The 60,948-nt window shown below is 29.0% G+C and overlaps 1 protein-coding gene across 2 annotated transcripts; it reads left to right on the top strand.

Annotated features, from left to right (window-relative positions):
* Nucleotides 1-413: 413 nt before the first annotated feature.
* LOC122855059 (ets DNA-binding protein pokkuri) lies at nt 414-49,492 on the top strand. 2 transcript variants are annotated; one of them, XM_044156182.1, is made up of 6 exons: nt 414-940; nt 1,232-1,326; nt 45,981-46,227; nt 47,399-48,058; nt 48,148-48,397; nt 48,491-49,492. In XM_044156182.1, the coding sequence occupies exons 3-6, from the start codon at nt 46,008-46,010 to the stop codon at nt 48,765-48,767; spliced, it is 1,407 nt and encodes a 468-aa protein (XP_044012117.1). In that variant the 5' UTR covers nt 414-940; nt 1,232-1,326; nt 45,981-46,007; the 3' UTR covers nt 48,768-49,492. The 2 variants fall into 2 exon arrangements, with proteins under 2 accessions (XP_044012117.1, XP_044012116.1); XM_044156181.1 differs by lacking the exons at nt 414-940; nt 1,232-1,326 and adding an exon at nt 11,241-11,264.
* Nucleotides 49,493-60,948: the final 11,456 nt, after the last annotated feature.

Here is a 60,948-nt window from a genome sequence, read left to right as displayed (position 1 = left end):
AATAAAATGACATGTATATTATTTATTTAATAAATAGAAAATGTCCGAGGAAAAGCAGTAGCTAAGGAAAGGATGGAGCTAAGAAATTAATGTTGCCAAAAAATCATGTTTCAAGCAACATTAATTCCTTAAAACTGGTTTTCCTTGATATTATATATATTTATATAACAAATAAATTACATGTACCAATATATATCGAGCAATAAGAACTAATTGTCAAGTCGACAGTCAATAAGAATGTTCAAAATGGCGTCAGAGGTATCTTACAGTTTCTTACAGTATCTTACAGTATCTTACTGTAAGTGTATGAAACCTCAAAAATCGACCATTTACCCATCACTGAAATGAATTAGTTTATTTCATAGGAAACAAGAAGGCTCTTTCAACTATCATACACTTTATGTAGTATCATACGTATAATTGTATGATACCCCGAAAATGGTCGAATTATGTACCCATCACTGCCTACAACCAATGATCAGCATCAGCGGCTATTTATCCTAGAACTAGCCAAGTGTGTATAAACCATTATGTGACCACAATGCAGTCAGTAGTTTCTTCTCATTCATTTCAACTGGTTTCATAATAGAAGCATGAGTGTTAAAGAAATGGAAAATATTGAAAAGTTGCAATGTTTCGTCAGTCGGAGTGAAGAAATGATATTCACGTTACACAGCATTTTATACTCAGTGGTGTAGTAAATTATCAGCTCCAGTCTTTCGTTAACTAGCAACCGTGATGGTACAAGCGTGATGCGAGTACCGTCTTGTTTTATTGTTAATGCTATTTATATAATATTTATTAAAATATTTTGTCTTCCAAATTATAAATTTAATCGGACCAATTTATTAATTAGTGCCCAAGTGAACGAGATCATTATTCTCTGAAAGGATTAACAATGTATATTTATTGGTGATTTATCGATACCAGCTGATTGATCGTATGTTTACCAATTAATAATTAAAGTTGAATTGATTTTATAGACTAAACATTTAATATTTCTATTTATATGGTTTGAAAGTGAACGATTTTTTTCGTTATTGTTTATTTATTAGTTGTTAGGCAAACGTACATTTGTTTTTTTTTTTAAAGGATCGAGATAATGCTAATAAACCAAAGTTTAATCTAATTTTCAATAAGATTATCAAATTTTTTTTGCAATATTTAAAAAGTACTATTTTTTATAAAATGGTTTTTTTTTGTTTTTGTGTTTTATTTGACTAATGAGCAGTTAAAAAGTACAAACTCAATCACGTTTTCAAGATAGTAAGCAGTGATCCTCAAACTTGGATTTTCAGAAAAAAAAGTCGTCATAAAGAGATCGAGGTAATTGAAACTTATCTTATACTCATATTTATCATCCAATATATTTTATTCTGTCACTTGCTATAATCAGACGTTAATTTGGAACAAGATCATACAATAATGAAATGTCACTTGAAAGTTATATTGATCTAGTTTAATAACTGTTGAACTAAAAATTGAATCTAAAAAAAAAACGATAATTAGATAAAATGTGAATTCAACCACCTGTTTAATACACATGCTTCAAATTTTAGATTTTGTGGAGCACTATCAACTGTTTTGTAAATAAAAAAAAACCTAGATGCGATGTATCTATACATACAATTTACATATGTTGATTTCCAAATCAATTTTCAAAAAAAAAATAATTGTTAATATTTTAACTTGACAACCAAAAAATTCCGAACCTCTTTATTTAGAAAAGAAAAACAAAGTTCATGATGCCTTTTAGATAATAATAAATTCAGTAAACAGAAGAAGTTGCTATTAGAGTTTGTCTCCAGACAAAAATAAAAAAATAATTTTCGTTTTTTTTATCAATACTTGTAAATTTAAAACCTAAACTCAGTGTCAACAATTTTTATGAATAAACCAAAAAAAAAATATAGATCCAAAAATAAATAATTATATTACTAAAAATGATGTCTGATATTTGTGGGATCAATATCGACAAATTTTTATCGCCAACTATAAAAAAACACAAAAACTTTTTGCTATTATTTTCATTAAACAATCCAATGACTGTAATTTTCTTACTGCTCTGCACTATACTGTCTTCAGTTCAAATAATCTGGCTTCGCAATTAGACCTAAATCTAATTTTAAAAAGAGTACCTATGGTTGTCAGACACAGTTTTACATTTAATTTTTATTCTAAATGAATTCTCTCGTTTAGCTTCGTTTATATTTGATAATAAATTTTCGCATAACTGTGTACGTGTGAAATATTCTTTTGCAGGTCAATTATGCCCTGTATTGGGTGCATGTATCTTAAGTGTTTCTCAACTTTGTAAATACATAAGAAAAAAATTTAGAAAACTAATTTGTTGCTTCGAAAATATAGTAATGTCGGAAGAACATTTCAGCATTCAAACAAAAGCTCAAGAGTATCAAGAGACCCGGTAAGGTCTCGACTTATTTTTCCAGTGTAAGAGAAGTTACCGGGTACTTATATAAATAAGTTGCATGGGTATGACGTCACGATTTTTCATTTATTTAATATCTCATTAAAAATTAATTTAAAATTACAGCTAAAAATAGTTTTCATATTAATACCGATATTTCCCGATCCAATGAGCCGACACTCGTATTCTTTCAATATATATATAATATACTACTGATGCTGATTAACCCGGCTTTGCTCGGGATTATTTTTACGATTTCAGAGATGTTATCATTTGTTTAAAAACAATTGAAGACTCGCTATGGTTCAACCACGGAAAGATTCTTTTGCTTTCTTGCGGTGAGGTGAACCGGGAGTTTCTCCACGCATGTGCATTAAGAATTAATGTAATAAAAAATCACAATGCCCATGCGTGGAAGAATTCTCGGCTCCCCTTACCGGAGGAAAGCTAAGGAATCTTTCCGTTGTTGAACCATGCTCTAAATAATATTTCTATTTCAAACTTAAGGTTAAAAGATAAATGACTTTTTCGTTCTTCAATTTTTGATTTTTTGGTCACAAATAAAAGCTAGGGCCGGTTTTTTCGTCCAACATTACAGTTAACTAAGGTTTAAACTCTAGTTAACTAACTAAGGATAAACTATTTTGATGAATTTTTTCAAAATTATCATGCTAGTTTTTTTTTTTAGATAATTGATGTCAAAGTTGACAACTTTAACACATACAAATGAACACATATTTACGCTTGTAGTTAAAAAAAATTTCTCTTAAATATTGCTGAATTAACTATCAGTTTGTACTTCTTAACCATACGGATAATTTGAGCCCTCAAAAATCCTTTTTCTCCTAGGATTTTAATAGATATTCAATTTTTAATTATTAAATTTTCTATCATCAGCGATCGTTTTCTTTTTTTCATTTTTTCGTGCTGTCTCATGTTTCTTGGCTATGGTAGCATGTGTGTCTATCCAGATAGCTTACAGACACACATACTACCAAGAGTAGTGCCAGTGTAATAAATATTTTTTGGACCGGGGGTCACGGAAAATATTTTATGTTACAAGGGCAGTGGGAATAATGTGTGAATTTCCAAAGCGTAAGAGGGGTAGTGCGCTTTTTGGAAATTCACACATTATTACCACTGTCTCTAGTAACATAAAATATGGTTCGTTACATGTGCCCAATCAGAGAGCCCGCTCACAACTCATTTGGAGGGGAAACACTCGCCAAGGCTCGTGCTTGCCCCTCCAAATTCGTTGAGAGCACACTCTCTGAGTGGGCACTTGTAACGAAATATACTATTTTATAACCATATGTAGATGCGCACTCTCTCGGGCCTTAACTTTGTTCGACGATTGGATTTACTTTCAACCTTAGTAATTTACCTAAACCCGATGGGGACAATCCTGGGACAAGCCTGTTTGTCAGACTCTGAGGCTTGTGTGGAGCCCTGCTACACGGCTTGTGTCAAGCCTGGGTGAGCCCTGGAATGTTCTTTAAGTTTTTTCCGGTGTCAGGCTTGTATCACAAGCTTTTACCCGGGCTGGAAATTCGGCTTGGCACAAGCCTGTGTCTCAGGCTTGACACAGGCTTGCAAAAAACAATTGAAAAATTATATAAATAAACTATTATTGTTACTTTATTATTTATAAAATTATTATTTTTTTATTTAAACAATTTGAATAAACGACAATAATCAAACGAAAATATATGGACGTGACGCGGGATCGATCCGGGGGCTCTCACACATAATTCCACCTTACTATCAAGTCAACTATCGGGATATTGATGAAAGTTATAGTAACATTCTTTTATATGATAAACCCTATTGATACTCAATACATATAGAGGTTGTTATTGTTATTGAGGTGTAATTTGTTATTTTATTGATGCAAATTATAGCCTTTGCTCTTTTCTTTAAAATAGATAAGAAGCAAATAAAAAAAGAATTCATCATTAAAGGCACCATTATTCAACTTTATACTTCAAAATTTTGCCATTTTTTTTTCACGTCTTTTGATTATTAATTTATTTGATTATGATAAATGAATAAACAGCTTCAGTAAAATTGAGGCTTTCGGGTACATAAATCGTAAATTTATGTTTTGTTTTTATATATTTTAAATTGAATTTATATTTTTTCTAAATTTTTTCTAAATGTAAAATAAATTTTTTTTATATTTCCATTAAATATATTTACGCAATTATATTTACGCAATAATTCTTCCAAATATATAATTATTTAATTTTAACAATTAAATCAAAAATATCAAAAATTAAATTACGGGAAATCCATTTAGAAACAATCTTAAATTCAAACTGAAGAATATGTTGATGTAATAAAAATTGTTGGATTTTAAATTTATATAATATTTTGGACATGTATTTTTGCTTTTGTCTATGAATCAATTTACAGAAAGTCTAAATGTAATCAACTACATTATATTCATGTACTTTTCAGTTTGAATTTGAAATATTCTAATATTATAAAATTACAACGAATAATTATTACTGAATTAAGCAATGTGTCCACATGCTAGATTTTTGATGATTTTTTGTGCAGGACTTGTATGGAAAACCCAACTTATCCTGGAATTTTCGGAATTTAAATCGACGTTCAAAGGAGTGGCATGAGGGTGTAAAGTGGCGAAAATACCGAAAATCCATGTGTTTATTTTTTTTAACCCTTTCAAGTGCAAAGTTACCATGTTCTAAGAAATCCTCAATTATTTCACTATCAATACCAGCTTATCATGAATTTTTTAAAATATGAATCGACGTCCAAAGGGGTGGAAATAGAAGGCGAAGGGATAAGTACCGAAAATCCATGTTTTTCTTTTTTTTAATCCTTTTAAACCCAAAGTTACCGTATTGTTAACAATTGTTAACTCCATAATTATCTCACTATCAATACCAACTTATCCTAAAATTTTCAAAATTTAAATCGACGTCAAAAAAGGTGCGAATAGAGGGAAAAGTAGTAAAAATACCGAAATTTCGTGTTTTTATTTTTTTTAACCATGTTAAATGCAAAGTTACCATGTTCTGAGAAATACTAAATTATCTTACTATCAATACCAACTTATCCTAAAATTTTCAAAGTTTAAATCGACGTCCAAAGGAATGGGAATATGAGGTAAAGGGGTAAAAATACCAAAAATCTATGTTTTTATTCTTTTAATCCTTTTTTATGCAAAATGACCATGTTCTAATGGAGAAATTTTTAAAATGTGGTAACTATGAATTTAAAGGCGTTTGAAAAAATAAAAACATGGATTTTTGGTATTTTTATCCCGTTACTCCCTATTCCTACCCCTTTGAACGTCGATATAAATTTCAAAAATTTCAGAATAAGTTAGCATTGCTAGTAAGATGATTCAAAATTTCTTAGAACATGGTAACTTCGCATTTGAAAGGGTTAAAAAAAATAAAAACATGGAATTTCGGTATTTTTACCACTTTTCCCCCTATTCCCACCCCTTTGGACGTCAATTTAAATTATAAAAATTCCAGAATAAGTTGGTTTTGATAGTGAAATAATTATGGTTTTCCCAGAACATGGTAACTTCGCATTGGAAAGGGTTAAAAAAAATAAAAACATGAATTTTTGGTATTTTTACCCCTTTACCCCCTCATCCCTCCCCTTTGGACGTCGATTTAAATTTTAAAAATTTCAGGATAAGTTGGTATTGATAGTAAAATAATTAAGGATTTCTTAGAACATGGTAACTTTGCATTTGAAAGGGTTAAAAAAAATAAAAACATGGATTTTCTGTATTTTCGCCACTTTACCCCCTCATCCCTCCCCTTTGAACGTCGATTTAAAATTTTTAAATTCCAGGATAAGTTGGTATTGATAGTGAAATAATTATAGAATTTACAGAACATGGTAACTTTGCTTTTAAAAAGGTTAAAAAAAAATAACGTGGATTTACTGTAATTTCACTTTTTTCCCGATTCTTCGCACGTCGTTTTTAATTTTGAAAATTTTAGGATAAGTTGTTCTTGGTAACGGGGTAGTTATGGATTCCACAGAACATATTTATATTGATTTTTTATGATATTATTAACTTTATGCCCGGGGCCCCTATACGGTCCTGACTGAACAGGTGTTGGTGGCTAGCGTAGCGGCTATCTTCAGCGTCATATTATATTGTACACGGAAAAAAATAGAAGATAAAATTTACAAAAAAAAAAAGTAGATTCTACCTTTTTAATGAAGAAATGAGAGACACCTAAAGGAAACGGATGAAATTCACAAAAAAAAAAAAATGTTATTAAATTGAAGCTCTACACACAGAGAAGGATATGTTAACAGTTAACATATCCTGTTCAATGTTAACATATGCCATGTTAAAATGGGTGGTGGCTGATAAGTTTACATCAAAGATATATATATTAACATTAAACATACGTATCTTAATAGTTAATATGCGTATGTTAACTATTGAGATATCTGTAATTGACACAATTTGAAGGTTAGGCTGATAGTTGAAGACATTTACGTATGTAAATATGAAAATTGAATGTAAAATTAAGAATGAATTTACAAAAAAACTAAATTTAAATAAATTTATGACAACACGAGTACATATTATATTATATTACAATTAGAATAGTATCACAATATAATGTCAAAAAAAAAAGATGACAAGAAGTAGACTGGCGCATCAAAATATTTGGCCGCGTAAAGATACGTATGTTAACTATAAACATACGTATGTTAACAGTTAAGATATCTATGTTTATTGTTAATATATATATCTTAACATTAAACTTTTGTATGTTTAATGTAAACATATTGGTATGTTAACTGTTAACTTATCCTTCTCTGAGTGTATTTAACGTTTTGACGGAGTGAAATTTACATTTACTTTTGGTTATTGCTTCAATTACTTCGAAAAAAAGTCAAATTTACCTTTTAAGGCCTAAAAGTTGTTTTTACATTTCTCATTAGTAAAGTTTAAGATACTCTTCTATTAGGTAAAAATTACCGATTTCCGATGTTTATAATGCAAAATATATAATCGTTCCTAAAACATCATATTTCCGATTTTTTTTTTTTTTTTTTTTGTCAGAATTCTTGCAACGACCAGGACTTAATCCTCTATACCCTAAACGCTACCTAATTCTACCTGATACGAACACCGTGCTTTAATTGACTTAATCACAAACGCAAGTTGACAAAAGAAGCTTTTTATTTTACTAGAATTGACTCTATGCTTACTATACTGATAGCTTACGTATAATTTTTTTATTGTTTTAAATAAAAATAGTTGTAGCAAATGGAGCTGAAACTAGCGCCCGACAGTTTCGCGCCCACTTATAGTTAGCGAAATAGAGTATAGACTATACAAATGAGAAGCGCGTGGATTTTTTTTTTTTGTTTGTGGTGTTGTCTTCGCCAAGGGAAATTGTTTGGTTTAATACATATTATTAGAGGAGAAAAGCTACAAGAAAACCACCATAAACTTGGGGATCTAAGATTTATTATGGTGGAAATGGACCGCGCGCCCAGAAAATATTTTGTTATTTTTTTCAATTTTATTTTTACGTTTTTCTGGGCGCGTGGTCTATTTCCACCATAATAAATCTTAGATCCCCATGTTTATGGTGGTTTTCTTGTAGCTTTTTTTATCCTCTAAATAATGATGTATATAATTTTTTTTTAACTAGATTCCCTTGGCCAAGACAACGCCATAAACAAAAAAAAAAAACGAAAAAATAATCAAAGTAACCAAGTTATTTATTTTTTTTTTTGTTTATGGTGTTGTCGTGGCCGAGGGAATTTGTTTTGGCCCAGAAAATACTTAGTTTTTTTCAATTTTTTTCTTTACTTTTTTCTGGGCGCGCGGTCAATTTCCCCCATAACATAATTTAAATCCCCTGGTTTATGGTGGTTTTCGTGTAGCTCTTATTACCCTCTAAATAATGATCTGTATAAATTTTTTTCCAACAATTCCCCTCAGCCACGACAACACCCTAAACAAAACAAAAAAAATTCACGCACTGCTTATATGTATAGGCTATATTCTATTCTGCTAACTCTACGTGGGCGTGGAACTGTCGGCCGCTAGTTTCAGCTCCATTTACAACTTATGTGAGTAATTTTTACCTTTTTTTATAGTAAAGTCTACTCTTCTCATAAAAAAAAAATTCAAATAATATATTAAAAATGTATATTTTACTCGATTAAAGTGCACTTGGTTTACATTTTCGTGAGTAAACTTTACTTGATTAATTTGTAATCTGCTGGCCGAATTTTTTTTTTCTGATCAACGAGTAAGGTAACGGTAGGTATCAAAAAAATGACTAAATTCACGACACTCTCAAGTAAATTTTAGCAGGCTGAGAATTTACCCACTACCGGTTTTAGAATTTACTAAATTTTATTATAAATTTTATTTAAAAGTTGGACATTTTTTGTGTTAAGTTGGGCAGTTTGTGCTAGATTCACGGAGAATAGCAATCAATTCCCGGCAACATTTTTTCTTTTCTGTTTACACGCTCAAAACTCGAAAACTAATTGTTAAATAGAAAAAAGTTATTCTTGATAAATTGTTTAGAAATAAATAACCAATAATAAACCTCGCTTAACTCCATACCTAGCTTCAACAGATAAGGCTGTAGAAATACTTGAAATTACATGACAGTTCAATCATTTGTTCAATCGGTCGGCAATCTTTGTGTTATTTCGCCCCACAAACAGAATTTTTACAAAGCTATATAGTAAAAAATATTTAAGTCTATGCTAACTTTTATATGCCTACATGATAATTTTTATTATATATATAAGAATATTTATTAAATTGTGCAGTATTTTTCATTCAAACATATAATAATTTTTATTGTTTTCACTAAACATGTATGTTCTTTATTTAATTAACTCATAACTCATAATCTAAGAGATTAATCAAAAAAAGTAATTCTTCATAAATTGTTTAGAATTGAATTTTCAATAATAAACTTCACTCAACCCCATGTCTATCTGCAATGGATAACGATGTATAGAGGCTTGAAGTAACCTAGCAATTTTTTGACATTTTACACATTTTACATAATTTTATTGTAGAATTCCGATTCTCGCGGCCAGTCCCAGAATTAAAACAAAAATTACAAAGTACTATAGTAATTTCTATTCAACCATGATTTTAATTTTTAGTTAAAATTTCTCTCAGTGTACAGAAAGTGAAAAGTAAATATGTTTTAAAATGTTTAATTTTTGATATTTTGTTTCAAAAAAATTTTAAATTTCATTTATGATTAACGACTTGAGTACTTAATTAATTAATAAATCTGATGTAATTTAAAAATGACACTTTTGTGTTTTTTCCTATATACTTGTACAGTCGGTCAGCAACTACATCACGAACGGTCAATAACTTCAACACTCAATTTTTTCGTCGAGCTCGATTTTTGATGTCGATTCGAGCACGTTCAATAACGTTTCAACATACCCGCGATGTCGAATAAGGATGTCGAATCGACATCCCGAGCTCAGAACCGGAGCTCAATTCGACGTCGTTGTTCGGATATGGGATTTCTACCAAAGATGTTTTGTTAAAAAAAAAAACCATCCTGGCACAAAATTTTATCCATGATTTGTCCTTAGTTTACATAATGTTTCGTGTCAAAAATGTTATCATTACCCAATTCTATAAACAATTACTTAACTAACAATTTAATTAGTTTGTTCAATATCCTGGGTTGTAAGGATCTTCAATACCTTGAATTGAAGTCTATTCTGATCTCTCTATCTGAAATAGTTTAGACGATATGTACATTATTTATCTTTTGGAAGTGATTTCAATACTGAAGGTGAATGAATTCGCCTTCCTAAAATCAATTCAAACCACATCAACTTAAAACTTATAGATTCTTGAGATAGATTATAAAAATAATTTTCCAGCTTAGAAATGCTTTGTTTCATTTTAAACTATAAGTAAATTCTGTATTAAATTTTGTATGACACTTGGCAAGGTTTGTATTGAACAAAAACCGGTCTGTGTAAACCCAGACCGGAAGTGCGGACCTTGGACCTGCGTCACAAATGTATTTTTCTTAGGTGTGTGTTATATCTTTTCTTTGCGTTGATGGTTTTTTGTTAAACAAGTTGATGTAGTATATGTACACATACAATATAAAATGAAGGCAACTGATGATGGAGAATACTATAACTCTCAAGATTTACCTGCGCCACTGGTTTTATGGATATTCTTATTTTTTTCTCTTTTACCTTCTTCTTCTTTGTCCACTTCTCTGTAAATCAACCTTACTTGTTCTCATCTTTCTCATATCTTTTCAGTTATATTCAAACAAATTTAGAATCTAGACATGGATGGATGGCATCCGGTCTTCTTTTTCCCCTCCGTGATGTTGCTTTCTTAAAGAATGCAGTCTTAAAGACTCAGTGAATCGTGAAAACGATAGAGAATATACGTTATGTGTATAAACAACGTTTATGAAAAAAATGTATTATGTGAAACAAAAGGCTCTTTTGGTTTAAGTTTTCTTTGATTTTTTTTAAATAAAATTTGTCAGGTTTTCAATAAATTGTAACTACATATACTTAATATAAATTAAAATAGAATTTTACTCGATTTAAAATTTTTTTGTTTGCAACAAAATTTTTCTGGAAACCATGTTTCGTCATTCTGTTCGGTGTGACCTGCTACTTAGTGATCTATAATTGTATTCTTGAGTATTTTCTTAGAATATCTTCGCTATTTTAGCCATCATCAACCGCATTTTATTATACATTTATGTGAAACATACATCATTTTTGTGATGAAGAAATTTTTATGTATGTAAAATATTTTCAAATTTGATATTCCATGGTGAGAAAATCATTATATTGCATATTTTATTTTATTCGCTGTATTCGATTTATCAGCTATTGATTTTTATTCAATATAAATCGCTATAGATTCGATCACTTGTTACTTTTTCATTTTATTTATTCATTTAAGTTTATGCCCTTGACTAACGTTTTTTTGGGCCACATATAACTATATAAATTATTCTAATCATATGTAATAATATAATATTCATTCATAAGTGTTAGATTATTAACGAAATGATTTACAAATAAACAAATTAGAATGAAAAAATTCTAAATCATAAATTGATTAATTAACTATTAAAAATACATTTTTTTAGCCCTGAAAAAAATATTAGCTTCCATATTATAATTAGCTTACATGACAATTTAATAAAATATAAATTGACAGCGTTACTTGAGTTTAACCAATAGATACATCGTAGAAGAAGACCCGCTTATCGTTTCATCTCTATCCAACCTGCCACAGATGGTGTTTATATTTGATCAAAAAATATTTCTCATGTTTTCTATCAGATGACACTTACAGCACTCAGATTTTTTTATATATTAAAAACGAGAGGAAAAAAATGGTAGAGAAGAAAACTGTTTTTCTAAGGAAGAAATTTTTTATTTTTAATACAATGGTTACTACAATACAACGTATTTTGAAATCTTTTCTCACGCTCAGTCACACTTACACAATAAATTTTTCTCCTGCTTTTTTTTTGCCTCTCTCAATCCAACCTTTTTTTTCGATTAAAAAATGGTGATTGTCTTTCTTTTAAACTTGAATAACTTTTAAAATTCGTGGCAAACATAACATAATTTTTCAAATTATATTCGCTTTTTTCTTATTTACATACAATTTGACAGAAAAAAATGAGTTTTCGAGTAGACAACGAATCTACTATATGCTGTTTAAATAAAAAAATTGCTTCGCCCTATTCTCGTATATAAAAGTTGGCAACTTTTACATCCATTATCTAGAAAAAGCCGAGGCAAGAAAAATTGAAATAAATTGTCAACATAGATAATTATTTCATTTAAAAAATAAGCCTAATTAAAAAAAAATCAAGTAGAAATTCAATTATTTACGAACATTCAATTTTTTTCTTCAAACACTCTGTGTTTGTCTCCTTTCAATTGTTTTTTTTTTCCTAGAAAAAATTGCTAACGATTCCTGACGTCATTTGTAGGAGTTATTCGTATATTGGTGAATTTTCGAGCCTTACGCTCGGATCGACGGCGGAAGCGAGCTCTATTCGATGTCGGAATGTTACGCTATTCGACGTCGAAACGAGACTAAAACGAGGCTCAAAAAAAAAAAAGTTGAAAAAAAAACTCAAAAATGTTATTATTTAATTGTTTTATAAAGTTATATTGTAAATTATAGAAAAATGGATGATTATTATTTATAAAACAACATAATTATTGATTTCTAAGGTATTTTTCTACTCAGTCTCGGCGTAACCGGTTTTGAGCCTCGATTCGACGTCGAAACGAGACTAAAACGAGGCTAAAAAAAAAAAAAGTTGAAAAATGTTATTATTAAATTGTTTTATATAGTTTTATTGTAAATTATAGAGAAACGAATAATTATTATTTATAAAACAACATACTTGTTTTTTAAAAAATACAAATGACGAAGGGAAAGAAGTAGCTAAGGAAAAGATGTAGCTAAGGAATTAAGGTTGCCAAAGAATTATGTTTCTAGAAAATAATGTTGCTTAAAATATAATTCTTTGGCAACCTTTATTCCTTAGCTACTGCTTTTCCTTGGACATTTGTATATTTAAAAAATAAATTTACATGTATTTTATTCATAAAATAAATAAAAATGTCCAAGAAAAAGCAGTAGCTAAGGAATTAATGTAGCCAGAAAAATTATGCGGTTAGCGACATTTTTTTGCCACATTTCAGTTACTGCCAGACAATTTGCTTTTCGTAATTACATGTATATTTATGTAGAAAATATGTTCAGTTGAAAGAACTGGGCGAAAGATAGCTAAGAAAAAAATATTGTCCAAGGAAAAGCAGTAGCTAAGGAAAAGATGTAGCTAAGGAATTGAAGTTGCCAAGAAATTATAATTTAAGGAAATAATGTTGCTTGAAATATAATTCTTTGGCAACCTCAATTCCTTAGCTACATCTTTTCCTTAGCTACTGCTTTTCCTTGGACAATATTTTTTTCTTAGCTACATCTTTTCCTTAGTTATTGCTTTTCCTTGGACATTATTTTTTCTTACATAAATATATTACATGTAATTTACTTTGAAAAATAAAGTTGTCTGAAAAAAAGCAGTAGCTGGAAAAAAGATGTAGCTAAAAAATAAATGTCGCTAACCGCATAATTTTTCTGGCTACATTAATTTCTTAGTTACATCTTTTCCTTAGCTACTGCTTTACCTTGGTCATTTTTTTTTTTCACATAAATATATTACATGTAATTTACTTTGAAAAAAAAGCTTGTCTAAAAAAAAGCAGTAGCTTGAGAAAAGATGTAGCTAAGAAATTCATGTAGCCAATTGAATTATAGAACAAGCAAATGAATTCGATGTTATAAATGAGTTAAAAAATTAACGAACATGAGATGGGCAGTATGAATTGGCACATGTTTGTGGCTCCGCCTTTAGCCTTGTTTTAGTCTCGTTTCGACGTCGAATCGAGGCTCAAAACCGGTTACGCCGAGACTGAGTAGAAAAATACCTTAAAAATCAATAATTATGTTGTTTTATAAATAATAATCATCCATTTTTCTATAATTTACAATAAAACTCTATAAAACAATTAAATAATAACAGTTTTGAGTTTTTTTTCAACTTTTTTTTTTTGAGCCTCGTTTTAGTCTCGTTTCGGCGTCGAATAGCGTAACATTCCGACATCGAATAGAGGTCGCTTTCGGCGTCGATTCGAGCGTAAAGCCTTGATCCCCGAGTCTAATTTCTACCTGGGTAATTTTTTCTATAAAGTTTATTAAAAATTTGACCATTTACTGTATACTATACTAAGCTTTAAAATTTACATAATTTTATTGTATTTTTTCTTTGAAAAAATGACTTACTATATTTTTTAGTGAAATTTAGTAGATTAAGACTATAACAACTACCGGTACTTAAATTTACTAAATTTTATACAAAAGCGTGTCATTTTTGTGTAAGCTAGGAGCCATGAGGCTCAGCCTCCGTATTGAATTCACTAACAAAAAATGAAATAAGTTTCATAACTCATGAACTAATAAACATGAAGATTTCGCAATAAGCTCAAATTTTGCTTCTCAAAAAACTCGCCCATATTATGGGTTTTTTCTGCTATAGTGCTATCTCTAGTAGTTTTTGAGAAAAAAGAAAAGAACATTAAAATTAAAAAAATTATTAAAAAACAAAAATCAGATGTTCAATTTTTTTGTCCCGAAAACTCTTGATGGGAAGAAATTTTGACTCATATAACATATAACAAAACTTTTTATGGACTTTCAATTAAACCTAATACCATGTTTCTATCTTCATTATTCTGAAAGTTCAAGCATTTTTCAACAATTTTTAAACAATTTTGAAAAACGTAGAATTGGAATAGAGACTTAGTTTTAGGCATTTTTTTTACGTCTCAGAAAACTCTATCGCCCTCATAGTAAGTTTTTTTTTCTTTCTTCAATAGTTTTTTAGAAAAATAAAAAATCATCAAAATTAATTTTTCAATATGAATTTATATCACAATCGTTTCAGGTTAATTTTTAGTCGATTAATCAACCATGTAATCTGCTAAGATTTTATTTATGACGTATTTTTTTAAATCATTCTATCATTAATAAACCATAAACTTATATTTAAGCAATTAAGATAACCATGGCCCTAGCTCTCTAATTTCTAATTTTCAACGGGTAACGCAATTCAATTTTTAAGGTTGATTCCCAGTCGCATCACCGAACCAATATTTATGCCACGAAGGGCCCGTATATCAATAACGCTATTTTTTATTCCCGTGTCCTAAAATTTTTTGTGGCGCCACTGATGAAAAAACTAAGTTCTTTAGTAGTATGTGTGTGCGCGTTAACACACTAGCAAACAAAGTTTACGTCGTACACTGAAACCATGCTTGTGTTCATGTCTGTGTGCTGCGTTTCTCGCGAAATTTTTGAATTTTAAAGTTATTTATTTTTAAAACGCAACAGACGAAATACTAAAAATTTATATAAAAAATTTGTCTTTTCTAGCACTACAAACTGATAGAAATTTAACGTTTTCTGTTGCGTTTTGAAAAAGTTATTAATAAAAATATGATGTACCGCCTATACTTTGCGTGTTAAAGTTGTCAACTTTGACAGTAAATATCTCAAAAAAACCACACAAAAAAAAATTGAAAAAAATTGACAATGTAGATAATTATTTCATTTAAACATAAGATAAAAAAAAAAAAAATCTGTTGCGATTTCAGATTTCCAGAATCAACCTTAAACAATAATTCAAACGGTTTTTTTTTAGAATAAAAATTATTACAATTAAGTTTAGAATACGTAAAACACAAGCATATTTATTAAAATTCAAGTCCACAGTTTAAACAACTGTAATTTAATTATTTAAAAGAATAAAATTATAAAAAATTAATTAAAAGAATCCAATTTAAAACAATCTATATACACAGCTGATAATATGTATGTACACTGTTAAAAATAAACGGAAATTTCCAACATGTTTCGTGTACATTTTGATGTAAAATTACATTTTTTGTGCTGTAAACTACAATTCATGCACAATCCTGTAAATTTACAGTGAAAAAAATAGAATTTTAATGTAAATTTACATCAAAAATCAACTACTGTAGTGTAAATTTGAAATATTATGCGTATTACTGCAACTTTACTGTACATTTAGAAAAAAAACATGAAATTTCATGCACATTTCAAGTACGTTATGCACTAAAATTCCAGTACTGAACGTAAAATTTCAAGTTTGGGTACTGTAATTTTAAATCATGCACTGTCCTGTAATTTTCAAGTAAGATGCTAGGATTTTAATGCACAGTACTAGAAAACCATTTCCAATACTGTACAGTAATTTTAATCTAAGACGCTAAGTTTCTTTAATCTCTCGACAAAAAAAACTTCATTTTACAAGTCACCCCGATGGTGCAGCGGTAGAGCGTTAGGTTTTAGAATCAGGTAGATAGTTAGGCACGTAGGTTCGAGTCCCCTTAGAGTCATTTCCATTAATTTACTATGTCACAAAAATTGTTATGTAAACGCTCTAAAAATTTTTTTGGAAAATGCAGTCCTATTCATCAAATTTTTAGCATTTTACTCGAAAATTACACTATACAATAGTAGAAATGGTTTTCCGGTACTGTGCAGTAAAATCCTAGCGTCATACTGGAAAATTACACTACAGTAGTGGAAATATTTTTTCTAACTGTGCATTAAAATCCCAGCATCTTACTCGAAAATTACACTACAGTAGTGGAAATGATTTTCTTGTACCATGTACAAGAAAACGAGTTAGTGTACATGTGCTTGTACAAGTGCTCCCTGTACATGTACAGTAAATTTCGGACTGACATTTTTAACAGTGTACTGTATGTATATGTAAGTGGTGGATTAGGGGAGAAGAAAAAATAGACAGTGCAAACGCGAGAAAGAGAAAAATGCAGAATCGGGCATTCTTAACAACCCGGGTTCCTACCGGGATCCCACAAGGGTGAACGGCCGTGCCAGGCTTGTTACAAGCTTGTGTTTCCTAGCCTTGGTAGACTAGAATGTGCCTAGCTTGGCACAGAGAATTTTTCCAACCATTGCACCAGACTTGTTCATCTAGGCTTGTACCAAGCCTGTGTTGATTGTTATTTCCAAGCCTCACACAACGTTAAAAATTCCAAGCTCGTGTCAAGCTTGTATTTACAGTCATTGCACAAGACTTGTTATTCCAGGCTTGTACCAAGCCTGTGACAATCGTTAATTCCAAGCCTTACACAAGGTTCAAAATTCCAAGCTCGTATCAAGCCTGTATTTACAGTCATTGCACAAGACTTGTTAGTCCAGGCTTGTACCAAGCTTATGTCAATCGGTAATTCCAAGCCTTGAACAAGGTTGAAATTTCCAAGATTGTGTCGAGCCTGTATTTACAGTCATTGCACAAGACTTGTTAGTCCAGGCTTGTACCAAGCCTGTGTCAATCGTTAATTCCAAGCCTCACACAAGGTTAAAAATTCCAAGCTCGTATCAAGCCTGTATTTACAATCACTAGACAAGCCTTGTTAATCCAGGCTTGACACAAGACTGTCCCCTTGATTTTTCCCGCCCTCACACGAGCCTTGTAACACAGCCTTGTGTCAAGCTGGTGCTCATTGTTTCATCAAGCCCGACACGAGACTTGACTTAAGCATATATTTAACTCAAAAAAAAAAAATTATAGTAATTAGATATATATAAATTGAATATAAATTTCAAATAAAAATTATCAGGCTTTGACTATTGTGTGAGGCAGTCGCAAGGACTGTGTGTTCAGTTTCAATAGAATTTATTTATATGAAAAATTTTGACGACCACTTTCATCAATACCCCGATGGTCGACATGATAGTGCATTGGACTTCCACGTGAGAAGCCCCGGATCGATCCCGCGTCGCGTCCCTAGTTTTTCGTTTAATTATTATCGTTTAATAGAATTGACTGAATTAAAAAATAACAATGTTGGAATTAATAAATTAACAATAATAATAGATTAACCATAATAATTTATTTATATTTTTTTTAAAATTGTTTTCGGAAGCTTGTGTCAAACCCGAGGCACAAGCCTTGGCACAAGGCTGGAATACGAGTCTTGACACGAGGCTGGGACACGAGCCTTGGCACAAGGCTTGTCATCAAGCTTATAACATAGGCACATTTCCAATCACTTAACAACCTTGGCACAAGCTTGTAGCACAAGCTAGACACAAGCATGTGAGCCTTGTGCACAAGCTTGTGCCAGGCCTGGCACAATCGTTTACTCCTACCTGGGAAATTGTTTATTTTTTAGTACAATCTTGAATCTAGCTTTTACGGGTTATCATATCTATTTTACTATACATTCGAAAAATTCGAGACTACCCTGGTAGAAAAATTCAGTCAGCCTAACTTTACATGTATAAGCATATGTGATTATACAGGTTAAGTCAGGCCGACGGAATTTTTCTGTAAAGTCAGGCGGCGCTCACAAATTTCTACCAGGGTAGGCTCATTGGATAGAGAAATAACGATATTCATGAGGAAAGTATATATAGTTTCGATTTATATTCAATATTGGAGGAGATACTGAATAATTAAAAATTCGTGACGTCATACCCATTCAACCTATTTATACTATTACTTGGTAAGTCATCTCACACTGGGAAGAAATAAGTTGAGATCTACCGAGTCTCTCGATATTTCAAATCACTTTAGTAATTTTTACTCAAACATTTTTTAGTTAAAATTTCTCGCAGTGTACTAAGGCCCGTCGGTAGTAATCGGAAAGTCAAGGGATCACGCTCCGCTTGCGGTAATATTGCAGTGTATAACTTTTCGTCGTGTGATTACCACCTATCCTAATATTCCTTGTTTTATAAAGAAATCGGGCACTTTGCGTAATGACTCCCCTTCCTCCCAAATCTCGTTTCCCTTTAGTAACAAATAAAATATAATAGCAATACTTTTAAAAAAGTTATTCAATTAAATGAGGGAAGTGAGCATGCATATATTGTACGTAATTTACGCTGGTCGAGCGCCATTCATAATCAGGATATCCTTAACTTATCTTTAATAGGGATATCTTGATCCAATCTGGATCCAGTCTTGATCAAGTAAGAATTATCAAATCGTTAATTTTTTTAAATACCATTTGCCTGATCCGGATAACATGAGGATATCCTTAACTTATCCTCAATAGAGATATCTTGATCCAATCTGGATGCAGGCTTGATCAAGTCAAAAATATTAAACGACTTAATTATTATCTTACATTTTGCTTGATCAGGATAGCATCAGGATAACCTTATCACATTCTTTATATATATATATATATTCATTATATATGTATATAAATATTTGTTCATGTATATTTAAATATATATTCGAAAATTAACTAAATTTTACCTTTTTACCTTGATTATTTTTCAAATGTTTTATGTGTATTAATGACGGGATTGAACAATTCTGATAATTTTCGGATTAAATACTAAAACAATAGTAATTATATTTGTAATTATTTATGATAATTTCAATTATCGATAATTATTTATGTATCTCTTACTTTATTTGTTTACTAGCATAATTATTTATTCATCAGTCTCAACAATTCATAAGAACCAAAATTTACTACCGGATATCGATTATCAAAATGGCTCAGTGGATAGGGTTCCGCCTTTAGATTTTCTAGTTCCGTGTTCGAGGGTTCGATTTCCGGTCATGTGCAGCAAAGTAGGTTAAGTTAGGTTTTAGTTTAGATATAGGGTTTTAGGTATCTTCATGTTCGTCTATCCATCAGTACTCAGTACCGTAAGTTTGTGAATTCATATAAATTACATAACACAAAAAAATATTAATTGAAAAATTTTAATTTTTTTTTTTGAAATCATATTTTTATTTCTTGATCCATTCTGGATCCAGTTCGGATCATGTATCTTAATTTAATTTTTTATTTTTTCTTAAGTATTTATTGTTATACTTTACTTTATTAATTCGAATATGATTAATCTTTCTTTGTAAATGTCATGCTTTATAAGAACAGAAATTTTCGTCATGTCACGTAGATGCGCTCGTGGCTTGGTGGGGGGTCGTTAGGTTTTAAGATCTTGGTTTGCGTCGGTCAAGGGTTCGAATCCTCTCATGGGTTATAGTTTAGTGAAATTGCACTGTTCTTCTGTTAATGAACAAAAGTAATGTTAAATAAATAATTTTTTTTATTGTTTAAATCAGTACTGATTTACTTCTTGAATCGCATCTAAATTTGACTTAATAGAAATCTTTTTCTTCTCAATTTAAGACACAATTTGATTCTTTCGAAGAACTCTTGTTCTAAAATTGAGAACTGTTGTTCTTAAAGTGAGAACAAAAAGATTTTTTTTAAGAAGTATGGGTCTACATTCAAGACTTTTCCAGCATTTAACTCAAGAAGTTTTTTTGTCATTACAAGAATAATTTTTCTTTTTTCAAAACCGATTTAGTTTCATTTCAAATCTAAATCTGTCATGTTTTCAAGGATTCTTTTGTCTTTTAACAAGAAGTTATCCATTAATAATAAGAATTTTTTTTTTATTCTTCAAATCTAAAAATTTCATAGAACAAAAGTTCTATCTGATAGAACTTTTTCAGTGTAGTTTACATTGCATGACTTTATTTTTGAGTTTTATAGTAGAGACGGAACGACAAAAAAAATACAAAGTTTTGGTTTATAATAACTGACATTTTGATGGATGCATGATCGAAACTATTTTTTACATTCGATTAGAATTATATAAGATTGAGAGATGCATGAAAGTATGGTTTTATTAAAAGAGTGCTTAGAATATTATGTTTGTTAAGGGTCGAGCAATCGGACTTATTTTCGTCAAAGAGAAGTGTTCTATATTACAAAGGGGGATTGGGGGTTTCCTCTCCAAGCAGGTTTTACGGTCTGGACCGCATTTGTGAAGAGGCCCGTTCCCATGATAAGAAGCTGGTGCCGAATGATGAGGGTGGACCGACGCTTTCAATCATCTTCCGGTTGGTTGGACGTTTTAACTCACATGCACGTGCATCATTAAACGGCTTCAGTTGTTCTCTTCGTAAAGGCTAAGAGTATAAACAGTGATTCTCAGATAAATTGACTACATCTATTCAGTATTATATTTAATCACTTTTTACATATTATAACCGAGTTCAACAAGTTGTCATTACACATATCTGTAAACACCTTTACATATGAAAACTCCATACGTAATATCTAATTTGACTTGAATATGACCACTTCGGAAAACAATTCAAAAAAATGTTGCTACATCGAATTCGAAACTAAAAACTAAACTCTGATTATTCATACTTTTAATGAAGCGCTTTCTTAAAACAACGATATATGTTAATAACGAAGCAAAAAATTAATATTTCTGTCAATTCCAAAGTTCTTTATGTATCAGAATTAATTTTCGATTTTTATATTCGATCTCGCGGTCAATCGGATAACGCGCTCGTCTTCCGCCCCATAAGTTTTCGGTTTGATCCTCGTCTTTAGATATTTAATTTAGAAAAAAAGAAAAAAAAAAAAAAAATCAATCATCTGAAAATTAATTGAATTAATAACAAAATAAATAATAAACTACGAAAAAAAAAAATTTTTTTTTTTTTTTTTTTTTTTTCACATTTTCAACATATCATTAGTTTGATTAGAAAAATAAATCGTTTGTATCAAACAGAAAAATTAATTCCTTGAAAACGCTTTTTTATTTGTAACAAATTATAATTTATTTAATTCATTACTTTTATTGTTTATATTGAGTCATCGGTCATTTGAAACAATCATTACATCGTTTTAAATAAATAATGATTGTTTTTTTACAAACAGCCACCGTTTGAATGAAAACACCACGTGGCATAACTTTAGAAGTTTATTTCTTAAGAAATACTCTCTGCCGTTCAAAACAAGAATGTAGTCTATTATAGGAAACGTAGTAGTGTTAGTGTCAAGGCGTGGTAGGAAAACTTTTTAGAAGTTTTTTTCTTTATGAAAACGATCTCTCGTTTGACACAAAACGCCATCTGTATGAAATAAACAAACTTCGATTATTTCAAGATTTTTTTCTTTCTCCTTACAAAACAATTATAATTTATAAAAAAAAATTATTTCTTCCTTTAAAAATTTTCTTGCCAAGAAGTTTATTTCTATTATCGCGAAATTTTCTTCTCTCCGATGGTTCATTGAAGAAACATATATATATATATATATAATTCAAAATATATATGAACAGTTTAAAGTCTTGCAGGCCATGTTGCATAAATTATCTTTAGAATCGAAAAATTATCGTAATTATTTAAATTGAGATAACATAAAACAACAATGTACCAGTTTGTACCTTTTTTATGATTGAACTTCAGAAGCCCTTGTCCTCTTGAAAATTGAATTAATAATTTTTTTGTTCAAACTTGATACTTGATACTCGCAGGCAACTTGTTTATCATAGTCACGTAGATGGCAATTCCGCAGCTTGTGTATGTGTTTATAGTCATTCATAGTACTGGAAAAAAAAAGTAATTTACATTTACGTGATGGCATTTAAAAACATAATGAGCAGGTAACAAAGCAAGTATAACTAATAATTTTGTATACGGAAAAAAAATTGAGTAAAAATTGCTGCTATAGCTAGCCAAGTACTTGAGTAAAAAATAACATTGATCAGTCATCGAAAAGACCAGAAAACTATTTCTTTTTGCCTGTCATGCTGAATTGAATTTCAACCCTCACACGTGAAAATATACATAAAAAGTTTCTAACTCGCAAATAAAACGTTGGTCTGATCATCATATTGGCGCTAATAATTAATCATGATTAAAACACTCTTATAAAAAAATTATCTAGTCTTAACTGTGAGCTTCGGCTTCGTTTCGTTCAAGAATTTAACCTCAAGCAAACTGAGTGAAATACCATTCGAAACAGAAACGAAGATTTTCAGAAAAAATGTAAATGTAAAGTCGAAAATTATTGGAATTTATAGGAATTCACGTCATGAACGTTTCTACTATTACACGGAGAAAAATCCACAGTGAATATTAACCTATAGTGGTATAGTTATAATCATGGTCTACGGCATTTTGGCGTTAATTCCCACTTATTCTAATAATAATTACTATATTTCAAAATTTTTGATCTACGTAAAAAGATGAGATGACTGTTAAATTTTTTAAATTGTTTTAAAAATAAAATTACAACTAGAAAAGAAACAAATATATATATGTATATAGTTAAAAATATATACATGTTATATTGAGGTTATGTTCAAGTGTTATCATTGTTATTATTGTGTACAATATTTATATTCAAATAAACATTTTAAAAAATATATATAATAATAATTATAAATATGGTTCCGTACTTGGAAACCGCATTCGCCGGAGTTTTGAAAATTTTCAATTTTCAACGGGCAACGATTTCGTTACCAACATTTTCTATTAATTTAATTATTTAATTATTTATTCAATTAAGCCCTAACTTACAATTTAAAAAAAGTAATAATTTTTCTATTGTTTATTTAAAAAATTTATTAATTTTAATAAATTTTTATTATTATTATTATTTTTCTTATAATTATTTATTTTATTATTATAATTATTTTTTTATAAATTAATAATTTTATTAGTTTTATTGTTTATTAACTAAAGTTGAGACAAAAACTATGTGAGTTGTGTGACTGATTATTTGATTAGAGAAAAATGTCACTTTATTTGAGCAAATTTTTGTCAAATTGAATGCTTGTTGATTTGCTTGATTCTAAAGTTATTATAATTGACATATATTTTATTTGAATATATAATGGACATTGTTTTGAATTGAGTTGAATGTCATTTCATTACGGACAAATTTTTTCCTAACTTTATTGCTTGTTGATTTCAATTGAACGATTTGCCTTTTGAATTAAGACATGTCATTTTATTTTTAAAAATTTTGTTCAAATTGATTCTTTGATGCTTTCATCTAATTCGCATGTTATTTAAATTGACAAATGTTTTGCTCAAAATATATCCATATTGTTTTAAATTGAGACAAATATCATTTTATTCACGGAGAGAAATCCGAGGTCTGTAAAGTTAGCACATACATTATAGCACAATCAAACCGGACTACGTCAGGAATTACGTGCTTATTATGTGCGTTTTTTGTGCGGTATTCGCAATTTTTGTGCGTTTTTTTTTTTGTTTTTTTTAAAAGTTGTGCTAGCTTACACTGAAAGCTAGCAAAACTTTTTTAATAATGATCCGATCTTGATAAATTCAGGCTTAAAATTAAGTGTAAAGTATGTGTGATTTATGTGTGGAAAAATAAATTTAAAAAAAAAATTTTTTTTCATTTTTTATAACATTTTTAAAAATTAACAAATTAAAGCTAGCACAACTTTTTTAATACTGATCAGATCTTAATGTAAGTAGGCCCAAAATTACGTGCAAATTATGTGTGATTTATGTGCGAATAAATAAATTAAGAAAAATAATTTTCTTTTATTTTTTATAACATTTTTGAATATTAGCAAATTAAAGCTAGCAAAACTTTTTTAATAATGAACCGATCTTGATAAATTTAGGCTTGAAATTACGTGCGAATTATGTGTGATTTATATGCGAATAAATAAAATGGGAAAAATAATTTTCTTTTATTTTTTATAACATTTTTGAATATTAGCAAACTAAAGCTAGCAAAACTTTTTTAATAATGATCCGATCTTGATAAATTTAGGCTTGAAATTACGTGCGAATTATGTGTGATTTATGTGTGAATAAATAAATTGGGAAAAATACGCAGGTAGGAGTTCTCAAGCTTGTGCCCATTGTTTTCCCCGGCCTCACACGAGCCTTGTTAACACAGGCTTGACACAAGACTGTCCCCGTTGTTTTTAATCGGCGGATCGGCCTCACACAGGCCTTGATAATCCAAGCCTGTGTCAAGCCTGTGTTTTTTGTTTTCCCCGGCCTCACACGAGCCTTGTTAACACAGGCTTGACACAAGACTGTCTCCGTTGTTTTTAACCGGCCTCACACAGGCCTTAATAATCCAAGCCTGTGTCAAGCCTGTGTTTTTTGTTTTCCCCGGCCTCACACGAGCATTGTTAACACAAGCTTGACACAAGACTGTCCCCATTGTTCTCAACCGGCCTCATACGAGCCTTGTGTCAAGCCCGTTTGACCAAGCCTCACACGGGACTTGACTTGTGCATATAATCAATTAAAAAAAAAAAATTAATATAGATCTATAAATTGTAAATAGAAATTTTAAATAACAATTATTAGGTTTTGACTATCGTGCCAGGCTTTTACAAGGACTGTGAATTGACTCTTGAATAAATTCATTCAATTAAAAAGTTTGACTGACTCCTCAGTAATACCCCGGTGGTTGACTTGATAGAGCATTGGAGTTTCACGTGAGTGGCCTAAGATCGATCCCGCGTTACGCCGTTTATTTTCGTTCGTATAATTATCGTTAATTCAAATTGTATCGCTTAAAAAAAAATAATGTCAACTCAATAAATTAATAATAATTGTTTATTTATATTTTTTTATAATTTTTTTTGCAAGCCGGTGTCAAGCCTGGGAACACAAGACTGTGCCAAGCCTGGGAACACAAGCCCGATACACTAGTCCGATACCAGCAAATACATCGTGAACATTCCAGACTTGACACAGGCTTGTGTCTCAGGCCTGACACAGGCCCGAGAGCCGGGTAATCAGGCTTGTCCCAGGCTTGTGCCCGTTGTCACTTCCTACCTGGGTATAATTTTCTTTTATTTTTTATAACATTTTTGAATATTAACAAATTAAAGGTAGCAAAATTTTTTTAATAATGATCAGATCTTGATAAAAGTATGCCTAAAATTACGTGCGAATTATGTGTGATTTATGTGCAAATAAATAAATTTAGAAAAAATAATTTTTTTATTTTTTATAACATTTTTAAAAATTGACAAATGAAAGCTAGCACAACTCTTTAAATACTAATCGGATCTTGATAAAATTGAGCGCAAAATTTTGTGCGAATTATGTGTGATTTATATGCAAATAAATAGATTTAATAAACAATTTTTTTAATTATTTATAACAAATTCAGTTTTGTTATTATTGAAAAGACTTTTAACTTTTTTAATATCCTTATCTTGATGAAATTAAATTTCGTGTTATCTTCAAATAAGTGAACTTATAAATAATTCTCTACAATTATCCATATATTCCGAATTTATTCATTTGCACATAAATCAAACATAATTCACACGTAATTTCCCGCCTACTTACATTGAGGTCTGATCATTATTTAAAAAGTTGTGCTAGCTTGAATTTGTTAATTTTTAAAAATGTTACAAAAAATATGGAAAAAAAATTTTTTTCAAATTTATTTCCTTGCACATACTTAACACATAATTCGCACAAAATTTTGGGCCAAATTTTATCAAGATCCGATTAGTATTTAAAGAGTTTTGCCGGTTTTCATTTGTCAATTTTCAAAAATGTTATAAACAATTAAAAAAATTTTTTTTTACCAATTTATTTATTCGCACATAAATCACACATAATTTGCACGTAATTTTAAGCCTAAATTTATCAAGATCGGATCATTATTAAAAAAGTTTTGCTAGCTTTATTTTGTTAATTTTTAAAATGTTATAAAAAATAAAAGAAAATTATTTTTCTTAATTTATTTATTCGCACATAAATCACACATAATTTGCACGTAATTTTGGGCCTACTTACATTAAGATCTGATCAGTATTAAAAAAGTTGTGCTAGCTTTAATTTGTTAAATTTTAAAAATGTTATAAAAAATTAAAAAAAAATCTTTTTTTTACGTAGGCGAAGCCTATAGTATTGAATTCATACACGTTTTTTTTAAAATGATCATATCTTGTAAAGTAATAAAGTTAAAAAAATCGTATTAAGACCAACCTATTTGTCTATGAAAATACTAAAACCGGGGACTTACTAAAAGTAATTTCAATTGTTAGTTAATTTTTTATTAACAAAAAACGATCACCGTATAATTTTCAAAGTCAAATAATAAGAAAACTAAGAACAATCCATGGATGCGATTTTTTGCCAGGATATTAAGAATGACGGAATTTATAATAATCGAGTTGAAAATTGTTTTTAATGTCGTTGGAAGATTGTTAATAAACAAAAAAACAAAATTGCTGTTTTTTTATATTTTGCATAACTCTTTAAAATTTTAACTTACAAGCTTTGTTTATAGCTCAAATTAATTGTCTTTTCGATATCGAGAGCCACCCTCTTTTGATAAAATTTGCTCTGATCATTTGTAAATTAGATATCAGCAATTGTTTATAACAATCACTATCATCCTCTATGTTACAGTTGAAAAATAGTAACGAAGGAGTGATTTTAGCGGTTTTTATCGAGACAGGGTGGCTCTCAGGAATTTAATATCGAATTTTTTGAGCTCAAAAAAACTTTTTTATGTTAATTTGTTCAAAAGTTATCCAAAATATAAACAATTACCGATTTTTATTTTAAACATTTTTTCTTCAAAAAAGAGTTTTAAGCACATGCGTAAGACTTTCTTTGCTGTGGTTTGACTTGCTTGATCGATAAAATAGTGATTTATATTACCATGGTATTGAAAAGAAAAAAAAAACTACCATGGACAAATTTTTATAAATAAAAGTAATAAACAAAATGGTTCTAAAAAAGATTTGTTCAGTTAAAAAAAAAGTAAATTGAACGATTTATTCTTTTTATATTTGTATTGATTTCTTTTTTGAACGAATCTAATAAAATTATTAATTACAAGTGGTATAACCTCAAATTTTTTTCATCTGTATTTTGATTTATATACATAATTTGACAGGTGAAAAACAGCGCGAAAAAAACAAAAAATATTTAATCATATAATTTAAAATTATTAATAAAAAAAAAAAACTAAAATGAATTTGGAATAATCAAGAGAAACCACACGGGCTTTCGCCGGAGTCTTGAAAATTTTCTATTTTCAATAGAACAAATCCGTTACTAAAAATTTTTAAATTTATTTTTCCACACATAGATCACACATAATTTACACTTAATTTTAAGCCTGAATTTATCAAGATCGGATCATTATTAAAAAAGTTTTGCTAGCTTTCAGTGTAAGCTAGCACAACTTTTAAAAAAAAAAAAAAAAAAAACGCACAAAAATTGCGAATACCGCATAAAAAACGCACATAATCCGCACGTAATTCCTGACGTAGTCCGGTTTGATTGTGCTATAATGTATGTGCTAACTTTACAGACCTAGAAATCCGCAGCAAATAATGTTGTAGAGTAATAAACAAATTTGACTGTAGTCTACTGGAAATTGAGAAGTTGCGTGGGGAGGCCACCAGGATCGACTAGAATTTCCTACTATACACTACAGTAATTTTAATCAAAACAAAACAAAAAAACAACACAAAAAATTAAATAAAACCTTATTGTTTAAACATCAAAATAAAAATGTAACGTGTTTATTAATTTTTAAAAAATAAACTATTTTATAATTTTCATGTGTTTCACCGTATTTTTATTTAGATTTATGAATAAAATAAAAACAATAAACTTTTTTAGAAGAGGTTAGGAACACACTTGATTTCCAATAAATATTCGTGTCATTTAGCGAGAAAACCTGCTGTACACTACAGTAATTTCTGGTCTAAAATATACCATTAACTCAAGACCCCCAAAAAATCCGGTAGACTACAGTAAAAAATTTAGATGAAATATAATAATAATCATTATAATAAGTGGGAATTAGTCGCTTTAATGACGTCGGCTATGATTTTTACTATACCACTACAGTAATATATGCTGCGGATTTCTCTCCGTGTTTGAGCAAAATTTTTCTCAAATTTAGAATAAAATAACTTTAAGTTCATATGATTTGCGCTTAAGTTAATTCTTTATTTTTTTAAAAAAAATGTAATTTGTCTCAACTGAAAAAAAAAAAAAAGTTATAAAGTCAAACCGAATTCTTTTTAAATTGATTGTTTTTTTTTTTTATATTTAAAGCTTAAAATTTCCGTCAAAAAAATTTACTAATTTAAAGAAAATAGTTTGTTAACAATAGCAATTTTTTTCTCCGTGTATATTCAAGTTTTATAAAAAGTTTTCCTCAGGTATTAAACAGTGCATTCAACTCTGATAATTTTTAATAAATAATACAATGACTCTCAATATGAGTAATATCTACAAAAAATCAAATCATAATAAATATAAGAATATGATATGTATAACAATACTCTTGAGTATTATACTTGTATAAATATCAGCGTACACAGAGACAAAAAGTTGCTTAAATATAGCAAAATTTTGCTTGAAAGTTTTAGGCTTTGATTTAAAAAAAAATGTATTAGTTTGAGCAAAATATTTTTTTTAATTAAAGTAATTTAATTGCTTTAATTTGAACCAGTTTTTTTTTTATTTAAGAGAAAAGAGAATTAATTTAAGAGAAACTTTGCTAAAAAGAAAGCAAAAATATCCCTTAAATCAAGCGAATAAGCGGTCTAGTTCAGACAAAAGTTGCTAAAATTAAGTGACATTTGATTTTATTTAATGGATAAGTCGTTGAATTTAAGGATAATATTAATTGAATTAATAGAAAATTTTTTTTATACAAATGATAAATGAATTAATTTTAAAAAATTATGAATTAATTCAAGACAAAAAGCGATCTAGTTAAGACACAAGTTGCTAAAATCAAGTGACATTTAATTTAATTTAATTGCCAAGTCGTTTAACTTGAGGAAATTATCGATTAATTTGAAAAAATTATGAATCAATTTAAAGCAGAAAAACGATCTAATCAAGACAAAAGTTGCTAAAATTGAGCGACATTTCATTTAATTTAATCGTTAAGTCGTTTAATTTGAGGAAGTTATAGATTAAATTAATAGAAAATTGTTTTTATTTTTGATTAAAAAATGAAAAATGATGAAATGATGAATTAATGAAATTTTTATTCTCTATTGTTACAATGATTACTGTTACAACTAAAAATTATTCATCATTTTGTTTGTTCCTTTTATATTTTCTTCAGTAAATTTAGTATCTTTACTTGGTTTATTGAATTTTTTTTATTCAAATTTTATTTTACTTCATAATTACTGATGTCTGCTAATGTTATTGTTCTATTTTTTAATAACCGTCCTGTCATTGCATATATAAATTCTACTCCATTTATTGCTATTATGACTGCGGTGATATCTATATAATAACATTATCAGCATTGAAAAATTTTTTTTTTTTTGCTAAAATAATTTTACCTGCACATGAATTATTTGGTAGATGATTTCTTCTATTTTTTCAATTTGAAATTAATCTTTATTATATTTTCATTTTTCTCATCGTCTTCGAATTTTATTTTAGCCTCTGTTATTATTATATTATCTCCTGTTTTTTTAACTTTTCTCACTAATCCTTCAGTGATCATATATATCTCAACAAAAAAAAAAAAACAAGTTTTTTTTACAAAAAAAGTGTCAAGTATTCGAAATTGTCACTGTAATTGTGTGTATATTAACTAAGATGTGATACCAGAAGGACAAGAAAAAAATATATTTTTGACGTTGTAATTAAGTCTGAACTATTCAAAAAAAAAAATTTTAAACTTGACCCCACCTAATGTAAAATATATGTCTATTAAATACTGAAATTTTATTTGGGAAAAACCAGGTGGGGTCAAGTTTAAAATTTTTTTTTTTCAATAGTTCAGACTTAATTACAACGTCAAAAATATATTTCTTTCTTGTCTTTCTGGTATCACATCTTAATTAATATACACACAATTATAGTGACAATTTCGAATACTTGACACTTTTTTTGTAAAAAAAACTTGTTTTTTTTTTTTTTTTCGTTGAGTTATCACATCTTTTTGTAGAGTAAACAATTTATATTATATTTATGCTGTCAAATTAGTTTAGAGGTTATGTCATGCATACAAACAAATAATAACCACTGAAATATAATAAAACTGGAAGCTGAACTTCGTGTCGCCGAGAGAGAAACTCAATGGTTGGCCTGTTGTCCTTGTCTGTACAGTCACGTCAACTAAAATTGGTTGAGACTAATTTTTTACTGATTTTAGTGATTCAGTGATTTTTACTGATTTTTTTCTAGTTTAACTGATTTTTTTTTAAAAAAAAAGCTTGACATCGATTTATGGGATCATTACCAAACCTCAACATCCTCATTGAACTCTATCATATTTTAATTAAATTTCTAAAAGATTTGAGACCGAAGGGGACAAAATATTTGATGTATAATAAGGCACGGTAGTAGTAGTTAATCTCATCTCACACATATTCTCATCAACACATATATATTTCTTTCTTATACTTGACTCGAGGCACTGCCGTGCCTCTTGATTTTGGTCAACTTGAATATTCAATATATTATCATATGTTGATAATTTTTCTTTTCGTTTTATACATTTTATTGATAACAGTACCTCAATCAATCCATGATCTTCATTTGCAGCGTCTCCAAAAAAAAAAATACATCTTATTTTGCCACTCTCATCACATATATCCATCGTAAATTTTTTACCAGTTCCTCGTTCGTTTTTCCATTCCTTTATTTCACTTTTATTTATAATTCGTGCTCGAATTGTATCACTGTATTGAATTTTTAATTTAATTTTTTACGTAAATTATATTCATTTTTTAATTTTTGATATTTGTCTATATTTTTCTTTATGTTTACTGATGTTTCCCCGATATTTTCCCATTTCATCGTGTTTAGATTAATTAAGGGACTTTAGCGGGATCTACTATGGTTGGAAGGAGGGGGGGGGGAGAACTCAATTGATATGTTCCTATGATTATCGTAATTTTTCTTATGATTACTGATTTTTCTTTGATATTGACATATTTTTTTCTACATTTTCCTTTATATTTACTGATATTTTTCTATATATATCGTATTTTTCTTTATATTATTTATATTATTATATTCAGTGATTTTTCTTTCATATTTACTGATAATTTCCATATCTATCGTATTTTTCTTTATATTCAGTGAGTTTTCCTTGATATTTACTGATATTTCCCTGATATTTTCTGATAATTATCAGACTTTTCTTTATATTTAGCAATTTTTTTTTTATATTTAGTAATTTTTCCTTTATATTTACTGATTTCCCCATATTTATCGTTATTTCTTCATATTCCCTGATTTTTCTTTGATATTTTTCTATTTTTTTCTACATTTTTCTTTACATTTACTAATATTTTTCCATATGTATCGTATTTTTCTTCATATTCAGTGATCTTTCCTACATAATTACTTGTATTTCCCATATTTATCCTATTTTTCTTTGTATTGAGTAAGTTTTCATTGATACTTACTAATATTTTCCTGATATTTTCCCATAATTATCGGAGTTGCCTTTATATTAAGCGCTTTTTTCTTCAGATTTCCTGATATTTTTCTATACTCATCGGTTTTTCTTTATATTCAGCGACTTTTTCTTCATATTTACTGATATTTTTCCATATTTATCGTTTTTTTCTTTATATTCACTGATTTTTCTTTGATATTTTTCTATTTTTTTCTACATTTTTCTTTACATTTACTGATATTTTTTTATATGTATCGTATTTTCCTTCATATTCAGTGTTTTTTCCTTCATATTCACTGATATTTCCCTGATATTTTCCCATAATTATAAGAGTTTTCTTCATATTTAGTGCTTTTTTCTTTATATTTACTGATATTTTTCCATATTTATCGGTTTTTTCTTTATATCCAGTAATTTTTCCTTCTATTCACTGATATTTTACCATATTTATCGTTTTTTTATTTATATTCAATGATTTTTCTATATTTTCCTTCATATTTAATGACGTTCTCCATATTTATCGTATTTAGATTAAGGGACTTAGAAAGTTTTCAGGAGGGGGGGGGTCCAGATGAAAAGCGAAAACAATAGGAAATTAAAATTCCCTAAAAATAAAATTATTTTTTTATTTTTCCTTTTTTTCAGGACTTATTAGATTTTACACTTGAAGAATTAATTGTAATTTTTTTTTTTTTTTTTTTTTTTTTTTGTCCTAACCGAGCCTCGAACCTCGCCTAGTCTAAACCTATCTAAACTTATCTAAACCTATACTTTCAAAAGCCAGTGCGTTACCCCCTGAACCATCGCGCGTTAACGTATCAGAGACAAAATTATGAAGCCCTTGTATCAAAAGTTTCATCACATCCCGATAAGCTGGTTGGTTTTATTTTCGTTATATGTAATTGTTTAAATTTTTATTAATACATCTTTCTGTCACTTTATTTAACTGGCTTGAAGAAAAAGAAAAAAATTACCTGTCTTACTACAGGCTTTTCGTTATTTAATTTCAGATATCTTTTTGAAATATTTTATAGTCCTGAAAAAAAGGAAAAATGAAAAAATAATTTTTTTTTTTATTTTTATTTTTTTTTAATCAAATATAAAAAAAATTTTCTATTAATTTAATCTATAACTTCCTCAAATTAAACGACTTAACCATTAAATTAAATGGAATGTCGCTCAATTTTAGCAACTTTTGTCTTGATTAGATCGTTTTTTTGCTTTAAATTGATTCATAATGTTTTCAAATTAATCGATAATTTCTCAAGTTAAACGACTTAGCAATTAAATTAAATTAAATGTCACTTGATTTTAGCAACTTGTGTCTTAACTAGATCGCTTTTTGTCTTGAATTGATTCATAATTTTTTAAAATAATTCATTTATCATTTGTATAAAAAAAATGTTCTATTAATTCAATCAATATTATCCTTAAATTCAACGACTTATCCATTAAATAAAATCAAATGTCACTTAATTTTAGCAACTTTTGTCTGAACTAGACCGCTTATTCGCTTGATTTAAGGGATATTTTTGCTTCCTTTTTAGCAAAGTTTCTCTTAAATTAATTCTCTTTGCTCAAACTAATACATTTTTTTTTTAAATCAAAGCCTAAAACTTTCAAGCAAAATTCGGCTATATTTAAGCTACTTTTCTCTTAAATGCAGACATTTTTTTTCTCAGTGTACGTTATGAATAAAAAATTTTTTTTGAAACTGAAAAAAATCAGTTTCCCTTTATTATTGTTATTCCGTTCGAAATCATTTGCCTGCATTTGATGATAAGAAGGGGAAGAGAATTTGTTTGAGCGAATTGCACAAGTGACATAAAAACAGTGTAAAAGGTCTCTGAAGGTAATATAAAATACAAGTGAAGAGGAGAGACAGATTGAAAAAAAAATAAGGAAAGAAGATGAGGTCACTATACTCTTTCCAGGAGCGTAACTTGTTGCAAGATCGTACACCGTTCCAAAATAAAAAACCTCACGCCACTAAAAGACTTTATATATATATATATATTCTTTTATATATAAAGTTACGAGTATATCTTCCAGTTGGTTTTATCGGAGAATCAAGCCTTCATACATAGAGGTTCTCATTATTCAAGTGATTCTCGTTTCCGGATTGCGCAATTTATTGTTACGTGTATATTGAGAGAAAGCGAAACCTGATTGCTTCGTGTTTTTCTCCTGACTCCACTACCTTGATATATGCATTATGGGCATTATGTAAAGCTCTATCGTGTGGTTGTGTATATAAAAAAAGCATACACCTATTACGAATCTTTTGACATTCCGTGATGAAAGGTTTCTAGCATATCGTTTGTGATACATATATGTGATACTTTGTTTACATAGGCGAAATCTGTAGTATTAAATTCACGAGAGTTTATAGAAAATAATCTTGTCTAGATGAAAAAAAAACTAAAATTTTTATATTTATATTTTTCGTGTTTTTTCTAATATTTTTTTTCCATTATATTTTCCACTATACGATTTTTGATTTTTCGGTTTCATACTGAAGCCAGAATAATTATCTATTTTGTTGATTTTTTTCGGAATATTCGTGCGTTTTTTTTTTTTAGATAATTGATGTCAAAGTTGACAACTTTAACACCCCAGGTAGGAAGTGACGACGGGCACAGCCCTGGGACAAACCTGATTACCCGGCTCTCGGGCCTGTGCCAAGCCTGGGAACACAAGCCTGTGTCCAGCCTGGAATTTTCACGATGCTGGTGTCGGACTAGTGTATCAGGCTTGATACAGGCTTGTGTTCCCAGGCTTGACACAGTCTTGCAAAAAAAATCATAAAAAAAATATAAATAAACTATTATTATTACTTTATTATTTTTGACATTATTATTTTTTACGCGATACAATTTGAATTAACGAAAATAAACGGTGAGAAAATAAACTAACATTTTTTATTGTAATAATAGCATATTATCGTTGGGCAAAAATCGATTTTTGGGTTTCTTGATGTTTTGATAAATAAAAAATATTGTGTCGATAATATAAATTACAGCAGGTACATCACTTTTTGCTTTGCAGCATGGTAAAAATTGAGATGTGCAGGGTAGTATATATATTAGACCTGTCCAAAAAAAAAGAATTTTTTTTTTTGTACCCTCCTGAGGTCTAAATTTGTTCTTTATGATGACACAAAAAAAAAAATAAAAAAATTTTTTTTTTAGGATTTTTTTTGAGCCTGCTCATCGGGTTTTTGTATTTCCCATTTGATTAACACGCGCGCGTATGGCTCTATATTTTTGATTAAAGTCAGTTTTAACAAAGAAAGTTAGTCTGTTTTTTAGCTCATGAAAATACCTTTAAATTGTCACTGTACATTTTTTTTGTACTGTTTTTTTTTTTTTCGTCAAAAAAAGCTTGAAAATCATGATTTGCAATTTAACTGCTAAACATATTTTATTTAACATAAAAATTTTTTTCTCTATCAAGCTCAACAATTTTATACTTTCGAATAATAATACTTATCCTACTAATAATAATAATAAAATACGTTTACAAGTTAAATTGCATATAACTATAAAGTCATGATTTTTGAGGTTTTCTTGAAACAAAACTATTAACAGTACAAAAAAATGTACAGTGACAATTTAAAGGTATTTTCATGAGCTAAAAAATGAGACTAATATCAACTCTTTAGGATTAAAACTGACTGAGTTATGCAAAGTCAAAGATATACAGCCATACACGCGCATGATCAGGATATCTTCATTTCAAATCTGGGCTGGATCCGGTTTTTGGATCTGAAATTGATCAAGATGTTTTTTCGTAAAGTTCGGATCCGGATTGGATTAGAGTAACTTTATGTTGTCTTAGGATAAAGCCAGGATACATGATCTGAAATGGATATATATTCTAGATCGAGAACTGATCAAAAAATGAAAATATGATTCTGATGAAATAAATTAAAATTTCTTGAATTGATATTCTTGTTATATAGTTTATATACTTATAGTTCTAAATAATGATGAATAGATGAACGACATGAAAAGTACCTAAACCTTATCTAAACTAAAACCTCACTTGAGATAAATCACTGTACACGACCGGGATTTGAACTCTCGAACGTATAAATAATTTATCACTTCCAACAATAAGCTAGTAAACAAATAAATTGAGAAAATACCCCAGATAACCAAGTGTTCGTACGGTACCAGCACCATGTCCGTACAGCCCGTATGGTGTGCAGGCACGGTGACATCGTTGTGAAAACTTACTAAAGCATCACAGTACTAGCACGCCGTGTAGTACGCTGTACGGACACTGTGCCCGTATCATACGCTTCAAATACGGAAATAAAAACTATTGCGTACGGTCACTGTGCTAGCACAGTGCCCGTATATTTTACGTACCGATATTTAATGAATAAAAATATATCTGACGAATTTATGATTATATGCACTGAGAGAAATTTTAACTAAAAATTAAAACCCATGTTGAATAGAAATTACTATACTGCTTTGTAATTTTTGTTTTATTTCTGGGATCGGCCGCGAGAGATGATATTCTACAATAAAATTATGTAAAATGTCACACAATGTCAAAAAATTGTTATGTTACTTCAAGTCTCTGTACATCGTTATCTATTGCAGATAGACATGGGGTTGAGTGGAGTTAATTATTGAGAATTCAATTCTAAACGATTTATAAAGAATTACTTTTTTTGATTAATCTCTTAGATAATGAGTTATGAGTTAATTAAAATAAAGCACATACATGTTTTGTGGAAACGATAAAAAATATTATAAGTTCGAATAAAAAATACTGAACAATTTAATAAATATTCTAATATATATAATAAAATTTATCATATACACCTGGTATAAAAGTTAGCATAGACCTAAATATTTTTTACTATATCGCTTTGTAAAAATTCTGGTTGTGGGGCGAAATAATACAAAGATGGCCGACTGATTGAACAAATGATTGAATTGTCATGTAATTTCAAGCATTTCTACAGCCTTATATGTTGAAGCTAGGTATGGGGTTAAGCGAGGTTTATTGTTGGTAATTTATTTCTAAACAATTTATCAAGAATGAATTTTTTCTATTTATCAATTAGTTTTCGAGTTTTGAGCGTGTAAACAGAAAAGAAAAAATGTTGCCGGGAATTGATTGCCGTTCTCCGTGAATCTAGCACAAACTGCCGAACTTAGCACAAAAAATGTCCAACTTTTAAATAAAATTTATAATAAAATATAGTAAATTCTAAAACCGGTAGTGCGTAAATTCTCAGTCTGCTAGAATTTACTTGTGAGTATCGTGAATTTAGTCATTTTTTTTTAAAGAAAAATTACAATAAAATTATGTAATTTTTATGGCTTAGTGTTGTATATAGTCAATGGCCAAATTTTTTACATAACTTTATTGTAAAAATTATTTATCAATATACGAATAATTCTTACAAATAATCGGAGGAACGCAGATTTTACTATTCGCTTTGTAATTTTTTCTTATACGGTTGTAATTTTTAGTTGAAATTTCTCTCAGTGTGCAAAAAATTAGGAAAATTTTTTTTTTTTTTACTCAGCACGGGTCTCGAAACCTAACATACTGAAAACTATTTATGATGACTAATTCTAATAAACCGGTGCTTCAGCTAACATGACCACGGACGCGATAGATGCACTTGAACGACTATTCGTTTCAGTTCAATGACTCAGTCGATTTTTGCCAAGCTTAATTGTCTGTAATTAATTTATTTTAATCGAATAAAAATATCCAAGAAAAAGCAGTAGCTAAGAAATTAATGTTTCCAAAGAATTATGTTTTAAGGAAGTTTTTTAATCTACTTGAAGAAACGAGGTCTTTTATTCTAGAAAAATATTTATAATTTTTAAGCGTATAATTGTCAAGACTAAAGTTAAAAAATAAATGCTTACTTTTTCTTTGTTGCAAATAAATTTAAAAATAAATAAAATATACACTGAAATTTATTTGGGAAAAAAAAATATTAATCATATTAATTAGTTAATTCAATCACGTCACAGGTATTATTAAGACTGTATGGCTTTTTTTTCTTTTTTATTCAAAATATAAGCATATTCTATATAATGATCAAATTACCTGATTAATATAATTAATATTCTTTTTCCCCAAATAATTTTTTTGTATATTTTATTTATTTTTAAATTTATTTGCAACAAAAAAAAAGTAAGCAATTTATATTTTAACTTTGGTTTTGACAATTATTATTCTAGAATAAAAGACCTCGTTTCTTCGAGTAGATTAAAAAACTTTGCTCATTTATATCGCGCTCGTGGCTACGTAGGTTGAGGCGTAAGTTTAGAATCTATTATAAGTATAGAATTCTACAGCATTATTTTCCATAAAGCATAATTTCTTAGCTACATCTTTTCTTTAGCTACTGCTTTTCCTTGGATATTTTCATTTATTTGATAGATAAAAGACATGTAATTTTAGTTGTAAAAGATAAAAATGTCCAAGGAAAAGCAGTAGCTAAGGAATTGAGGTTGCCAAAAAATTATATTTCAAGCAACATTATTTTCTTCAAACATAATTTTTTGGCAACCTCAATTCCTTAGCTACATCTTTTCCTTAGCTACTGCTTGAAAAAAAAAACCAGAAACTTAGAAAAAATAACGAAGTTCCCCCGCCGGGAATCGAACCCGGGTCTTTTGCTTTCCGGGCAAACGCCTTGACCACTAGACCACAGCTTGTCTCAAAAAATATAATTTCAAGTTTCATACATTAGTAGCATTTTATAATTCATTTTTTAAATCATTTTACAAGTTTTAAAAAAAGCATTTCAGTGAATTCAATGTTTACGTAAAACGATTTATGATTTGTGCAGTCCGCCCGCCATGACGTCTTGAGTCTTCTTGCCTTTAAGAAAAATGTTTTGGAGTATATCTTAATATACTTATAGCTTATATTATAAGTATCAATAATTTATTGACACATTTTTTCTGAAATACAGAAATTTACGGTTTCAACTAATACTGCATTTTTCTCAGTGTATGTATACTTTCCGTATTCTTAACTGATTAACTTGATGGTATAAAATGAATATTAAATTTTATTAATGTCAACTCACTTCTGACAATATTGCTTATGATTTTATTTCTATAAAAAAATAATCAATTGTTTTTTTTTTTTTTTTTATTAATAATTGTGTACATGGAGTAAAAAATGCTGTAGACCCTCAAACACATTTAATCGTAGTGTACAGTAAAATTTAGTAGTTGTGTGGAGAGGCCACCAGGATTGACTTAAATATCCTACTACACTACAGTAAAAATTCATAAAAAAAAAAAAAAAAACTGAACTCATTGTTTTAGGCACTAAAATAAAAATAATAAAAATTTTTAAGAGAGGTTAACTTTTTAACATTAGGAACGCACACTAGATTTGACTAAATATCCGTGTCAACTACACTGAGAGAAATTTTAACTAAAAATTAAAATCATGGTTGAATAGAAATTACTATAGTACTTTGTAATTTTTGTTTTAATTCTGGGACTGGCCGCGAGAGTCGGAATTCTACAATAAAATTATGTAAAATGTGTAAAATGTCAAAAAATTGCTAGGTTACTTCAAGCCTCTATACATCGTTATCCATTGCAGATAGACATGGGGTTGAGTGAAGTTTATTATTGAAAATTCAATTCTAAACAATTTATGAAGAATTACTTTTTTTGATTAATCTCTTAGATTATGAGTTATGAGTTAATTAAATAAAGAGTATACACACGGAGAAAAATTTTCAGCAAATTTTGCTATGGGGCCATATCATCGAGGGTCTATCTTCTGACTATTAAAATATTTACTATCATGTTAACAAAAGAAAATAATTTTCGCTTTGAAAAATTGAAATGTACCATAGCAATTTATATAATGTTTTTTTTTTTCTATGTTCAGAAAAAAAATTACAACGCATTAAGAAATTTTTACCGAGGCCAAATTTATAAGTTAAAATAATCTAGCCTAAAAATTACATTGTACCATAGCAAAATATATTTATTTTTTTTTTTTGCTTTGTTATTCATAAAATTTTACGTTGTTGCTGTGGACAAAATTAAAATGATCTTCTGAAAATTTACAATGTGCCATAGTAAAAATTTAATTCTCTCAGAAATCCTATAGGTGTCACTGATAAATACAAAGCAACATGGTTAAAATTACAATGGGCCATAGCAAAAGCAATGACAGACTCAGAAATGTCAACCACCCCCACTTTTTAGCCGACTGCGCAGGCGTGTCTTTGCTAATGTTTAAGTTGTTAATGAAAAACAAACAAATGTTAGCTTTTGTAAATGTTGTTGTGGCGCAGCGGATAACGCGTAGGAATTCTGTTCGGAAGGTTTGGGGTTCAAACCCTGGTTTAGGTTAATAAATTAAAAAAATTTTAAAATAAAATAAAAAGAAATAGAAAAAAAACAAATAAATAAATTATAGATATTGACAATAAAAAAAAAAAATTTTATAATATTTTCAATAAATGGAATAAATTTTGCGTTTGACCATAACAAAAATTACTATGGTACACAAAAAAAAAAAATAGCCACGCCCAGACGATATTTTGCTATGGCCCATATGAAAATATCATGAAACCGATAGATGGCGCAGCTCAGCTATGGGCCATTGTAAAATTTGCTATGTTTTTTTCGTAAAAAAAAATAAAAAATTCTCTCCGTGCATGTTTAGTGAAAACAATAAAAATTATTATATGTTTGAATGAAAAATACTGCACAATTTAATAAATATTCTTATATATATAATAAAAATTATCATGTACACATATAAAAGTTAGCATAGACTTAAATATTTTTTACTATATAGCTTTGTAAAAATTCTGTTTGTGGGGCGAAATAACACAAAGATGGCCGACCGATTGAACAAATGATTGAACTGTCATGTAATTTCAAGCATTTCTACAGCCTTATCTGTTGAAGCTAGGTATGGGGTTAAAGAGGTTATGCACAAATTACTCTTTTTTTAAAAAATATAATGAGAATCTTCTGAAATTTTGTACACAAGTAGATCTTTTCATTCTGAATACAACGGTATAATTATTTTCTTATGTTGATCGGTTAAATTTTTTGTAATTAATTATTGAAAATAATATTTAACATTGGCTCTTATGGAGATTTCAACCATTTTTTTCGGATAGAAAAAATGATGAAAAAGTCTTGAAAAAAATCACACATATACTAGAAACCGAGTTTTATTAATTGCGCGAAAAATTTTCATATGTTGATCGGTCAATTAATGAGTAATTAATTATAAACTTTACAAAAATTAGATGTGGCAACGTATGGCATGTTCAAACACACACACATACCCGCAATTCCATATATTGTATATGGGGCGCAGGCGCTTTCCACTTTATTTTTTTACAGTGTTGTCGGATTTCAGTTTTGTCTGTGACATCAGAAGCGCCCCGCAACACCCGCAATGAATTTGTGCATAACCTCCTTAAGCGAGGTTTATTATTGGTTATTTATTTCTAAACAATTTATCAAGAATAACTTTTTTCTATTTAACAATTAGTTTTCGAGTTTTGAGCGTGTAAACAGAAAAGAAAAAATGTTGCCGGGAATTGATTGCTATTCTCCGTGAATCTAGCACAAACTGCCCAACTTAACACAAAAAATGTCCAACTTTTAAATAAAATTTATAATAAAATTTAGTAAATTCTAAAACCGGTAGTGGGTAAATTCTCAGCCTGCTAAAATTTACTTGTGAGTGTCGTGAATTTAGTCATTTTTTTAAACAGAAATTACAATAAAATTGTGTAAATTTTATGGCTTAGTATTGTATATAGTCAATGGCCAGATTTTTTACATAATTTTATTGTAAAAATTATCTATCAATATACGAATAATTCTTATAAATGACGGGGGAACGCAGTTTTTACTATTTATTTTGTAATTTTTTCTTTTACGTTTGTAATTCTTAGTTAATATTTCTCTCAGTGTACAGTAAAAATTTAGATAAAGTATAATAATTATTATTATAATAAGTGAGAATTAGTCGCCGAAACGGCGTCGGGTGTGATTATTACTACAGCACTACACTAATATTTGCTCTGGATTTCTGTTCATGTACTCACTAAAACAAAAATTACCGTATTTTTTTTAATCTCGACTTTTCATTATGCCCACTATTTTCAGGAAAGATAAAAAAATGAGATTGCTTTTCATTTTGGTATGATACCTCTATAAAGCTAGCTCACCAACATGGGCACAAATGAAAAAGGCTATAATGGGAATTTTGGGCTTTTTTTGGGCTTTTTTTGGGTGGTAATATCGATTTTTGGGCTTTTGTAGATTTTTTTATATGCAGTGTTGTGCTAGCTTAAACTTAAGCTAGCACAACTTTGTCAATAATTGTTTAAATGAAAAAAAGGTGGGCTCATTTTTATGGGCTTTTTTTGGGTTTTCATTCTATCATAGTGAATTTTTTTTTTTTTAACTCTATTGTTGTGCTACCTTAAGCCTAAGCTAGCACAACTTTGTCAATAATTGTTTAAATGAAAAAAAGGTGGGCTCATTTTTATGGACTTTTTTTGGGTTTTCATTCTATCATAGTAAATTTTTTTTTTTTATTATTATTTTTTTTTTTAACTCTATTGTTGTGCTACCTTAAGCCTAAGCTAGCACAACTTTGTCAATAATTGTTTAAATTAAAAAAAGGTAGGCTCATTTTTATGGGCTTTTTTTGGGTTCTCATTGTATCATAGTAAAATTTTTTTTTTAATATTATTTTTTTTTTTAAGTCTATTGTTGTGCTACCTTAAGCCTAAGCTAGCACAACTTTGTCAATAATTGTTTAAATTGAAAAAAGGTGGGCTTATTTTAATGGGCTTTTTTTGGGTTTTCATTCTATCATAGTAAAATTTTTTTTTTAATATTGTTTTTTTTTTAAGTCTATTGTTGTGCTACCTTAAACCTAAGCTAGCACAACTTTGTCAATAATTGTTTAAATGAAAAAAAGGTGGGCTTATTTTAATGGGCTTTTTTTGGGTTTTCATTCTATCATAGTAAAATTTTTTTTTTAATATTGTTTTTTTTTTAAGTCTATTGTTGTGCTACCTTAAACCTAAGCTAGCACAACTTTGTCAATAATTGTTTAAATGAAAAAAAGGTGGGCTTATTTTAATGGGCTTTTTTTGGGTTTTCATTCTATCATAGTAAATTTTTTTTTTTTATTATTATTTTTTTTTTTAACTCTATTGTTGTGCTACCTTAAGCCTAAGCTAGCACAACTTTGTCAATAATTGTTTAAATTAAAAGAAGGTAGGCTCATTTTTATGGGCTTTTTTTGGGTTCTCATTGTATCATAGTAAAATTTTTTTTTTAATATTATTTTTTTTTTTAAGTCTATTGTTGTGCTACCTTAAGCCTAAGCTAGCACAACTTTGTCAATAATTGTTTAAATTGAAAAAAGGTGGGCTTATTTTAATGGGCTTTTTTTGGGTTTTCATTCTATCATAGTAAAATTTTTTTTTTAATATTGTTTTTTTTTTAAGTCTATTGTTGTGCTACCTTAAACCTAAGCTAGCACAACTTTGTCAATAATTGTTTAAATGAAAAAAAGGTGGGCTTATTTTAATGGGCTTTTTTTGGGTTTTCATTCTATCATAGTAAAATTTTTTTTTTAATATTGTTTTTTTTTTTAAGTCTATTGTTGTGCTACCTTAAACCTAAGCTAGCACAACTTTGTCAATAATTGTTTCAATGAAAAAAAGGTGGGCTCATTTTTATGGGCTTTTTTTGGGTTTTCATTCTATCATAGTGAAAATTTTTTTTTTTTATTATATTATTTCCTTCTATTATTTGTGAAATTTAATATGGTGTATTTATTTACTAATTGTATATATATTTGTTTTTGATCATTTGTCCTATATATTATTAAAAAAAATAAACAACAATATTATAGAACAGTTAGACTTTGTAACGATTGTTGCAAAAGTTTTTATTTTCTAGAGATATTTTAATAGGGAGAAATAATATAATATTAAAAAAAAAAAATCATTATGATAGAATGAAAACCCAAAAAAAACCCATAAAAATGAGCCCGTCTTTTTTAATTATCCCTATGACAGAATGAAAACCCAAAAAAAGCCCATAAAAATAAGCCCACCTTTTTTCAATTTAAACAATTATTGACAAAGTTGTGCTAGCTTAGGTTTAAGGTAGCACAACAATAGACTTAAAAAAAAAACAATATTAAAAAAAAAATTTTACTATGATAGAATGAAAACCCAAAAAAAGCCCATTAAAATAAGCCCACCTTTTTTTCATTTAAACAATTATTGACAAAGTTGTGCTAGCTTAGGTTTAAGGTAGCACAACAATAGACTTAAAAAAAAAACAATATTAAAAAAAAAATTTTACTATGATAGAATGAAAACCCAAAAAAAGCCCATTAAAATAAGCCCACCTTTTTTCAATTTAAACAATTATTGACAAAGTTGTGCTAGCTTAGGCTTAAGGTAGCACAACAATAGACTTAAAAAAAAAAATAATATTAAAAAAAAAATTTTACTATGATACAATGAGAACCCAAAAAAAGCCCATAAAAATGAGCCCACCTTTTTTTCATTTAAACAATTATTGACAAAGTTGTGCTAGCTTAGGGCTTGCGCTTTTGCAGCACAACACTGCATATAAAAAAATCTACAAAAGCCCAAAAATCGATATTACCACCCAAAAAAAGCCCAAAAAAGCCCAAAATTCCCATTATAGCCTTTTTCATTTGTGCCCATGTTGGTGAGCTAGCTTTATAGAGGTTGGTATGATGACAGTTTCTTAGTGAACAAAGGCATTCTATATGAATCGCAAAAGAAAAAAAAAAAAAAAAAAACTCACAAGAGTTTAGATGGGTGTGTGGTAAGAACGAACCTGCTTCAGGGGAATCAGGCTTTTTTTATATATGTTTCGAACTTATATTTCTTGTGTAGGAGCTTCGGGAGGCTTCGAGATCAAGTTTAATTTTAAAATGAGAACATTGATGATTGAATGAATAACGAAAAAAAGTAAGTACACAATGTGAGAAAAATAAAAAAAAGATGAGCACGAAGAGGCACGTGAAGGTCGATGTGCCGTTGTTTTTATAGCACCAGGAAGCAATTGCCACCTTCACGGCATGGCCAATACCTTTTCTCAAACATTTAATCTATAAATCTTTTTTTTTTTTACTTTTTCGATTTGTAAAGAAGAAATTCAGATGTAAAAGATGATTACGGTCAAGAGAGTTAAAGAGATGTGATATAAAAAAAAACAAAAAATTAATTCTCTAATAATTAATTATTTGTATAATAATATCATCGTAAATGCAATAAACAAAAACAACAAATAAAAAAGCTTTTAAGATCAAGTTTTACTTATTATAAAGCGGAAGCGTTTTTTACGTCGATGTAAATGTGCTATGTAAATCCGGGACGAGAACGGAACCGGTCTTCCTGCCAACGACGACGATTCATGATTGTCTTTTTTTCCATATTTACTCAGACCTTCACATTCTCCGATAATAATCTTATAATTATATAATTATATTGCTGTTTTGAAAGTTTCTTATAGAAATTTTTTACTGAAAATAAACCTGTAAATATACCTTAATAAAACATAAACTTTTACAAATTTCTGATACTTTTTGTGTTATATAATATAAATAGTAAATTAATGATATTATAACATTTCAGAGTTGCAGAAACGACAAAGATAGTGTTATGAAACTTGTGCAAACAATTCAGTTACCGCAACTACCTCCGGTCACCGCCGCCAGCGGTATGACGGGTATGGATTCACGTTTACCTCCAGGAATATCTCTGCCTTTCAGTCCCACGGATCTCTTATGGCGATATGGTCCGACTATGAGTTTTCCGCCCACTTTACATTCTTCCTCAGGATCGCTACTCGACTTCAAGACACACCTGCCATCAAGTCTTGGTAAAACCTTTGCATCCGACAATATTTCTTCGGGCTCTTTAATCTAAATAAAAAAATGCATTTCTCCATATCTCTTGAATCTATTCATAGCTACGTCCAAACAATCAGAATTTCTTAAAATTTATACAGTAGATAGTTGAAATATTAATGCATCGTTTTGTAAAATCAGTTTTTTTGTTATAAACCTTTTTTTTTTAATAATTTTTAAAAGTTGACTACTTTTAGAGGGGTTATACATGCGCTCTTATGGGAGGCTATGTTTAAAATTTCTTTGAACATAACTAAATTACATTTCTACCAATCACTTTTTTTTCAAAAACTAATCAATAATAGTAAAAATAATAAGGAATTTTTTAATGTTTGGTTCACATGGAGTTTTAATGCTGCTTTTTGAGTAATAATTAAAATTATCTGTCAAAAACACGGATTTTACTGATTTTTCAATGAGGAGCCATGATAACTGGTCAATATTGAAATAGCGGGAAAATTTAAACTTGCACAAAAAAAACTCAATTACAAAATAATGGAGCATCATAAATGCAAGTGTTAATAAAAATATTAATAAAAATGTTTTTATTAACGATATAAAATTAAGATTGATAATGAATATTGATATTAATTGGATATAAATAGAAAACTTAATATCAGTGCAAATCAGTGAGTCATACTAACAAAAAAAAATTTTTGTGTGCAATATTAAAATGAATAAATATCAGAAGATAATGTTTTTTATTAATATATAATTGAATTTTATAGAAATATATTGCATAAAATTGATAAATAATGAAAAAAAAAAATGGTTTACGCAAAAAAAATAATTACAAAAAGTTCAAACTTTTGGTTTTTTCGGGGTTGGTATGACAAAATCTACAATGTAAAAAGCATAGGATTTTATTTAGGACACGCCCCCAAAATCTAGCTTTGAATGTACCTTAAAAGAGAAATCTTTTGTTGTTTTTTTTATTCTGAGAAATCCAAAATGTATATGCAATATAAATCTAAAAAAAAGGCTGAAATAATTTTATATCTGTTGCATTATCAACTCTTAATATTTGGTCAATAAAAATATAAATATTAGTCGGTAGAAATAAATATCAAATATTAAAAATTATTTAAGATATTTATAATAACCGAGTAAGTAAATATTTATTTTTTTTATTTTTGTCAACAGCATCGGATCCAAGAGTATGGTCACGAGACGATGTGATATCATTTTTACGGTGGGCTGAACGTGAATTTGATTTACCGCAATTTGATATGGATATGTTTCAAATGAATGGTAAAGCATTATGTTTATTAACAAAATCAGATTTCGGTGAAAGATGTCCAGGTGCGGGTGATGTATTACATAATGTACTTGGTATGTTATCACGTGATTTTAGTCAGTTACAAAGATGTTTACCGAGTAGTCCAGTAACACCAACACGTACATCTGTTTATCCATTATCACCACATTCACATCCACCAACACCTACATGGGTTGAAAATTCGTATGCTGCAAATTTAGCAACTCTTATGTCAGCAAATTCAGTTACATTGTCACCGGCACCATCAATTGATAGTCAAGCTGGTTCACCTGGTCATAATGATAATAATCATACACAAATATATAAAAGCGATTCTGATGAAGACAATCAACACGGTAACAATACAAGCCCACCAGCAACACCAACAGCATTGACAACACAAAAATTAAGTGAAGTTTGTGTTAAAGATCAACCAAGTCCAACCTTAACAACCCAAATGATGCCATTGACACCCGGTAGTTTTAGACCATCACCAAGTAGTACTCGTGAATTTTTTCCAAATGATTCACCAGAACCAAATACAAGTGAGTTTTATTTCATTTTTTTTTTTTGTTTTTTAATAGGATTTTTGTCTAATTGATTATTGAATAACTTAACGTCCACTTTTTCACAGATGGTAGATTATTGTGGGACTTTTTGCAACAGTTATTGAATGATCCATCCCAAAGGTATACACATTATATTGCATGGAAAAGTCGAGAAACTGGTGTGTTTAAAATTGTTGATCCACCTGGATTAGCAAGACTTTGGGGAATACAAAAAAATCATTTATCAATGAATTATGATAAAATGAGTAGAGCATTACGTTATTATTATCGTGTTAATATATTAAGAAAAGTTCAAGGTGAACGTCATTGTTATCAGTAAGTAAAAAAAAAATATTGAATTTATATAAAATATAAAAAAATTGGTTTTACTTGATTCATTAACAACTTTTTCTTTTCTTTTATCAATAGATTCTTACGCAACCCAACTGAACTAAAGAATATTAAAAATATATCATTATTAAGACAACAAATGAGAATTAAATCCGAGCCATATGATGATAATACTGGTAATGGTATTGAATCAGAAGTTGATATGCCTACGGATTTATCAATGTCAAGTGTGAGTCAATCTTCGTGTGAACAATATCAACAGCAACCATTACCACTACATGATCCACCAGCAAAATATCGTAGTCATGCATATAATCTTGTTAAAACGAATCAAGAACCGGACGACAAAAAGTGACGTGAAACTTGACAGCGACAATAAGATTTTATTATTGCTTAATATTTAAAAAAATAAACAATATAAATATATATATATATATATATACATGTATATATAATTATATATATTATTTTTAGTCGCTGTGTTTGTCGGCTAAACAGAATTAAATATTAAACAATATTTTATACTTTATTTTGTTATTTTTTGGTTTACAAAATATATATTCTTATGTTCTCAAGTGAATCTACAAAACAAAGACTGATTCATAGTACCGGCAAATCGAATCATTTTATATATTTTTTGAAAATCCCAGATTAAAATAAATCAACACACTAAAAAATTATTGTATTTTCGAACTGAAAAAGTAAACAAAATCCGCTCGTCGACAAAGTTGACCTAGATGATCCGGGCGCCTTTCGTTGACTAACTGAGTTGTGTGTATCACATTTTTTCCTTTAATAATAATAGCTTCTGAGTTAAAAATTAGAAACTGCCACATGAGATTCAAATTGAATCAAAAAATTTGCATTGATAAAAAAAAAATTCAACAGTGATATTTATTAATTTTCTCCCTCTATGAGTTAGTTTTTTTTTTTTTTTATTTCTTTTTTACTCGCTCAATTTTTTAAATCAATAACATTTGATTTTTTTATTAGAGGCAAATGATGAAAACAATGTTAAAGCATCCTCGGAGAAGAAAAAAATGATTTTCATAAATCTGTGCCAAGAACGTTACGTTACCAATTAATTAAAAAGAATGTTTGCGTGTATGAACGAATTTTAAAAAATTCAACGAATGAATTTTTATTATAAATAAATAAATAATTAAAAATAATTATAATGTATTGAGCTTCCGTAATTACAGCATGAAAAACTTGTTCAAACTTTTTTTTTCTAAAATTTTAAGTGCAAATAAGTTCAGCAAGTTGGAATGCATACGCAAAAGTTTTCTGGTTTATAGATTATAAAAAACTAAACAACACTAATGTAAATAGGTTTTTTCTATCGATAAACATTGTGACGAAAAAATAAATTGAGACATGATTCTCGGAAATCACAAATCGAAGTGGATGTTAAAATGAATACGAAGTTGAATTGCATATGTTAATTAATAAATTTATAAGAGATGATAACATACCGAAGTAATCATGACTTTATCGATAAAATTATATAATTAAAAAAATTAATATAGATTTTTATAAAATTGTAAAGGGACCAAAATTCATATTCAAAGTTTATACATAATACAAAAGTCGCTAAAAAAGTAATCATGCAAAATTGGTTGAAATAATTTATAAGTAAAAACTAGACTGTAAACCGGATTTTTTTTTGTTTTTTAACTTAAAGCTGTAATATTTAGATGTTAGATTGAACAGCTTAGTTACACCTTATTTACATGAATTCGATTTTTAATTGAAGAAAAATAAGAACAATAATCGTGATTGTATGAAAGTATTTTTCCACATAAAAAACAAAAAAAAAAAAAAAAGAAGAAATATGTTAGTATTTAAAACTAAAAAAGAAAATAATGAAATAGATATAAATGAATTTAACTGAATTCTATATTTAGCTTTTTATACACTGTGATTTCTGTAAGGTAAAAATAAAATTTAAGATTGACGTAAATGAATCGATAACATCAACTGAGGTTAAAAAAAAAAAAGTTTTATACAGGTGTATAATAATGAAAATAACATTTAAGCCAACCGCTATCGAACAAAAGAACTATAGCTAAAATTATTGTAGTGGATTTTTAAAATAACATTACACAATCTCGATATTTTTATTAATTTTTCGTACCTAATTGTTTTTTGATTAATTGTTAAATTTAACGACTTTTTGGTAAGTTATGCATAGGTTTTTACGAAAACTTCAGTTAAGTTTTTGAATATCGGAGAGAATTTCACTTATATTATCAAGAGACACATTTTCATAAAATCTCAGGGGAACCCCCAAACAACGGCATTTGTTGCCAGCACTGATTTTTTCACGTTAAACAACCGAGAAAATCTCAGGGTAAGCCCTCACAATTATCGGAAAGATCAGTTTTTGTGATCAACGTTTTTTTGTCGATGTTGCGTAGTTAATATCTGAGGGTAACCACGTGAATTTAATTGGTGCTATTATGGAATGCATCAAACAATCGTAGTTTTTCGTTGTCTTGTAGTGTAAATCTCAGGGTAGCACTTGAATAAAAGGTAAAATTTACAAAAAAAAGTAGATTTTTTTTTTTTTTCAGAATTCCGACAACGGCCAGGACTCGAACAAGAAGCACGGTAGTGCCTCGAGTCAAGTATGAGAAAGAAATATATATATGTTGATGAGAATATGTGTGATGATGAGAGCTGCTACTACTACCGTGCTTTATTAAAGGGATCTGACCTATTCACCATGGCATCTGGTGGCGCACAGTGAACTATTTCCAGATCTTTGAAACTACATTAAAAAATTTTATATGGCCCGGGAAAAAATGAAAAGATCTTCTTATATATAAAAATATATCTTTAGATCTCAGCTTATATAAAATTTTCTAGCAGTTTTATGTCGAGATATCTTCATAGATGTATGTATATATCTTGATATATGGTGTAATGTCCGAATATCTTTTGACATATTTACATATATATTTATGTATCAAGAGATATGAAGACACAACAATGTTCATCCTCTAAATATTATAAAGGGTACATTTAAACAAATTTTTCCATACACAAATATCTCTCGATATATACACAAATATATGAGTATACTGAGAGAATTTTTTTGTTAATTCTACGGGGCAACCACTACGAAGTGGGCCAAGTTGACATTTCTGTATTTAACTATTTATTTACACTAAGTTTTCTGCATGTGGTTACTACTATTTACGAAAGAATACCGTACAAATTCAGGAATTTATAATTACGGGAATATGATGTAAAAAATATTAAATTATCACGGAATTATTTCATTGCGCATTGAATATTTTACGGTGTATTCACGAGTTGTTTTATATTCTATGTAGGGTATATAAATTATTTGTGAATGTATCATCAAATATTCCGGTATGACACCGTAGATATAGAACGTTTACCAAGAAATTTATAAATACGAAAAAATACTCTAAAAAAGTTAGCAAAACATTGACGAATTTTTAAGTTACCGATTTATATTTACAGGGGACCCCGTACTTTTACGGCTTCTTTTATTTTTTTATGACAACAAACAAATTTTGAAGGCTTTTAAAAATTAAGAATTTATTTTTACGGGGCACCCCGTACTTATAAAAAACATATAACGTCAACAAAGGTATAATTACAAAATACCCCGTAGTTTTATCTAAAAGAAGAACAAAAAAAAAATTTATTTACACGACAGTCATAATTGACACGATGCAAATAATTTTAATTAGTAACAAACATGTAATTTTATTTAAAAAATAAATAAAAAATATCCAAGAAAAAGCAGTAGCTAAGGAAAAGATGTAGCTAAGGAATTAATGTGACTGAGGAATTATTTCCTTGAAACATAATTCTTTGGCAACCTCAATTCCTTAGCCACATTAATTCTTTAGCTACTGCTTTTCCTTGGACATTTGTATTTTTAAAAAATAAATTTACATGTATTTTATTTATAAAATAAATAAAAAATGTCCAAGAAAAAGCAGTAGCTAAGGAAAAGATGTAGCTAAGGAATTGAGGTTGCCAAAGAATTATGTTTCAAGGAAATAATTCCTTAGTCACATTAATTCCTTAGCTACATCTTTTCCTTAGCTACTGCTTTTCCTTGGACATTTTTTATTTATTTTATAAATAAAATACATGTAAATTTGATTTTTAAGAATTCAAATAATCCAAGAAAGCATTAACTAAAAAGAATTAATGGCAGAATTGAGGTTGCGGAAATGTTTCAAGTAATTGCCCCTTTACAAACTAAAATTTATGCTAAAAATTTATTATTTAAAAATACAAATGTCCAAGAAAAAGCAGTAGCTAAGGAAAAGATGTAACTAAGGAATTAAGGTTGCCAAAAAATTATGTTTCAAGGAAATAATTCCTTAGTCACATTAATTCCTTAGCTACATCTTTTCCTTAGCTACTGCTTTTCCTTGGACATTTTTCATTTATTTTATAAATAAAATACATGTAAATTTATTTTTTAAAAATACAAATGTCCAAGAAAAAGCAGTAGCTAAGTTATTGAGGTTGCCAAAGAATTATGTTTCAAGGAAATAGTTCATTAGTCACATTAATTCCTTAGCTACATCTTTTCCTTGGCTACTGCTTTTTCTTGGACATTTTTATTTATTTTATTTAAATTACATACATGATATTTATGAAATAAATATTTTATTTCATATATGTATCACTTTAATTCTCTTCACATTCATTCTTGTCTCGATTTATTCATTTCAATGGTCGGGACAGTAAAAAACAAAAAAAAAAAAAAAAACAGGGAAACAATTATATATTATATATATTATATATATTAGACCGTTTCAAAAAAAAAAAAAATTCTTTTTTTTTCTCTCCCACCCCCTAAAATCTTAGTATTTAACAAGACAAACCATCTACTATTTTCAATTTTTTTTTTTTTTTTTTTTTCAATGTCGCTCATCGACTTTGAATATTTTCCATTTAAAATACATGTAAGCAGAATGTTCATTTTATACTTTTGTTTATAACTTTATCAATTTTTGAGCTAAAGACTTGGTAATACGACCATTCGAAAGCTTAAAAAAAAAGCTTTGAAATACATATTGAAAAAAAATTTGATCAACTGTTTCGTGGCTAGAGAACTTTATAAACGTTTATTTCTAAAAAAACGATAATTTATTTATTCGAAGACCTCTGGGCATTTATATAAAATTAAAAATTCGGCATATAAAATATAGTGTCTGAAGCTTTTTGATTAAGCTTTTTAAATAATCATCTTGAATTGAAATTTATTGATTATTATAAAAGTTATGATTTTTTGAAACACTGAAAAAAAAACAATGTTATTTGTGCAATTTTTTTATAAACGAATGAATGCTGTTTTCGGTTAGATGTTTCAAAAAATCATAACTTTCGAAATAATCAATATATTTCAATTCAAGATGATTATTTAAAAAGCTTGATCAAAAAGCTTTAGACACTATATTTTATATGCCGAATTTTTAATTTTATATGAGGTCTTCAAATAAATAAATTATCGTTTTTAGAAATAAACGTTTATAAAGTTCTTCAGAAAAGTTGATCAAATTTTTAATATGTTTTAAAAGCTTTTCGAATTCAGATGCTCAAACCGACAAATTATAAACAAAAAAGTATAAAATAAACAGCACATGTATTTTAAATGGAAAATATTCAAAGTCGATGAGCGACATTGAAAAAAAAAATTGAAAAGGATTGTTTGTCTTGTTGAATACTAAGATTTGGGAGAGTTTTTTGAAACGGTCTAATATATATATAAGTTCTGTCAAAACAAATCATCCCGTTAAATGTAAAAAACTTCTTTTTTTAATAACTGAAATGTATTTTTATTTTAACGGTGTACCCCGTAAAAATTTCATATTTCGTAGGAATCGATAAAAGTTGAATTTATTTGTACTTGACATCATATTATTTTTTTACAGACCACTCCGTAAAAGTAGAAAGTTCTTCCTGAAAAAATAAAAGCGAGCACATTTTTTTAATCGGTGTACCCCGTAAAAATTATTGCGTTTCGTACGTATTTATAAAATCCGAATTTCAATATTCGTGCGTAAACTTATCTTTGTAACCCACGAAAGAAAACAAACTATCTCGTACAAATTACGGTGTTGTCGTCTTGGCCCAGTTTTGATTGGCTACCCCGTAATTATAAAAAAATTTTAACTTAAAAATAACAAAAAAATTCTCTCAGTGATATATATATCTAAAGATATGAAGAGACAGTTTTTACCCGTGTAGGAATTACGAAGACTCACAAGACGGCCAAGTTTTCTCCCAACGATAGCATTCAATGCTGGGCAGCTGATTGTGCGCCATTCATGAGCTATACACTGAAAAAAAAAACATTCTCCGGAGAAGAAATTTTGTTCTTGAAAAAAAAAGCATTTGAAATATGAAAGAAAAGTTTTGGTTTAAACAAAAAAGTTCTTCTTTCAAAAAAAAAAAATTTCTTAAGGGAGAACGGCCCCCATTGAAGGAAATTATAAACTTCTTTTTTTATTGTGTTTTTAGATAGTTAAAATTATGATGAATCTATTAAAACAAATTTCTACGTTCCTTACAGACTTAGTTTAAGAGTTATAATGTTTATAAAAAAAAAAATTTAACATGGGCTCTTATGGAGTAATGAAAAAATGACCCTCCAAAACAGTAGTTATTGCAAAAAAAAGTATAGACCGGAATTATTTTGTATAGTGTTTTTTTGTGAATATAAGTAAATGAAATTATTTAGAACAGATTGACAGTTTTAGTTTTGTCAGTTACTATCTTATTGTTTATAAAAAATAGCAATGAAAAAAAAAAAAACGCTAATTTTATCATTTTTTTTTTCTTGTCAACAAAAATATGGCAACTACGCATTGGATTCGTGTTATAAATTTGATGGTATATTATCGACTGCGTCTCTAGACGCGTGTCTTTTTTGATCAAGCGTTGCCAAATCTCTCTTGTTGTGTAGGTGTGAATTTTTTTTCAATTGTGTGGGTAAAAAAAATCAAAAGTTTTCACGTCACCGACTGGTTTTGGTACAGGCAAAAAATAGAGTTCAGGGACAAAACTTTTGGTTGATATGATACGTACCGTTCTCCCTTGAATTGTACAAACGTTATCTTGGATCATGACTGAATGTTCATAATGTAAAAAAAAAAATTTCTTGGGTTATGAAAAGCTATATCTTGGTTCATGAACAAATGTTCCTCTTTGTAGAAGTACGCTTCTTGGATTATGGCAAATATGTTATGGTTCAAGACCATGCGTTCCTCTTTCAAGAACTTCGCTTCTTGGATTATGGAAGAAATGTCAGTCCAAGACTACGTGTTCCCCCTTTCTAGAACTACGCTTGTTGGATTATGAAACAAATGTTATCATTCAAGACTAAAGTGTTAAGGCGTGTGGCCACTAGCATAGTTTTTCGAACAAGTTCTATGCCATAGTCTATTTATTACCAGAAACAACTGACTTTTTCAGTGATAACTGGGAATAATCTAGATGTTTCTGGTAATAAATGGACTATGGCATAGAACTTGTTCAAAAAACTATGCTAGTGGCCACACGCCTTTACAGTTCAAATCAATATATTTTCATGAACCAAATCTATATACGGCTTAATTCAAGACAAATTTGTTATTGGTCAAGAAAATTTTTTTTTCATTAATGAAGTATTTTTCTTGAATAATTAAAAAATTTGAAAAAACAAAAAAATTATAAAAAAATATCTTTTCAACGTAATTAATCTGAAGTGTGTTTTGACTTGAGATTTTTTTTTTTTTTTTTTGCTTGCCTAAACCGAGTATTCGAACTCATGCCCCTAAAAATCTAACCGATACTAAACCTATGCCTTAACCCACGTAGCTACGAGCGCGATATGAACGAGCGAAGTTTTTTATTCTACTTCAAGAAACGAGGTCTTTTATTCTAAAAAAATAATTGTCAAAACCAAAGTTAAAAAATAAATTGCTTACTTTTTCTTTGTTGCAAATAAATTTAAAAATAAATAAAATATACACGGAAAATTTTTTGGGGAAAAAAAATATTAATTATATTAATCAGGTAATTTAATCACGTCACAGGTATTATTAAAACTATGAAGCTTTTTTTTCTTTGTTATTCAAAATATAAGTATATTCTATATAATGATTAGATTACCGGGATAATATCATTAATATTTTTTTTCCCCAAAAAATTTTCCGTGTATATTTTATTTATTTTTAATTTATTTGCAACAAAGAAAAAGTAAGCAATTTTTTTATTTGACTTTAGTTTTGACAATTATTTTTTTAGAATGAAAGACCTCGTTTCTTTAAGTAGAATAAAAAACTTCGCTCATTCATATTGCGCTCGGTAATACGTGAGTTATCGGTGTAATTCGAATACTGGTTAAGCAAAAAACTCTTTTTTAGTCTTGAATGATAACATTTGTTTCATAATCCAAGAAGCGTAGTTCTAGAAAGGGGGAACATTTGTTCATGAACCAAGATATAGTTTTTCATAACCCAAGAATTTTTTTTTTTTACATTATGAACATTCAGTCATGATCCAAGATAACGTTTATACAATTTAAGAAATTTTTTTTTTTGAAAAAAGAACTTTTTTGTTTAAACCAAAACTTTTCTTTCATATTTCAAATGCTTTTTTTTTTTCAAGAACAAAATTCCTATTTTCAAAAAGCTTTTTTTTTCGCAAAAGGAATTTTTTTTTTCAGTGTAAGGCTTGGCTGATTCACGGTTGGTTTTTTTTTTGCTTACCAAGGCTTGTGCCGACCATTCGTTGAAGAAGAACTGGCCAGCTCTTTTCAAGCCATTGATCAGCCAAATCTTAGTAAACGATTTGGTGACTGAGACTGGAAACAAATGATTAAGCCAAGGCGTGGCCCATTAAGGGCTAGCCGGCTATTGATTCATTCATCGGCCGAGCCTCGGTTAATTATTGGGGGGGGGGGGGGGCAGGACTTGGAATATACAATTAAGCAAAGAGTTGGCATATTAAAGACTGCAGCCAACCTGTGACTTGCTATTTGTCGGTCGAGTGTCGATTGTTTTTTGGGTCACCAAGACTGATTGAGAGCCATTGTTATGTAGTTGATATTGAAAGTTTTTTGTTCAATAATTGTATAAAATTGTATATAATTATTATATACTGTACATATAACAGTTACTTATTTTTTTTTTACATAACAAAAATTTCAAAAAAAAAAAAAAAGATCTGGTAACGTTTGTTGGGGCATGTGGCTCGCGTTACCGTTGAAAATGAAAAATTTTCAATACACCAGCTAGGGCCGTGTTAAATTTTATTTATTCCAATGATTTTGAACAGTAACAATATAATATAAGTCAATTTTTTTCGATCTTTGAAATAAAAATGCGCGTCTATCGTTTGTATTTTTATGAATATACAAACGCGCGAGCATACACGTTTACGAGAGAGGGGGTAACGATCAAGCATATATAGCTTTAACGGCGACTTGCAATTTGTTGTTAAATTAATAACTCAGTAAATAATTAATAAAAATACGTGAAAATTTGGATAAAACTTCTTGATATACTGCTACACAATATTGTCGCTGACAAGTTACTCAATTTTGAAATTTCTTCGACTCTTTTATTGTTTGAAATTAGGCAAATTGAATTTTTCCGTGGACATGAATCAATAAATAAAAAAAAATAAACAATATGAATAAATAGATTTTTTAATAATGCTGTTGGCATCGCTAGATTATTATAAAGCTACTGTCAAATTTTCAAGTTGATTTATTTATTTTTAAGAAAGTTATCACAAGTTATATATTGAAAAAAAAGTATTTTTTTCAAAAAAAATAATTTTGTTTTTAATTTTTAACTCGTTAACTAATAATCATAACAAAAAATTTATTTGAAGGAAAATATGTATTTTTTAATTCTACAAATGATGGTATTTTTTTTTTTTCAATTTTTCATGTTTGATTTTTCACCCAGAGCAACGTCGTGTTTTCTTGGGCTTCGAGCGTGCGGCCGGTTATTGCATCCGGACCCTCAATTATGAAAATACATTCCGGGGTATATGAAACAAATAAAATTTATATATTGGTCAAAGTGTCGGTTAATTATTGGATTGCCATGATTATAATGTATATTTAAGTAAAACATTTTTTCGTCATCTTCAATTGTTGCTGCTATGGTTAAGTAAGTAAGACTCTAGTGTTTCAACTAAAAGATACCGTGTTCAAGTCCTGGTGATGTCAAGTATTTATGGTGTACTTTTTCGGTCAATAATAATCGAATAAATCATTACAAATATATAAATAATAAAAATGAATTTTAAGTATTTTTTTCGAATAAATTTTTCTCCTGATGGTATATCTAAATATATTATGATATATCTAAATATACTATGATATCTAAATATATTATGATACATCTAAATATATTATGATATATCTGAATATATTGTGATATATCCAAATATATGATGATATTTGATATTAAAAGATAGCGCCATAATCGATATATTTAGTTATCTCTCGATATGTTTTGATATCAAGATATCCTGAGATCTCTTGATATATTATTATATCTAAGAAGATCTTTCCATTTTTTTTCCGGGGGTTAGTTTGTTGACTATAGCATACTATAGTAAAACGGTCTGGAATGCGCCATATTGCCTCACAGATAAGCTTTTACACAATAAATGTGTGCGTGAGCGACCAAACCCCGCCCATAGGTCAGATCCCTATACATCAAATATTTTGTCCCCTTCCGCCCCTAATTTTTAGAATTTAAATAAAATATGATAGAGTTGAATGAGGATGCTGAGGTTTGGTAATGATTTGGTAATGATCCAACATCGATATTACGGTCATTGCATTTTTGCTAAATTGACCAGATTTCTTACGTTCAGTTGGTAAAACTTGACAATTATTTTTTTTCTCTTTCGTCGACGACGTCTTTGTTTTTCGTGTTTATATATTGGCTGCACTGCAGTATGTTATTATTTGTTTTTATTCACGACATAACCTCCAAGGCTCCAAACTACTTTGACAGCATAAATGAATAGTTTACTTTACAAAAAGATGTGATATCTCAACAAAAAACGAAAACAAGAATTTTTTTACAAAAAAAATGTTAAGTATTCGAAATTGTCACTAATTATGAGCATAGTAATTAAGATGTGATACCGGCCAGAAAGACAAGAAGGAAATATACCCAGGTAGGAGTTCTCGGGCTTGAACAACTGTGTCAGGCTTGTGCGAGGGTCGTGTATCGAGCCTGGGGAGCACAGGCTTGACACAAGCTTGTGCCCATTGTTTTCTCCGGCCTTACACGAGCCTCGTTAACACAGGCTTGACACAAGACTGTCCCCGTTGTCTTTAACCGGCCTCACACAGGCCTTAATAATTCAAGCCGGTGTCAAGCCTGTGTTTTTTGTTTTCCCCGGCCTCACACGAGCCTCGTTAACACAGGCTTGACACAAGACTGTCCCCGTTGTCTTTAACCGGCCTCACACAAGCCTCAATAATTTAAGCCGGTGTCAAGCCTGTGTTTTTTGTTTTCCCCGGCCTCACACGAGCCTCGTTAACACAGGCTTGACACAAGACTGTCCCCGTTGTCTTTAACCGGCCTCACACAGGCCTCAATAATTCAAGCCAGTGTCAAGCCTGTGTTTTTTGTTTTCCCCGGCCTCACACGAGCCTTGTTAACACAGGCTTGACACAAGACTGTCCCCGTTGTTTTCAACCGGCCTCACACAGGCCTCAATAGTCCAAGCCGGTGTCAAGCCTGTTTTTTTTGTTTTCCCCGGCCTCACACGAGCCTTGTGTCAAGCCCGTTTTACCAAGCCTCACACGGGACTTGACTTGTGCATATATTCAATTAAAAAAAAAAAATTAATTAATTAGATCTATAAATTGTAAATAGACATTTTAAATAAAAATTATTAGGTTTTGACTATCGTGCCAGGCTTTTACAAGGACTGTGTATTGACTCTCGAAAAAATTCATTCATATAAAAAATTTTGACTGACTCTTTCATGAATCCCCCGTGGTCGACTTGATAGAGCATTGGAGTTTCACGTGAGAGACCTAGGATCGATCCCCCGTTACGCCGTTTATTTTCGTTCATATAATCATCGATAATTCAAATTGTATCGCGTAAAAAATAATAATGTCAAATTAATAAATTAATAATAATTGTTTATTTTATATTTTTTTATAATTTTTTTTGCAAGCCGGTGTCAAGCCTGGGAACACAAGACTGTGTCAAGCCTGGGAACACAAGACTGTGTCAAGCCTGGGAACACAAGCCTGTGCTAAGCCTGATACACTAGTCCGACACCAGTAAATACATCGTGAACATTCCAGACTTGACACAGGCTTGTGTCACAGGCCTGACACAGGCCCGAGAGCCGGGTAATCAGGCTTGTCCCAGGCTTGTGCCCGTCGTCACTTCCTACCTGGGTATTTTTGACGCATGTAGTTAAGTCTCAACAATTGAAAAAAAAAAATTTTTAATTTGACCCCACCTGATGTAAAATATATGTCTTGAATACTGAAATCT

This window comes from Aphidius gifuensis, linkage group LG4, assembly GCF_014905175.1.
Source record: "Aphidius gifuensis isolate YNYX2018 linkage group LG4, ASM1490517v1, whole genome shotgun sequence".
Taxonomy (NCBI): Eukaryota; Metazoa; Arthropoda; class Insecta; order Hymenoptera; family Braconidae; genus Aphidius; species Aphidius gifuensis.
This window is presented reverse-complemented; position numbering and strand designations above follow the sequence as displayed.

Excerpts from the sequence above, each read along its gene's own strand:
- LOC122855059 (XM_044156181.1), top strand. Across the intron at positions 48,059-48,147 it reads TTCACCAGAACCAAATACAA|ATGGTAGATTATTGTGGGAC; the intron begins GTGAGTTTTATT and ends ACTTTTTCACAG. Across the intron at positions 48,398-48,490 it reads GGTGAACGTCATTGTTATCA|ATTCTTACGCAACCCAACTG; the intron begins GTAAGTAAAAAA and ends TTTTATCAATAG.